Here is a 72,089-nt window from a genome sequence, read left to right on the forward strand (position 1 = left end):
CATTTTTAAGTTATCGGAGTGACTTATATATCATGTTTAACCTGAGTAACGAAAGACAGCAGGGGTCTGAAAACGATGAAGCCAGGAGTCCGCTGCTCTTGCTGGTTCGAGTGACGATTGAACCCCCCGGCTAGCTATTGAGCGGGTGGGTAACAGACATTTCCGAAAACGTCAGAGCACTTCTGCAAATATGTGATGTCTTGAAAAACCAAGCAGGTTACTCAACTACATTCTTGCCTGAAAATATGTTCAAATTTATTTTTGTGACCCAGAAAGAGTAATAAGAGTAATATTAAAACTTAGTAGCGGCCGCCGTTGTTGAAAACTGGAATTGGCTGGGCCGGGCAATGAATTCTGGGATATATGGTGGGCCACAAAGGACACACCCGACCCGTCCTTCAAATTCGGGGAAATGAAGGACGCATTTGTCGGCCACATTTGAAGGAGTCGACGAATTGGGACAGCCTTCGTCGCCTGGCTGTGACGTAATCGGCCTTCAAATGCGGCCTCCGAAGGATGCAGCCTACGTTTTGGGACACAGCTTGAGTCTCTGCTCTCAGCTCTGAGTCAAGCAGGGAGTTTATTTTGAAGATTTTGGTCATATCCGTCAGATTTGGGGACAGATGACAAACATTTTAGTGTGCATTGTTTCTCGCAGTCATCCATGTTTTATATGCGGCCAGATGTTTTTGTTCTTCAGGTTTGTGTCTCTAATAAAAATAACAGAATGTATAAATGAGTTTGAATACTTAACTTTATTGAACACTTCATTTAGACAGAGTACAATTAGAAGTAAATTTTCAGATTTACACGTTATTTGCATGATGAAACCTCAAACACGTGTTCTAATAAAATAATATTATATGATCTTTTCTGCCAATAACCAATACATTGATCCTTCATAAATCTCTGGTTAGTCTGCCTGACTTCAGTTGCCAGCAGGAAGCAGCTGACGATGTTTCCATGACAACAACCTCTGATCCCTGAGCAAACAAAGCTGCTGATGATTTTGAAGGTGAACACGTGATGGATAAGAACTTCGTGGGGCTTTTATTGTGAAAAGCTGCAACTTTGACTCAATTGAGCTTCATATGAACATCCTTGAATGCAAGGATGTTCATATGAAGCTCAATTGAGTCAAAGTTGCAGCTTTTCACAATAAAAGCCCCACGGAGTTCTTATCCATCACTTCTTTTAAACTGAAAGTACAGAAACTGTTACTGTCAGAGATTTTTTTATACAAGAAGGTAAAAGATTTTTACTATTTAAAAATCAAAGTAACAAAAGAATGAAAATAAATAAATGCTGGGCATGTACTTACACCTGGTTTAATACTGCAGGAAAGCGCAGCACCCACAGCCTCATCGAGCTCAGTGCGTCTGAACTCTGAGGTCCTGCTGGAGTCACAGTCAAACTTTGACAGACGTCAGAAATCTCTCAGATCAGGAAATAAATTACAGAAAAAAATTAAGACAAAAGAAAAAATACGGACGAGTTCAGCCTCTGAAACAAGAAGTGTTTCTGCTTTCATTCTGACGATGTCATCTCTGTGTATGAGCTGTTCACCTGTCCACAGCTGTCTGCCTACAGGGATACAAACAAAGTGAAGAAACTGTCAGTTATAAGAACCCAAACAAAAATACATTTAATCATTTATACATGTGCAGTTTTTTTGGTTGCAGAGTGTCCTTCAGTGACAAAAACTGATCATGACAATAAATTAGTTCTGATGAATTTAGAGGAAACCCTGGTTGGAATTTGAAAGTTTGAGCCGAGTTTTACCCGTCAGTGTCGATGTTTCATCTCCTCAACTTCAGGAGGAAGCGCTGAGCACTCTGCACCGTATTCTGAAACAAAGAAAAACCACAATAGGAACCGATTAAAGAAAAACCACAATAGGAACCGATTAACCGTCAGACCTGCCAACACTCCCAATCTTCCGATTTTAAGACCACCCCCATTTTCACCCCATTTCCCCATTTTCGAAACTCCTCAGATTTGTGTGTTTGTTTCCCAAGTTGCTGCTTACATTTTCAACTGAACTAGATCAGCCGATATGCAGACAATTTTCTTTTGTACCTATTAAATCTTAGACCATCAGGCTCCATGTTTTCTACTGTTTTCACTTTGTTCTGCACATATAGCATACAGTCAGGTCCATATATATTTGGCCACTGACACAAAAAAAGAGTTTTTTTTTTTGCCTGTTTACTGAAACATATTCCAATTATAGTTATATGACGAACATGGACATAATGTGGATACCCTCAGCTTTCATTTGAGCGTATCCACATTCAAATTGGATGATGGGTTTAGGAGTATCAGCTCCTCAACATGTGCCAACTTGTTTTTAAAATAAAAAGTAATTGGACAGTTGACTAAAAGGCTATTTCATGGGAAGGTGTGGGCAACTCCTTCATGTCATTATCAATTAAGCAGATAAAAGACCTGGAGTTTATTTGAGGTGCGGTGCTTGCATTTGGAAGATTTTTCTTGAGCAGAAAACATGCAGTCAAAGGAGCTCTCCATACACGTGAAACAAGCCATCTTTAAATTGTGAAAACAGAATAAAAACATTAGAGAATACAATATTAGGAGTGGCAAAATCTACAGTTTTGGTACATGCCGAGAAAGAAAAAAAGCACTGGTGAACAATGCAAAAAGACCTGGACATCCACGGAAGGCAACAGTGGTGGATGATTACAGAATCATTGAAGAGAAACCCCTTCACAACAGCCAACCACGTGAATAACACTCTCCAGGAGGTAAAAGTATGGATATCCAAGTCTACCATAAAGAGAAGACTGCATGAAAGTAAATACAGAGAGTTCAGTGCAGGGTGCAAGCGACTTGTAAGCCTCATGAATAGAAAGGTTAAACTGGACTTTGCTGAAAAACATCTAAAAAAGCCAGCACAGTTCAGGAAAAACATTCTTTGGACAGATGAGTTTAAGAAAAAGGTGGGGAGACGGTGCCGAACAGCTCATGATCCAAAGCATACTACATCATGCACACATTTTGCACAATTTCCTCCTGTAAAAGTCATATTTGTATATATTGGACCTATTTCTTATATTTTGTTCTAAAATATTGTATTATTTAATTTAGTTCAGCCTGTTACTGTTATTGTCTTGAAGTGGTTGCAACCAACATAATTTCCTTAGGGATGATTAAACTATTCTGATTCTGATTAAAACACAATGGAGGCAGTGTGATGGCTGCCAGTGGCACTGGGACACTAGTGTTTATTGATGATATGACACAGGACTGAAGCAGCTAAATGATTTCTGAGGTGTTCAGAGACAAACTGTCTGCTCAAATCCAGCTAAATGAAGTCCAGTTGATTGGACAGTGTTTCATAATACAGATGGACAATAACCCAAAAATACAGTCAAAATCCAGGAGTTTATTAAAGCAAAGTGGAAAATTCATGAATTACCAAGTCAGTTAGCTGATCTTAACCCAACCGAGCATTTCACTTCATGATGTCCATGACTTCAGGTTGTCAGTGCCAGCAATAAGTTTTCAACCAAGTTAGAAATGAATATTTTATTTTCACTTATTTAATTTGTCAGATTACGTCTGAGCCCTGAAATGAAGGAATTGTGTTAAAAAATATTTATCGCCTTTTTATGCAATCTTTTTGTTCAACCCAACTTAAAGCTGAAAGTCTACACTTCAACTGGATCTGACTTGTTTCCTTTAAAATTAATTGTGGTAATGTACAGAACCACAAAAGCTGTGTCTGATTGGATGAAAGAGCTCTTATGAGGAGATCATTTAACCTGTTTTAAGTTTTTGTCATTCATGCATCTAAAATGATTTGATTTCATTTGAATTTGATAAAAAATAAAAGTATGTAATGCTCAAAAGTAAAAGAGTAAAATCTGATGAGACTGAAAAGTAAAACAAAAATAAAAACATAAATAAATAAAATAAAATAAAATAAAATAAATACCTCCATGAGCATGGCCACCGTCATTGGCCCCACCCCTCCTGGAACAGGTGTGATGTATCCTGCTCTCTGACTGGCGGAGGAGTAGTGAACGTCTCCAACCACTCGCTTACCGCTGGGCCTTGTCTCATCTGTAGCAGGGGTCAAAGGTCACAGAGTGAATCATTTTAAAGAATTACAGTTTTAAAGCTCAGAGCTAAACTTGGTCATTGGTTTATATTTTCCACTGCAGATCATTTTAGGATTGATTCACTCGCAGGATTGTTTCCACCCAGCTGGGGTTCCTGTGGAAACAATCCTGCTTCTGATTGGTTAAAAGAAAAGAAAAAAAAAACAAGCTGCTGGCTGGAAAAAGGAAGTCAATAAGCGTAAGGGGATGCTGATACCGGGGACATGGTTAATTCCACAGTCAATGACCACGGCACCCTCCTTCACCCACTCTCCTCTCACCATCTCTGCTCTGCCGGCCCCCACCACTAGGATATCAGCCCGGCCCACCTGCAGACGCAAGAAGTGTTTGAGTGATGGAGGCAATCTGTTCTGTTTGATTTTAAAGGTGATTTTGTTTGAATTTTAACTTTTTAATTTTGCTTTTTAGGTTAGCTTTTATTCATTTCATGATTTATTTCGTATCTGCATGTTGTTACCTGCTCAGGTAGGTCAGGTGTCTTTGAGTGGCAGGTGGTCACAGTGGCATGGTTCCACAGCAGCAGGTCGTGCATCGGAGCGCCAACGATTTTACTGCGACCAATAACCACCGCGTGCTTCCCCGCCACAAACACGCCTGCACAGGTACAGGAAGTCACAGGCAAAGGTGTTTACTGGAACTGTCAGTGATGATGTTTGTATGTCTGATGAACAACAAACACATGATTTCAGATTTACAATCATGTGGTTACAATTATGTGTCTGCAGCAGGTCTTTACACCTAACCACCGTTTATCCCCAGGAGACGCATCCGCCACTTTCAACGAATGACATAATGTTCACAGTGTTCCCAATGTTCTGAATGTTCTCGGTGTTGCCAATAGTCCCAGCTTTCTGAATGTTCTCAGAATTCCCAATGTTCCCAGTGTTTCTAGTGTGCTGAATGTTCTCAGTGTTCCCAGTGTTCTGAATGTTCTCAGTATTCCCAATGTTCCCAGTTTTCTGAATGTTCTCAGAATTCCCAATGTTCCCACTGTTCTAAATGTTCTCAGTGTTCCCAGCAGTCTGAATGTTCTCAGAATTCCCAATGTTCCCAGTGTTCCCAGTGTGCTGCTACCTGTCTGTCTGATGAGCTCCATGCAGGCGTTGGGGGTGCAGGGGATGAAGCAGTCATTCAGATCTCCTCGAGACAGTTTACCTGCATTAATGCAGCTCAGCCTGCACACACACACACACACACACACACACACACACACACAGTGTTAGTGATGAGTATTTGGTGATGAACACAGGAAGTGATGCGCTCACTGACCCATCTACGTCTTTTTGCGAGGACACAGCGTTGGTGACGAACTCAGTGTCAATGCAGTTTGCGGAGTCCAATGGCAGCTGCACGATCAGACCGTGTACGCACGCGTTCTCATTCACAGACATGATGCTGTGCAGCACCTGCAGGGCGACAGAAAACAAGAACCAATCAGACCTTCGATCACGTCACGGAGAAAAGATGATGACGATGAAGATGATGCATGAAGACCTCGTCCTGCGTGGTTGTGTTCGGCAGCCGGATATGTTTGGCTTCAATTCCAACCTGCAGGAAACAAAGTGAAGCTGCATCAGCCCACTGTGTGCGTGTGTGTGTGTGTGTGCATGTGTGTGTACGGAAGGACCAGAGGTTATGGTTAGGTTGAGGCTGAGGTTTAAGCTGAGGGTTAAGGTTAGTGTTACGGCCCCTAGCCTTGGAAGAAGTGAGCCAGACTTCCTTCAAGCAAATTTGAGTGTGACAACACACTCAGACAATTGGCTGCCTGGGAACCTGTGGCTTGCACCTCCAGGGAAAGTCTATTGGACCAGCTGAGGGATGCTAGACCAATCAGTGACTGATTGGGCACACTTGCATCTTTAAAAGTAGGGATGGGTATCGTTTAGGTTTTATCCGATACCGGTGCCAAATCGGTACTTTTGAAACGGTGCCGGTGCTCAAACGGTGCTCAAACCGGTGCTTAAAGAATGGAGAACACAAAATTGGTCCAAAAACCTCTCATGTTCAGCTGTTTTTTGTAAAAAGATAACAATGTTAGCCTTTTCTGCAGCTATGGGGCATATATGGTATCACTCTTGGCTGGAAGCAGTGCTTAAACAATGGAAAAAACACAAACTTTGTCCAAAAACCTCTCATGTTTAACTGTTTTCCACTTTTTCTTTGGTCATTTTAGCCTTTTTAGCCAGGGTGAAGGGAGTATCTGCCATCAAACAAGAAGACAGCTGCATGTAGCTATGATGATGTTTGCTAGCTCACCTTACATGCATTAATGTAATAACGTGGTTAGCCTACTCAACGTAAATTAGCTACTCACGCAGAGAAGAACGGCTGCTGCCACCATCATCCGTCATCATTTCTGCTACACTGGCAGGGCTAGGGGCCAGGACTCTCCTCTTCGTGTTTTTGGGAGATGTTGCATAACAGGCAACCCACCCGCAGTAGATGTGCTCGGTGTGAGGTCTCGCGGCAAGCTATCAAATACGGCGCATTTCTGGGCTTTTAAAAAAAACGCTATGCGTCGCCAGGTGTTTCATCGGATTTGAGGTGTTACCTCCTTTGACAGTATCACAGTATCAGCTTAAAGCACTTGTTGCAGGCTGCTGAGTTTGCATCTTTTGCTATGAAGTACAGCCAGACTTTTGACCGCTTCGCCTTGGACATTTTTAATCTGTAGCTCTGCTCTAACAGAACGTACGTACCTGGCCCCGCCTACTATCCTCGGAAACGTAAAATGATTGGCTAGAATCTAAAGTGTATCACAGCTCAGGAAAAAAACGCACCGAAATAAAGCACCGAAATGTGCGCTGCTTTTCGGTCTGGTTACTACCGTTTATGTCAGAACCGGTGCCATCATGGCACCGGACACCGGTACCCATCCCTATTTAAAAGGCTGAAGAACATTCATTCTGGGTCTGCTGTTTTCAACTGAGTGTGCAGTCTGCGTGCTTCTGTCTGGTAACCTTGTTTGTAAATCCCTGTCTCGACTGAGATTCTCTTGAGTAATGTTAGTTGTGCTACAGCCCATGGGGCTAATTTTGATTTCTACTGGTTGAAGCTTTAAGCGAGGAAGTTGTTTTTGCATCGGTTGTTTGTTTGTTTGTAGTAAATGCTGCTATTATTTTTCAGTTCTCTGAGTTTTTTTGTAATAAAACATTTTCGACTCCGATCTTCCCCGTGAGAATCTCATTTATGTTACCTCCCTTAACCCCTAGCAGAGATGGTTCGTAACAGTTAGGGTAAGCAACTAAGGAAAATATTGTCAATTACATGTCTTCACTAAGATAGGAAAACGAGTGTGTGTATGTTGGTCACCTCAGCTGCAGCCTTCAGTTTGGTGCTGATGTACAGGTTAGAGTCATCTCTGTCTCCCACCTGTGACACACACATACAGTTAAAAATAGCCATCCTGCAGGATCCTGCATCCTTCTCATTCTCTGACATGTTTGTTTCCTCCTGGAGGATCCTGAGCTGCTCCCGACTTATTTGCGGCTTTTTATTTCTACATCATTCGTGTTTTTAATTTTACTGACAGAACTTCTTTGATTTTTGGTCGCTCGTTTTTGTCCCCTCAGGTTAAACTGCTGTAAGATTTTGGAGGTTTGTCCCATTTTTCACAAACAGACTGAAAATGATGGCCACGCACTCAGCAGTCACAGGTGTTTCTAATGTTCTGTCATTTATATCATTGAGGTGCACACGTCACCTGGTCACTGCTCTGCCGTAAACAGAAACGAGATGGGAGGCAGTCACATGTTTGTGTGTTTGTGTGAGAGGACCAGGAGCTCCAGCCTGAGCTGGGAGTGGAGGTCAAAGTTCAGTTGACTGGTTTCATCTGGTCACAAACACTAAAACAAAGCTGCTTTTTGTTGACAGGTGACAACAGGTGTGCACAGGTAAACTGCAGAGAGCAGCCCCGGGTAAAGTCTAGTCTGAGTTATGATGGCGGAGCTCAGAGAACGACCTGATCAGGTCACTGTGAGGTTGTTAGAAAAAAATCGGTTTGAAGTATCGCTCCATCCAGAAGGGGGCGCTTCAGGCTCTCACCTGCAGGACCACCAGGCCCGGTCTGAACCCGGAGAACTGACTCGCCATCTTCTCCACCTCCTTCTTCAGTCTCTCCCTCACTATTCTGCACACACAGCCACAGGGCTGGGGTCAAAGGTCAGACAGTTAACGGACTCAGAAGCCGTTCTGGTGGGTTGAGACTTACTTGGACGTTTTGTTCCCGGAGATGACAGTTGCTATGGAGTGCAGGCTTTGTTGGTAACCGGTGGCCCTGACACAGAGCGAGTGGGCGGCCAAGGACAACATGACTAAAAGAGAGAGCAAGAGAGAGAAAGAGCTTCAGCTGACTGAGGATAATCAATAAAATGGATGGAAAAATCTGGAAACATCTGGAAATGTGAGGGGTGATAGGCAAACCAAACTTTAGGGACTTTGATCAGCTGTGACTGCGATGCATAAAATTCACAAGTTCAGAAACATTCCTGAGAAAAAAGACCTGCAGACGTTTTTACAGTGTTTCATGTCTTTATCCTCTCTGAACGTTTATCCAGCTTAGAATGGATGTGACCCAACCGATACACACGAGCTCATGACATCAACATTAAACGTTCTCTTATTTCCTGTTAGGACGATAGCACTCAGAAAGGCCGACGACACAAAATAACCCAAGAGTGAAAAGAGCAAACTTAAAGTCAAACAAAATGCCAACCGGGGCCTCAGACGGACCCAAAGCAAGAGAAAGCTCTGATATCACGAGAGGCAGGAGCTCCAGGGCGGACAGGGTTAATAACTGCAGCCGTCTCCCACAAACTGTGAGCGTGTTTAACTGTTTCCCTTCATTGTAATCCTCATCATCATCAGCACAAAGTAAACAGAGACTGAAAAAGCAGAGATACACAGAGTGACAGTCTCTGAATCTGTGATGGCTTCAAAATGAAGAACCTTTACTTTTTCTGAACTTTAATGAAGTATAAAAAGCTTCATTAAAGGTTTGGAGGGTTGTTTAAAGTTCACCGTCAGCACTCGCAGCTGCTTTTCTAACCTCACAGTGAAGCTCACATGTTAATGATTACAGCCGCTCTGCAGAGAAGAATTGAACCGAGACTTGTGCAGCTTCACACAAACACACACTCCTCTGCAGCGCTGCCACGTTCACCTCCAGCAGCTTGAAGTTTTCCAAGATTCCCGAAACTTCAGGAAACTCTATGCGACTTCAAGAAAGCTGCTGAAAGCTGCACAAGCACAAAGAGAAGCTGAAAGAGCAGCAGCTTCATACCTGAGAGGCAGAGCAGAGGCAGTGACAAAAAGCTGCAGCAGATGTTTCCGTCTCTGTGGAGCTTCTGTCAAAGTAAGGAAGCCCAGCAGTGACAAAAATACTATGTGAGGAGGGAGAGAGGCAGCCACAGCGTCTGACAGGAGTTAATTATTGACTGAACGGGTATCGCTTATTGATCGATCAGACTGAGCTGGGTATGTGGACAGCTGCACACTTCTCCTTATCTCACCTCGGTCTACAGAAGCTATGCTCATGTAGGTCTTTACTTACCTGCGCTGAGTTACCTGTACATCTGTCCACATGCTCAGAGTGCACACTAGCTCAACTTGACTTTATGAGCAGGAGTCCACTGATCGTGTGGTGTGTGGGTCACAGTCAGGAGCAAAGACCAAATCTCACATGTTGTAAAGTCTTTGTGCTTTTAAACACAAATAAAAAGTCATCTGATCATTGTTCCATTTCCTGAGCTGAGTATAACATGAGATTAACTAAAAGGTAACAGAGCTTTTATTTTGGTATAGTCCTATGACAAAAAGGAAATAGTTATACAAGTCAATGAATTTGAGTAATCAGAAAAAATAAAAGAAATACAATCTCTCCTTCCTGTCCACACTGGGACCACAGTGACTGTTAACTTTATTCATGTTATTTTATTTACTATAAGTATTTGATCACAGAAACATTCATGCTGGCCGTACACTTACAGCTGTGGTTTAACAGTTCACTTCCAATATTTTAACACAACTACACGATTCACATGTATTACTAAAATATAATAACAGTGGTAATGATAATAGAAACTTTTTTGTTCCAGCTCCACATATGCGAGCTGTATTTGTTCCTCTGTTACAAAACCCTAAAATAAAAACATTTCAGTCACTCAGAATTTCTGACACTATCATGAAGGTAACCTGAGCCTATGTGAGTGTGTTTGTGTGAGAATGTGTCTGTGTATGTATGAGGAATTACTGCTTAGAACTGAATCAAACCAGCCAGGAGAACCAGATTGATACTGGGATGGTGGACCAAAGGTCAAACCGCAGGAACCAGGAGGGACAGCCCACGCTGCTCTCAGCCAATTACATGGCAACCTGTCAGGGAGGAGGAGGGACTTGGTTTTACTTACATGGAGCCACTCTGCCGCATTTTCCGGCATTATTCTGATGCTGGGCTGCTCAGAGGACATGGTGCTGCGGTGCTTCCTGGGAAATGTAGTATAAAAAGAAAAGTGAAGAAAGGCTCACAGAGCTGAGAGACCTCACCTGCAGATTCTGCTTTCAGGGCCAAAGATCAAATCCAAAACACAACCCATCAAAAAAACCTTAATATACACTGGCATCAGTGTTTCTGTTGAGCTGTCAGAGCCGGACCTTTAAATTTATCTGCACCAAAACACAAAAAGACACAAGAGGACACAACACACCGGATGAATTTATCAGTTTTAAAAGTCGTGAAATTGACAATAAGTTGCAAAGATTACAAATCTCCATGACAACAAACAACAGCCTGAGCTTCACACCATCACATGATGTCAGCAGGCCTGGATTGAGGAAAAATGCCAGGTGGATCACTACGACCAGTCAAAAAAAAAGATGTGCAGCAGCTTGAATGATGGATTCAGGGTCACCTGATTCAGCAGTAACTATATGCTTTAGCAAAAAGGAAAGTGTGAAGCCTAATCTTAAAAGTAGAGATAGTGTCTGTCTCCAGAATCCAAACTGGAAGCTGGTTCCACAGAAGAGGGACCTGAAACTGAAGTTGTTTCTGAAAGTGCTGTAGTAAAGTTAAAAAGGATATAATTGATCCATTGTTATCTTCTGCCCACACGGAGCAGCTGCCTGAGATACTCTCTGCAGAAGTCGATTATCTTGTTAATAATTTTACTTCTTCACTGTGAACGACTCTGGATGCTGTAGCTGCTGTGAAAAATAAATCTACATGCAAACTGAGGTTATTGTACTCGGCCCTGAAAATCTTAAAAATATGGTATCTAAGCAGATTCTTACTCTGGATGGCATTACCTTGGCCTGCAGTAACACTGTGAGGAACCTCGGAGTCTTCTTTGACCAGGATATGTTTTTCAATGCACATATTAAACAAAATGTAGGACTGCTTTCTTCCATTTGTGGATTATCCTCCTGAGAACTGAGGAAAAATGAATCATCCCATTGAACTTTTTTTTGATTTCCTTCGTCTTTGCAGCGAAAAGGTTTCACTCTAACACCTGAGATATCTATGGAAAGCTGGGATCTCCTCTGTTTAGTACATCGGGACTTGGTAAGATTGCTCTGATAAGACAAAAGATATCGACTGAAAACAAAAGTAGAGGATGTTGCAGAGGACAATGAATAGGGTGTTTCTTAGCAGGATTAGAAAAATCCTATCTCAGACTGAAAAACTAGTTCATGCATTTGTTACTTATAGGCTGGACTACTGTAATTCAATATTATGAGGATGTCCTAAAAATCCCCTGAAAAGCCTTCAGCTGATCCTAAATGCTGCATTTTCCTGTCTCAGTTTGAAATCATCTGAAATTGTAGCCCCCCCCCCCCCGAATGAAGGCTGACACTTTACTGATGAAGTTTTGAAGGTTTAATGGAAGTAAACCATTAATCTCACCCAGAGAGCTGCCCAGCCAGGCAAGATAAACTTTACACGTCACAATGAGACTTCGGGATTAAAAAAAAAAAAAAAATACTGGACGGTCCAAAAGTTGGCCTACCTATTACTGGTTGAGGTTTTAGTAGAGTTGTGGCTGAACCACATAAGGATATATCATTAATTTTAATCTCCCCAATCAATTATAATGTAATGTTGGAGTGTTGTTAAAGAGGGTCAAAAACATTTCAACCCAGTTTGTTTTGCAGATTCTGTATAGCAGCTGTAATATAGGGAGGACACAACTTCCAGACTGTATGAGTAAAATCAGGTTTTTTCTCTTTGTCAGTTTAACAGTTTCTGTTTTGCCTGTCACTGTTCCCTGTCTGTTTTCTTACCTGGTTCTTCCTGACCTTGTACTTTCTCCTCACATTCCCCTCTTTCCTCTCTGCCTCTTTGGACTGACAATCATACACAAATAGAATCAATTAGATGAAAAATTACATTAATATGAAAAAAATACTATAAAGATCACTAACAAAAAGTCCTCTCTCAGTGTACTTTCAACCAAAAGGCAAATAACCAAACCACATGAACATCTAATAAAAGATATAAATATTGAAAGTCAAAGGAGCTTGCAAAGAATAGCGTCTGGACTTCTTTAAGTTGCTTGAAGACGTTTCACCTCTCATCCGAGAAGCTTCAGTTTCAAGTTCTTTCAAGTTCTTCAGTTCTTCAGTTCTAAAGAACTGAAGAACTTGAAATATTGATACTACGACGACCTGGATGACTGAGAACCTTCACAGACATAAATATTGAAACACTGATCCAACATTATTCTTGAGAGACAGATCATTTGATTTTACACTTGACCTGTGACATCATCAAGTACACTGGTGTTCCAATTGTAGAAATCGTGAATCTGTGCTCGTGTTCTCGGCAAGTCCGTACTCCCGTGCGTTCTCGGCAAGTCCGGAGTCGCCGAGAACGCGAGTACGGACTCGCCTACTTGAGAATTGAGAAAGGGCCAGTGATTCGTTTATGCTAAGATTCAGCTTAGGAAGGGAGTGGGTGAGTGAGTGAGTGATTCGCTTATGCTACGATTCAGCACAGGAAAGGAGGGGGTGAGTGAAGGAGTGATTCGCTTACACTACGAATCCGCACAGGAAGGGAGGGGTGAGTAACTCAAATGTGCTGTTAGCATGTTAGCAGAGCGATGCTACTGTGAACCAAGGAGCTATTGTCTTGATGTGAGCTTTCTACTCAGGGTTTTTTCTTCCAGTCCAGAGCAGAAATGTTTTTATTAAGAAACTGGCTGTTGTTTTTTCCCCCCACAATTTTAATTATAAGCTAGATATATTTCTACTAATGAAATTAGTTTGCTAACAGCAACAGGGATGAGTCAGTGAGTCAGTTGGGCTTGTGAATCATGATTCACGAGTCAGTAAAGTGATTCTCGAGTATTGAACGATTCGTTCATGATTCGCACATCACTAGTGCACACTCACAACGATGGCTGAGCGTAAATGGAGTCATGTGTGGATGTATTTAACTCCACAAACAGCCAAGACGTGGTTTGCGATACATGTGGCAAGACAGTGAGGTGCTGTGGCAACACCACTAACCTTGTCAAACACCTCAGAGTAAATCATATCACAGAATATGATGAGCTTATATTGAGGCGAACTGAAGAGGAGGAGAGGGACAGGTGCTGCTAGGGCGAGACAGACGTCTCTCACGGAGTCCTTTAGTGCTGCAGGCAGGAAACGTTTTCAAATAGCGCACAACTTTTTTTTATATTTGTATATGATAATTCTGCATTATTAAGCAATAAGAACAAGTAAGTCTGATGTCCTTGAATCATTATGAAGTTATATTATTATATTATTATTACAATTACATAATACAATTATATATGAAATACAATGAAATATTAAGCTTTTGTACAGAGTATCGGTATCGGATCAGTATCGTCGATACCACCCTGAATTTTACTTGGTATCGGATCGGAAAGGAAATCAGTGGTATCGCACATCACTATTTTAAACCCGAAGAGGAAGCTGGTAGTAGAAAACAGCGATGAGTGCCAAAATAAGGTGCAAGGAACTAAATAAAAGCATTTAGGGTTATTTACACTCCCACCAAAATTATGAATAATTGGTTTACATAAGAACCACAATGAATAATTTTCCCCAACAAAATAACTCATGTAGAAGTTACCTTAAGAACTTTCTAACAATACATGTTTTTCAAATCAAATCAAATCAAATCACTTTTATTGTCACATCACATGTGCAGGTAAATTGGTACAGTACATGTGAGTGAAATTCTTGTGTGCGAGCTTCACAAGCAAAAGAGTTGTGCAAAATACAATAATGTAAACAAGCAAAATACAAGAATGGCTACATCTGAAACTAATAAATATATGTACAATATATAATAGTATATGCATTCCTGGATGTGTATACTAAATATTTTTCTACATGTGTGTGTGTGTGTGTGTGTGTGTGTGTGTGTGTACACATATTTTACAAATTAAATAGAGTAAACAATAAATAAAATATATAAAAATATACAGAGTTGAGACATGTGCAAAACAGTGGCATTACTGTACAGTATGGAGTGCATAATGTTGAAGTTCCAGTAGTGGAGGTGAGGTGTCTATGACGTGTTCAGCAGTCTGATGGCCTGGTGGAAGAAGCTGTCTCTCAGTCTGCTGGTACGGGACCGGATGCTGCAGAACCTCCTTCTGATGGAAGTAGTCTGAACAGTTTATGGCTGGGGTGACTGGAGTCCTTGATGATCCTCCCCGCTTTCCTCAGGCACCGCTTCCTGTAGATGTCTTGGAGGGAGGGAAGCTCACCTCCAATTATCCGTTCAGAGCACCGCACTACTCGCTGGAGAGCTTTGCAGTTGTAGGCGGTGCTGTTGCCATACCAGGTGGTGATGCATCCAGTGAGGATGCTCTCAATGGCACAGTGATAGAAGGTCCTGAGGATGCGGGGGTTCATGCCGAATCTTTTCAGTCTCCTGAGAAAGAAGAGGCGCTGCTGCGCCTTCTTCACTGTTTTGTTTGTGTGTACTGACCACGTAAGATCCTCAGCCAGATGTACACCAAGGAACCGGAAGCTGCTCACTCTCTCCACAGCAGCGCCGTTGATGGTGATGGGGGTGTGTACTTCTCTGCACCTCCGGAAGTCCACTATCAACTCCTTTGTCTTTGCGACGTTGAGGGTGAGATGGTTGTCTTGACACCAGTGGGTCAGGGCGCTGACCTCCTCCCTGTAGGCCGTCTCATCACCGTTGGTGATAAGACCCACCACTGTAGTGTCGTCCGCAAACTTCACAATGATGTTGGAGTTGTTAGTGGCTGTGCAGTCGTAGGTGTAGAGTGAGTATAGGAGAGGGCTCAGTACACACCCCTGTGGAGCACCAGTGTTCAGTGTGATGGGGGATGAGGTGATGCTGCCCAGTCTGACCACTTGGCGTCTGTCAGACAGGAAGCTAAGGATCCAGCTGCAGAGGGAGCTGCTCAGTCCTAGATCCTGCAGTTTCCTGTCCAGCTTCGAGGGAACGATGGTATTGAATGCTGAGCTGTAATCTACAAACAGCATTCACACATACGTGTCTCTCTTCTCCAGGTGTGACAGGGCAGTATGTAGTGTCAGGGCTATGGCATCATCAGTGGACCTGTTGTGGCGATATGCGAACTGTAGAGGGTCCAGTGAGTCGGGTAGTGCAGAGCGGATGAAGTCCCTGACCAGCTTCTCGAAGCATTTGCTCACGATGGGGGTCAGGGCTACAGGTCGCCAGTCGTTCAATGAGGAGATGGTGGAGGATTTGGGTACAGGGACGATGGTGGCCATTTTGAAGCAGGCTGGGACTACACACAGAGAGAGGGAAAGGTTGAAGATGTGTGTAAACACTCCAGCCAGCTGAGCTGCGCATGACTTGAGGACGCGGCCGCGAATCCCGTCCGGACCAGTAGCTTTGCGTGCGTTCACCTTCTTGAAGCAGTTCCGCACATCCTCCTCAGACACAGTGTGCGCACTGACGTCATCCGCGGTGCGCACACTGTCTGGTCTCATGGTGTTCGCTGTGTCGAATCTAGCGTAGAATACGTTTAGATCCTCACACAGAGAGGCCGTGGTCTGCGGTGTGCTGGGTTTCCCTCTAAAGTCTGCGATCGTGTTTAGTCCCTGCCACATACTCCGAGGGTTGTCAAACTGTTGCTCCACCCTGTCCCTGTACTCACGTTTGGCTGCTTTGATCGTCTTCCGGAGTTGGTAATGTGCGTGTTTGTAGTCCGATGTGTTCGCGGAGGCAAAGGCGGTGCTCCGTGCCGCCAGTGCTGCGCGAACATCTCCGTTAATCCAGGGTTTTTGGTTTGGGAAGGATTTAACTGTTCTGGATGGGACGACATCTTCCACGCATTTCCTGATAAATCCGCAGACTGAGTCTGTGTATTCATCAATGTCCCTAGCAGCCACGTGAAACATTTCCCAGTCCACGTGATCAAAACAGTCCCGCAGCGCAGACTCCGATTGGTCCGTCCAACAGTGCACCGCCCTCCGGGTTGGAGCTTCCTGTTTCAGCTTCTGCCTGTAGGCGGGCAGCAGCAGGATGGAGCGGTGATCTGATTGGCCGAATGGGGCGCGGGGGAGGGCTTTGTACGCAAAGAGGTGTAGCAGTGGTCAAGTAGCCGGTCTCCACGAGTGTTAAAGTGGATGTGTTGGTGGAGTTTCGGTGAGACTTTCTTCAGGTTTCCCTTATTAAAGTCTCCGGCTGTGATAAACGTCGCCTCTGGGTGTGCGGTTTCCTCACTGCTGATCGCGCTGTACAGTTCCCTGAGTGCTCGGTCAGTGTCGGCTTGTGGGGGAATGTAAACAGCCGTAATAATCACTGCTGTAAATTCCCTCGGTAGCCAGAATGGCCGGCACTTAATCATCAGGTATTCCAGGTCCGGTGAGCAGAAGGATTTGACCGGGTGCACGTTCGCATAATCACACCAGCTGTTGTTGATCATGAAACATACACCACCGCCTCTGCTTTTCCCAGTAAGATCCTGTGACCTGTCCGCGCGATGCACGGAGAACCCCGGTAGTTGTATTGTACTGGATGCTCCACAACTGATAGTTTACTAGAGTGTTGACCTTTGTTATTGAGTCCAAGTGAGATCTTTACCCTTCGCACAAGTCCATCTTTTCCACTGACAGTCTCTACAACTCTTGCAAGTCTCCACTCACCTCTGGGCGCTAGTTCATCCATGTCTAACACAACATCACCTACTTTTAGACTCCTTTTTGTTGATTGCCACTCTTGCCTTGAAATGATGTTGTAAATATATTCCCTTCTCCAGCGGCTCCAGAACTGCTCTGCAAGGAACTGCACACAGCGCCACCTCTTCCTGCTGTACAGGTCCTCCTCTGAAAAAGCACCAGGGGGGGCAACGGTGCGTTGGATTTCATGTGCAGCAGATGATTGGGCGTAAGCGGTTCTAGGCTGTCGGGGCTGTTCAAGTTATCTATAGTCAGGGGTCTGCTATTGACTATAGCCATGACTTCGTAGAAGAATGAGGCATCATTAAGTCTGTCATTAGCCAGTGACAGAGTGGTATTCAGCACACTTCAGTAAGACTCACAGTGTCTGTGACTTTAGTTAACATTGTCTGTACTTTGCTGACTTCTGGATCTCCTGTGGTCAGATCCAGCTCGACAGGCTGTGCTGTGGGCAGTTCTTTTTTCCACAAAAAGGCGGGGCCAGTGAACCAGATAGATTTCTTTAACTCATTCACAGTTACACCTCTTGAAGCACTGTCAGATGGATTCAATTCTGATGGCACGTAAAACCATTGCTGAGGGCTTGTACTTTCCCTGCTCCTCTGGACCCTGTTAGCTACAACCCACATAGCAGACAGGTCTGGCCCTGATCTGGTGTCAAGCCGTTACTGCTGGCTGACTTCTGGCATGGTAAGTGGTATGTCATCCAGATATGGGCCAGGCCTGGCGTAGATGGCACTGTTTATGTGATGGCATGCCACATCTGGCCCTATTGTCGTTTGGTTTATGTGGCCCAGGCTCATAGAAAACAGGTCTGGAACAGATCCGGCATCAAGCTGGCACTTCTGACAGACTGGTGTCATGGCAGTGTGTATGTCAACCAAATGTGGGCCAGATCTGACAATGATGGCACTATTAATGTTCCTATTTTCCCATTTTAATTAGAAGACCCAAATGCCGTGTTGCAATGTTTCAAATGCAGGTTTGACAGGTTTGTGAGTGTACACTTTATCCAAAACCTATTGAGGGTTTACTCATATTTACCACCAGTTGGCTGTAGCTCAGGAGGTAGAGCAGATCACCTACTTATCTGAAGGTTAGTGGTTTGATCCCTGGCTCATCCAGTCTGCATGTCAAGAGTATGAATGCAGTTAGGAAACACTCAGTTTAGAGAAAGTGTGTCATTGGGTGAATGTGGCATGTTGTATAGAGCACTTTGAGTAATCTGGGAGAGTAAAAAAGCGCTATATAAGAATCAGTCCATTCACTGTCTGAAGAGAGTTTTGTCATGTTACTTTTGCACTATTATGTTCTGGCACATGTTGTTATTACATGGCTTGATTAAGGTACACATTAGGCTGACATCTGGGGCCAGAGCTGAAACTGTTCTGGGCCAGCAGTATGTCTGCAACAGCCCCGTGGCTGCACACAACTTACACCAAAGGGCCGTCATTCTTTGCGGTATTTGGGCCATGTGTAAGCACATTGTGTGGACCAGATCCGGGCCATACCAATTTTGCTATGTGGGTAAGGTGTGGGAACGACGTGCATCATTGTTTATGTAGCCCAGCACCACCTTTGAATCAGTCCAGAAATACTCCTTTGCAACATAACACAGCTCTTCCCATAACATGTTGCTGACTGAGACTGAAACTACAGCTGCTGTTAGTTCAAGTCTGGGGATTCTGGTGAGTTTAATTGGAGAAACACGAGCTTTTGCTATTAACAGAGAGCAGTCACTTGAGCTCGCATCTGAAAAGTTGTGCAACTCTGTTTCTTTAGTTTCACCAAAGTTAGCAGGCAGGTAACAGCGAGGTATGTTTAGCTTGTCTAGATTTACAAAGTCACTTTGCCAACTCACCTTGGCTAGAGTGCATTAGGGTAGGGGGTTGTCCCACCCGGCATCATGCTGACATATTCAGCACATATGGCGCTAAAAATCCAGGTGGGTTGTAGATCGGTGGATAGAATGCCTCTGCGTAGTGTTGGCGATATGATGATATATATCGTGTAGACAATAGAAAAGTGTCTATCGTGCCATTTGTCTTCTATCGTTTCTAACCTTATTTTATAAATTATTACATAAAATATACCATTAACCTTTTAAAACCGGTCAGAGCGGGCCTAACTATTTTGCCTAACTATTTTTAAATCCCTGTAGAACTGGAACCACGTATGCTAGCGCAATTTTTTTTTTTGCATATGAAACCGGAGGAGTTGTACTTACATCTTATGCCATCAGCTTGCCCTAGGTCACGGTTTCCTTTCACATATGGCTTTGCGAAAACTGCATAAAAAGCACTTGCAGCAACAAAACCATAATATTCCAGAAACATGCTTTTCCAATCCAATCAGTTATTCATAACACTTCCTAGGTTGGAATATATGTCAGCGCGAACTATCGCATGTCCGCCATTACCTGTCCAAAACCGAAAGTGATGTCATTTTCACGGAAAATGTAGTTTTTTTTACGTTCAGGGCCTTATAAGCCTGTACTGGTGTTTTTAAAAGTCATGTTTGACTTTTCTGTATCATTGTCGGGATGCTTAGAACTCAAATTACACTGTTGAAAATAGTTTATTTCGATGTACATGCTGGTTTTTTTTTTTGCAAATTTGCATTATAATATTTATTTTCATTTTTCCTGCAGTATATAAATATTAGTGTATCTCAAAAATAAACTATGAAGACACTCAAAATAAATTTCTCGTGGTTGGAAACTATTTTGTGCAACTTTTTTGTATTTACAGTTTTGAGGGATAAGCCTCTTAAATTTCTCTAACTAGAAATATATGTAAAAAAAAAAACAACCCAAAAATGATTTTCAATTTTTTTGTAGTTTATTGCACTTTTTTGCAATTTATGTAGTTACTATAGACTTAATGCATGCATATTATTAAAATTTTGGCTATAATGGTTGTATTGATGTATAGCAACTTGAAATGCGCCCACAAATGGCACTACAGCATGTAAAAATATAAAGATAAGCTCTGGCGGACTTGGTTCTATGGAAGGTCTTAAAGGGTTAAATAGCCTGTGGCAAATATCTTAGTGTTGTCTTCTCACTATACATACTCTTAACTTTATGCAAGAGAAAATAAAGTATAAAAAAATGATATTTTTCGCAAAGAAACTCCGTCTTGTGGTTTTGCGACATGGTACTGCGACATGCTTTACGGTAACTCAAAACGATGGACGTGCGACAGGTTGCAGTTTCATGCCCGGACATGCAACAGGCAGAGACAGCTACACAGGCAGCCCAAGAAGAAGCACTTTTACCGAAAAGAGGGGGTACATCTGTGATTTGGTTACATTTTGGGTTAAACAGCACCAACACGGAGCAGAAGACGCCCATTTGCAAGCTACGCTATAAAACTATTCCTGCACCTGATGGCAACACAACAAATCTCTTCTATCACCTACAGAAGGTCCCCGAAAAAGAATACTCAAGAATCCAGAAAATCCAAGTTAAACCAAGTTGTGGAACGACGGGAGCAAGTTGGGAAAAGAAAAACTATAGCCAGCTGCAGATACACCAGTCTTTCACACAAGGCCCTTATGAGAAAAAGTCCCAGCGCCATAAACAAATCACCGGAGCCGTCTCGCGTTACAAGGCATGGCCCCTGTTTATATAGTTGAGAAGGGCAGTTTTTGTAAACTCGTCAAAGTCCTTGATCTGAGGTACGTTATGCCTCAGTAGAGGCATAACGTACCTCAGTAGAGAAGGAGGTTTGCAATGTCGTGCATTATGCCTTGACGACTGACCTATGGACGAGCAGAGATACGCAGCCCTACATGAGCGTAACCATCCATTTCATTAACAAAGACTCTGCGCTCGCTGTTTACAGGCTGCGTACTTTCCAGATTACCACAGGTCAGGTGGTATATCATGATATACATCGTTATATAAAATAATTCATATCGTGACTACCTCTGTGTGTGGCTGGCTGGACTTTCAGTGTGTTGTCAAATTTGAAACAGTCCTTTTCAATGTTCCACTGGATGCCTAGTGCTCTTTCTTGTGGCATGTCTTTGAATGTTAAGTCTCTTATGTTAATGTTTACAGCACACTCTAATGGAGGGATACTTTGCAAAACTGTGTGATTTTTATAAACAAACTTGTTAGACAGAGGTTACCTTTGCTGCAGATTTCTCTGGCCTCTTGTGCCAACTGTATTGCTTCTTCCACTGTGTTTGTTCTCGTAACTCCATCATCAACATAAAGGTCTTTCTCAATGAACCTTGAACCTGCTGGGTGCGAGTGGCAGTGCTCTTTGGCTAAGTACTTCAGTCCGTATTTTGCACAGCCTGGAGATGATGCCGCACGGAAAAGGTGTACCTTCACTCTGTATGTTTGAGGTTGTGCGCTTGTATCACCGTTTTTCCACCAGAGGAAACATAGATAGTCCCGGTCCCTCTCACTGATGTGAAACTGGTGGAAAATCTTTTCTATATCGCACATTAAGGCAATAGGATGTTGCCAAAATCTCAAGAGAATGCCAGTCAGATTGTTTATTAAGTCTGGCCCTTGGAGGAGATGATCATTGAGACTTGTTCCATTGTGTTTGGCTGAACAGTCGAATATGACGCGCAGTTTTGTGGGTTTTGTGGGGTGGTAAATCCCATGATGGGGGATGTACCATTGTTCACCTTGTGTTCCTTCGTTGTGTACTTCTTCCACGTCTCCTCTTTCAATTATGTCATTCATGTTGTTGGGTCTAAACTCAGACCCCGCTGTATCCAGGACTTATTCCCATGAAAGAAAAACAAGGCAACAGTGTTCGATCGATTTCTTGCGCAAGGGAGGCCTCTCATCTGTGTCCAGCACGACAAATGGCCACGATGGTGGCCTCCTCTCGCTGCCTTTTATTGACAAACTTCAAACAATAGTTTACAAAACACCTCCCCCTGCAACCCCCTTTGGTTACATAGACAAGGACTGTATGTAAATATGTGTGTGTGTGTGTGTGTGTGTGTGTGTGTGTGTGTGTGTGTGTGTGTGTGTGTGTGTGTGTTTGTTTGTTCCTGCTGATCAAAGGGTCATAAAACCTAAAAGCAGGAACAACATCCTTGGTCATAAAGAGGGTAGTCTCCCCCACACCCAATGTATGGTTTACCATAGATAACACAGTCAAACCATACAAAGGGTGGGAAGTTCTACCAAACATCAAACAGACCTTCAAAAGGATGTTCCTGTGATAAAACACTTCAACCTTGCACCCAGAACCTCGAGAATCTGGGGATGGGAGGAAAGAAAGAATTCCTTTCACAGAGTTAAAACAATGGACAAATGGTAAATATAAAAATGACAAATGTTTAACTATTTACTCTAACATTTTCCCTCCTGTTTTGTTATTTTTATGTTTCAAATTATTCCTATGTAGTATATCCTCAGCCATGCACCTCTTGCTTAACATTTTCAGTGCAGGCATCATTCATACACAGGCTTCTGTCATTTCAGTAATTTCATATTGTTGTAAGAGTACATAATTAACAATGTATCAGAAATCATTTTAGTTAGCAATGATCTTATACACGGTAAAATGCATCCTATACATAAGCAAATCAGTATCAATAGTCCAAAAACAGGTGTTAGTACTTTTAAAAGGAGATGCCACCAAGGACCAGACAGTAACCACGCCATCCAGCCTTGTGGTGCATCTACTCCTGGCGTGCTATTCATCATGTATTTCTGCAATGTGGTTAAATTCTGCAGTGCTTCATAAATGTCTCCTACACTTGTATATCCATCTGGTATGAACGTACAGCATGTTTCTCTTATCAATTTGCATACTCCTCCTTGCGATGCAGTTATCAAGTCCAAAGTCAGTCTGTTTTGCAAAACCATTGTCCTTATGGCCTTTTGCTCCTCTGCTAAGGCTGTTCCAAGGGTCTGGGTCCAATTTATGTGTCTCAGTAGTGCATATCTGTTAATTTCTACATGAGTTCCAACTTTCCTGACCCCGATCCACGGGAACAATCCTTGTAAGATCTTGGCTCCAGGTCCCCAGATTCGAAACTCCCAGGGGACCTCACTTAAATCTGTGAGCTTTGTGCTTGCACTCTGTACGTCTCTTTTTGTCTTTGATCCTGGATGATGTTCTATCCTCTCCATGAAGAAAACATGATCAGACAATTTCACGAGTGCACATAGACCTCCCCATTTTGCTGGTAAGGATGGGTAAGCCTTATGTCCACATAAGAAATACCAATCTGCTAACACCCTCGTACCTTTAGGTGTCGGTGCGATTGTTGAGCATTTGGTCACATCCTGTCTTCCTTCAGTAAGTGTCATTTGGTACGAAAAGTCAAATGCACAGTCTGCTGCTCGTTGAATTTCATCATTTGCACACCTGGCATTCATCAAACACGTCAGACTGTCATGGTCCTGGGTCGTTGACCCAGCGTTTTGTGTTTTGTGACTATTTCCCTCTGTTCTAGTTATTCTGTGTCCTCCCCCCTTGTGTCCGGTTCGGGTTCTAGATTACCTGTTTTACTTTGTAGGTCTGTGTCTCGTTATGCCCATTAAGTTCCAGCTGTGTCCCCTCCTGTGTGCCATTTCCTCATTACCTGGTGTGTGTATTTATAGTTGGTGTCTGCCTGTGCTCCTCGTCGGCTCGTCTGCGTTCATCCATGTATCACTGCGTTCCTCCGTGTAGCTCTGCATTCTATGGTGTTTCGTTCCTGTCTCTGCGTCTCTCTGCCCCGCACCCCTTTTGTATGGTCTCAGGTTTGTCTTTAGTTTCTCCCAGTTTAGGTTTGTAATTGCTCATGTTGAGTTGCCTGTTTTTGCCACCACCACCACCTTGTAAATAAACATCACTCTGTCATCAGTTCGCTGCATCTTGGGTCCTCCTTTTCCTCCACACCACACGGCTCCCTCCGCCAGCCGTGACACAGACAGCTAATTCTGTTCAAACGAGGGCAAAAAGAATAGGTGACGTTGCATAGATGCCATGGCAAATCCCCAACTTGGGCTGACCCATTGCCCTTGAAACACATAGGTAACTGGCCTGCTTCCAGTTTATTTAACAGTATGATGTCCGGAAGTGGATCAGGAACTTGGGGCCAAGTCAGCAGATCTGTCTTACCAGAGCAGTTCACCTTCCCAGCTACAGGTGAATCAATCTTCCCATTCAGGTTCAGGGGAATTGAAAAGTTGGCAGTGTTCCAAGCACGTTTTACTCCTGGATGTGTTGCTAAAGCAAGCAAACAAACTGTCTCGCTCTCAGTGATGCTATATGGCCACAGTCCAGAAGAATGTGTAGACACTGGCATGTGTGCACAAACATAACAATTGGTCTTGTTGTTTATGTGAGCGGTTGTGTTCATAAACTGCCACCAGTAGTTGGTTGAAAACCCATGCGGGTACTGGGTGTGATTTGCTCTGTCCCAATGCGCTCCTGTCATCCCACTCAGGGTCCACAGGCACAAGAAGGCGAACAGCACATTCCCAGCCATGCTAAGTTGGGTTCAGGATCCATTGGTTTCTTCACCAGGATTGAGACGAGAGGTCCTAGAGATATACTCCCCCCTTTGTACCCTGGCCTTTTCACCATCACCCAGAGTCGGCCAGGAAGTGTGTTACCTTCTTGCAGTGCGCTTGATGTATCCAAATGTTCCTTTCAGCGATCTTCACTGCTGTGGGCGTCGTCAGCAGCACCTGATAAGGACCTTCCCACCGTGGACTGGACCAGCACTTCCTCTTTATGACCTTTATCAGCACCCAATCTCCAGGCTTCAGGCTCTGTTCCTGCGGAGAAACAGAATCATCTGGCAGATCATTTGCTCTCATGACTTCTTTACTTTTAAACATTTTAAGCATCCAATCTGCTAATGTGTTCTCCTCTTCTGCTTTTCTGTCATCACTACAGAAAACTGGAACTCTAAATGGTCTGCCATATATAATCTCAAAGGGTGTCAGACCATTCTCTGTTGGAGTAATCCTCATGTACATTTTAACTAATTCTACACAGTCTAACGATGCCCTGCCTGTCTCTTCCATTGACTTCCTAAGTCTTAGCTTTACTGTTCCATTAGTTCTCTCTACCAACCCTGCACTCTGTGGGTGATTATCACTATAAATGGTCTCTGGAATCCCACGTTCTGGGATAATATTCTTACATATTGCTTTGGCAACCAAAATGGCATCTGCTTTTCTAGTTGGTACAATTTCTACCCACTTTGAAAAAGGACACACTATCACTAGACAGTATTTATAGTTGTTACAGTTGGACAGTTCTATAAAGTCCATGTGAATAACTTGAAATGGGTGACTGGGTCTAGGGAATTTCCCTCTCTTAGGTCTCAAATTACCCTGGGAATTGTGCTTGCAACATATCATACATGACCTGCAAAATTTTTTTGAAAAGTTATTAAATCCTAGAGTATAAAAATGTTGCTCTACTGCTGCCATCATTCCCCCTGTGGAGACATGGCAAAGCCCATGACTCAAAATAGCAGCAGTCTTATACAAATTCTTAGGCAAATTCTTAGGTTTATCACACAAATAATAAACACCATCCTGCAAGCTCACTCCTTTAGTGAGCCACAACTGTTTTTCTGCAGTAGGTGAGTGTGCCTGCATGTCTGCTAATACATCAGGTGCAATAGGCAACGTCTGCTGGTGGTGCACCGCTAAAATATGAACACCATGTTCTCCTAAAGCTGCCTCTTTTGCGATCTTATCTGCGAAAGCATTCCCTAATGCAACTGGATCTTTCCCTCGGGTATGTGCTGCACATTTACAAACGGCAATTCTACTGGGTAACAACACTGCGTCCAGCAGATTTTGCAAGAGTTTGGCATGTTCTACAGGTTTCCCTGTTGAAGTTATCATACCTCGTCTTGCCCACTGTGCTGCAAAGAAATGTAATGTAGCGAATGCATACTGACTATCAGTGTATATTGTCACATCTTGTTTCTCTGCAGCTTTACACGCTTCTGTTAAGGCTACTATCTCTGCTGCTTGAGCAGACATAGAACATGTTAGTTGTCCTGCACAAATAACTTTCTCACCATCTACTACAGCAAAACCTGTTTTAGCCTGTCCCTCTGCTGTTTTAAAACTTGAACCATCAACAAACCAAACCTTTCCCTCACTTAGAGGCACATCCGTTAAGTCATCCCTCGGCTTACACTCCTTCTCAACGTGTTCCCTACACTCATGAGGAGTGCCCTCGTCCTCTGTTGGCAAAAGGGTTGACGGATTCAGAATTGTGCATCGCTTTATGGTAATGTGTGGTTGTGATAGTAAGAGTGACATCAAAGACAAATGTCTTGCAGGTGACAGAAATGTCATTTTAGTCTGCAGTAGTAAAACATCCACCTAGTGTGGAACTAACAGTGTCAAAGGGTGAAATAAAACTATTTCCCTAGAACATTGAACGGCCTGAGCTGCTGCACACACTGATCTCACACACGGAGGCAAAGCACAAGCAACTGGATCTAACCTTTTAGAATAATAAGCTACTGGCTTCATTTCCCCCCCGCTGTCTTGTGCTAACATTGAAGTCATAAAATGTCCTTTGCAGTCAACTGTTTGGACAAATGGCTTTTTATAATCAGGCAATCCTAACACAGTCGCACTCGTCAACAGTTGTTTCAACGTGCAGAATGCCTGCTCTCCCTCTGGAGTCCAAGTTAGACTATCTGACATAGCTAAGGACTCACCATACATCATGTCTAACAGTGGTTGACTTACTTCAGCAAAATTTGGTACCCATGAACGACAATAATTAGTCAGTCCTAGAAATTGCATCATATGTTTCTTTGTCACTGGCCTATGAGCTGCTAAAATAGCTGCTTTCCTTTCTGGGTGTATGCTTTTCCCTGCTGAACTAAGCTGGTGACCTAAGAATTTCACCTCTTCCTGTACCCACTGTAACTTTGAAAGCGATGCTTTATTTCCTGTTTTTGCCAAATGTGTCAACAGTGCTATAGACATAGTTTTACAATTTTGTTCTGTGTCAGACGCTATCAAAATATCATCCACATAAACTAGAATCTGTGAATGGGATGGTATCATGAAATCAGACAGAGAATTAGTTATTGCTTGCATGAAAAGGGTAGGGCTGTCACAGAAACCTTGTGGTAATCTAGTGTAGGTGTATTTTTTACCTTGGTGTGTAAATCCAAACCAATCTTGTGAATTCTCATGCACTGGTATGGAAAAGAAAGCATTACTCAGATCTACCACTGTAAAATATGTCATACCTGGTCTTATCTGATTTAACAAGGTATGAGGGTCTGGGACACATGGTGCAATACTTTCTACAGCTTGATTTACAGCCCTCAAGTCTTGAACCATGCGCCACGATTGAGAATCAGCTTTTTTTACTGGAAAAATGGGCGTGTTACATGCTGCATTTGGGGCTTCTACCAGTATCCCTGCTTCAATCATGTCTTCTATTACAGGCTTAATCCCTACTTCTGCATCTGGTTTAAGTGGATATTGTTTCACTCTGGGTCTATATGAGGTTTTAGGCTTTATTACTACTGGGTTTGCTGTTTTCATTAACCCTACATCAGTCTTTCCTTTTGACCACAAAATGTCTGGAATCTGTGTAAGCTCAGGGTGATCATTTAGATCTACCATATGTCATTCTGCTGTTTCATTCTGACTTCCCTTTAAGTGTGTCTGAGGTGTTGCATGTGTCACCCACCCCAGCTTCTTACGGAAGATACTGCTATGCATGTTTGTTTCCCATCCCCCTCCACATGGCTGCCATACATTTGTGTGCTCTCCCTGCTCCACTAAAAATGCTAAATCTTCCCACTCAGCTGTGCTACACTTAGTTAGTGAAACATGTGGCACCTTTCCTTTGAAGAGTTGTCGAGCTGCTTCAGAAATTATCACACTGCATCCTGCCATTTGTTTACCATCAGTATATACAGCTTTTACAGTAATTCTTTGAGGACCCAGTTTCATTACTTTGTCAGTGTAAGCATCATCAAGTCCTGGTGTTGTTTTAAACCTAAGTGTGATGTGCATCTCATCTGGCTCCTGTCTATCATAGCCCTCAGCTAATCTCTCCTCAGCTGTGTTTAACATTTTACAGTTTATCTGATCTGGCCTGGAAGTTGACAGGTCAAGCGTCCAATAGTAATGTACATCGCTACTGCCCTGGTGAACCATTGCTTCTGCAGTTTCTCCTTTTCCTGCAGTTATCATTCCAACAGCCGTGGGAATGATTGAGATTCCAAGTTTTACCATCATGTCTCTACCCAAAAGGTTCACAGGGCATGTTGGACACGTTACTACTGAGCCCTGAGCTGTCTCTCCAGTGGATGGATCTCTGATCCATACTGGCTTAGAGATCCTATGTTGATTTAACTGTCCGTTTGCAGATTTTACATAAATGACACCGTTTGAGGGGTTTATTCCTGACACATGGTCCCTCAGGACGGTTTTATCTGCTCCTGAGTCACATAAAAACTGTATAGTTTTTCCCTGCACTGTTAATGTGCGAAAGGGTTTTACTTCTTTCCCTGATAAATTCAACAAAACCTCAGTCAAATCTATGGTTTGGGGCACTGATCGTTGTTTGTGGCAGTCTGATGGGGTGTTTAAACATGCATGTGTATTGACAGTGGCAGCAGATACTAGTCATTTATTATATGAGGGGTTACGTGGACCTGGTCGTCTATACTCCTCACGTAGGTCCTCAAGGCAGTCTCTAATGAAATGACCTATTTTCCCACAGTTGTAACACCTTTCATCCCTTCTCTTTCGTTCTCTAGCCCTCCAATTACCTCTATCTCCTCTACCTTTACTTTGTCTAGTCTGCCCCTGAAAAAGTACCTGAGACTCTTCATCAACATAAAATGTGGCAGCATTCACTGTATTCTGCAATTTTTTCTTTTTACTTTTAATCACATCCTGTGCATGCCTTGCCCAATTCATACATTGAGTAACTCCATCTGTGGTGTGATTTACATTTTGCTTTCTAATAAAATCTGCAATGGATGGATGGAACCCACTCATTAAGGCATGTTTCAGCTGCTGTTGATAGGGGCCTGCTACGTCTGCATCTTCTTCAAGTCCACTATGCCTCTTAAACACTTCCTCTAATCTACCTCTATACTCATGAACGTCTTCTCCTTCCTTCTGTGTGCATTGTGAAATTTTTGTGTAGTCTGCAGTTGTTCTAAAAGTATTTCTGAGACGATCATACACTCCATTAATTTGGATAGTGAGACCTGCATCTCCATAGGGCAGGGTGTTATCACCTGGCCCTTTGCCCGTGTACTGTCCTCTGACACGGGTCCAGTTATAAGTGAGACATCTCCTAAAGGTAGTCTCAGTTTCCTGTCCATTTAAACGGTACGAGGAACAAAGCTGTCTATGTCGAGCTATAAACTCATCAACATTAGTCAATGGGTCTCCAAGGCTCTTACAAGCATCAGCACATTCAGACTTGGTCCATGGCCGGTAAACATGAATAGTGCGGCTATTATCTGCATCCACTCCAAAATGCGGGTTAGCAACCTCTACCATAGGGTAAGTGTTCACCTCATGGATTGGATCAGGAGAAAAACTTCCTTCATCTTCATACTCTGGGGCTGAAACACCATGTGTTTTTTTTGTGTTGTGTCAGGGATGGATATGTGGTTGTAACATTTATGTTCACTTTCTTTCCTTTCTGTCTCCTCTCTTGCCTAGTCTGTAATGGACTCAACGCCGCTCCTAATGCCTCTCCATATTCAGCCTTTAATCTGTCCTCCACTTCTGCCTCTGCTCTCTCACGTTCTTCTCTGGCTCTTCTTTCTGCTAACATTCTTGCTCTTTCTAATGCTTTTCTACGGTGTTGTTCTAGAGTAGTTGCAGTGGATTGAGCTGTGGTTTCATCCTCAGGTTTCCCAACTACTGCTTGCAATATTGCTCTTTTAACATTCTGCGCTTCTCTCCTCTTCTGAGCCTGCTCCAGCCACAACTTAGCAACTGCTAACTGCAATTCCTTCCTCTGCTTCACTTTCCCTGTTTTACCTGCTACACTTACAGCTATTCTTTCTACCAGCATTTTACACTGAACTTCCACTAATGTCCCTTCAAATCCATATTTCTTACGCCAACAACCTATATACTGCGTGCTGCCCGGTGAAAATTTCTCCATAAATTTTACATCCCCTTCTAAGGCAGACTTACACATTTTGAATTGAATTGAATTGAATGAATGCTTTATTGGCCATATGCAGGTTGCCCCACAGAGGAATAGGACCCCCCCGACTTACACACACAACAAAGACATCACATGGGAATACAGTCGGAGATCGGCAGCGTTGCAGAGAATAACACTGAAAAAAATTTCACAACAATGGGAAAAGTACAAGAGAAAAAAAAGAGACCTCTTCACACGCTGGGCAACCTATGGGAGGGATTTTATTCCCCATTATGACAATTCTCTCAAGTTTGCAGTAGGCAGCGCCTTACTCCAAAACCCAGGCTATGTGTACACAACAGGTCACAGAATTACGTTAACACCGCTTTACGTTTCCTTCTGTGTTGCTGCGTTCACTTTACTGGCACTCATACACACGTACGTTCATTCACACTGTTTATAGGCCTCTAACTTCTGTTGAAAGCTCTCAAACGCCCAAATGGCGGAGAATTCAACCTTCGGACACTCTCCAACGCCCCAAATGGCGGAGATTCCGGACTCCTCACGGCGGAGCTACCGAACCTAGGTTATCTCCACGCCCCCAAACGGCGGAGAAGCCTGCGTCTCTCTCACGCGGCTAGCGCGCTCCCGGACTCACGTTTAATGCACAGCCCGTAGCCGCTCTCTATTGTTTTGGGTCCACGTGCGCTCTCGTGACCAGCGCTCCCCCGGACTCGCGTTTCACGCAGAATCACGGTGACGCGTTTCTATCTAGGATCCCACATTCATTCACACGGTTATAGAGACGCTCTCTGATTGCTTACCATTGTGTTGTGTTTCGTTCACAGGAGAGTCCTAGAATCCCGTCAGTCGCCGTCCACGAGGGGAGTTCAGACGCTATTCCACCGGCCTGGTCGCGAATTTAACACTCCAGGGCTTTGTCAGGCGTCCTAACGGCCTAGTTGTCGACAGTCTGCGGCGTGTCCTTTCTCTCCTCAGTGTGCGGCGAAATTCTTGGAATCCGGCTCGGAGGACCAAATAATGTTGGGTCTAAACTCAGACCCCGCTGTATCCAGGACTTATTCCCATGAAAGAAAAACAAGGCAACAGTGTTCGATCGATTTCTTGCGCAAGGGAGGCCTCTCATCTGTGTCCAGCACGACAAATGACCACGATGGTGGCCTCCTCTCGCTGCCTTTTATTGACAAACTTCAAACAATAGTTTACAAAACACCTCCCCCTGCAACCCCCTTTGGTTACATAGACAAGGACTGTATGTAAATGTGTGTGTTCAGCAGTCTGATGGCCTGATGAAAAAAGCTGTCTCTCAGTCTGCTGGTTCGGGACCGGATACTACAGAACCTCCCTGATGGAAGTAGTCTGAACAGTTTATGGCTGGGGTGACTGGAGTCCTTCATGATCCTCCCCGCTTTCCTCAGGCACCGCTTCCTGTAGATGTCCTGGAGGGAGGGAAGCTCACCTCCAATTATCCGTTCAGAACACCGCACTACTCTCTGGAGAGCTTTGCGGTTGTAAGCGGTGCTGTTACCATACCAGGTGGTGATGCATCCAGTGAGGATGCTCTCAATGGAATAGCGATAGAAGGTCCTGAGGATGCGGGGCTCATGCTGAATCTTTTCAGTCTCCTGAGAAAGAAGAGGCGCTGTTGCGCCTTCTTCACTGTTTTGTTTATATGTCCTGACCACATAAGATCCTCAGCCAGATATACACCAAGGAACCGGAAGCTGCTCACTCTCTCCACAGCAGCGCCGTTGATGGTGATGGGGGTGTGTACTTCTCTGCACCTCCGGAAGTCCACTATCAACTCCTTTGTCTTTGCGACGTTGAGGGTGAGATGGTTGTCTTGACACCAGTGGGTCAGGGCGCTGACCTCCTCCCTGTAAGCTGTCTCATCACCGTTGGTGATAAGACCCACCACTGTAGTGTCGTCCGCAAACTTCACAATGATGTTGGAGTTGTTAGTGGCTGTGCAGTCGTAGGTGTAGAGTGAGTATAGGAGAGGGCTCAGTACACATCCCTGTGGAGCACCAGTGTTCAGTGTGATGGGGGATGAGGTGATGCTGCCCAGTCTGACCACTTGGCATCTGTCAAACAGGAAGCTAAGGATCCAGCTGCAGAGGGAGCTGCTCAGTTCTAGATCCTGCAGTTTCCTGTCCAGCTTCGAGGGAACGATAGTATTGAATGCTGAGCTGTAATCTACAAACAGCATTCTCACATTCTCTTCTCCAGGTGTGAGAGGGCAGTATGTAGTGTCAGGTAGTGATGGTAAATTCGATTCTTTTTCCTGAATCGAGTTTGAATGAGTCACTCACCAAAGTGAATCGGGTTTTTTGAGTCATTTGAGTCACTGAGTCAGTTGACCAGAGAGAGCAAAAAATTTACAGTTTCACTCAAATTTAATTTGTTTCTCTTTTCATGTAAATCCTACTGCTAAAATAAGTGATTGAAAAAGAAAAACAACTATTTTTATAGAGCAAAAAAGAGCAAAAAAAAGATTTCTAAAGGGAACATTTATTTTATTTGTTTTTATTTTATTTTATTAGTGTTTTCCTCAAATGTGTCAAATATATATTTTCTCATCTAAATGTCCACTGCGCTGTGAGCCAGGGGGCGGTAATGCGCCTTAACTTTGGTTTGCCAACCAAGAAGAAGAGAAGCTGTGAGCCAGGAGGGAGGGGGTGAGTGAGTCCTGAGTGATTCGTTTATGCTACGATTCAGCACAGGAGGGAGGGGGGTGAGTGAGTCCCGAGTGATTCGCTTACTCTATGATTCAGCACAGGAATATGGTGTTATTTTTGTGCACACGTAAAAAAATTTGAGCGCACGTAAAAAAAAGTTTGCAGGTGCAAGTGTTGTATTTTGAGGAGAAATTTATTTTGAGTGAAGAAAAGCTGAATTTGAGTGAACAAAATTCATTGCTGCGTGCAATAAACTTTTAAGATATTTTCAGGCGAGAATGGTGCTGTGTAAACTTCAAATATCTGCTTGATTCATCAACACATCACATATTTGCATAACTGCTCTAACGTTTTCGGAGAGGCCTGTTACCCACCAGCTGACCGGGTGGGAACTCAGGTTAAACATAATATATAAGGCTGAACTGACAAAAAAATCACAGACTACACCACCAGGTATTATAGGAAAAACCATAAAGCCTTTGAACTAAAACAAACGCTGTTGTGACAGTGACGTACACTGTCTTTTTGGTATATATGTATGATTTGTATCACCTTCATGTTTCCAAACCGATATTATGAGCAGCAGCTTTTACAGCTGTGGCTCCAGCAAACATCAGCTGATACTAGAAATTAATTTTAAATAAATTCTAACAACAGCTTATCAAGCTTGAACATGCTGCTGTTGTTGTTTAGCGCAACATCTGCTGGTTTCCTGTTTCTGGCGCAAAGTGGGAGATAAACAAACAAGATAGACGATCAGCTGATCATTGATGAGTTTCATGATTGAAGTAGCAACAGGAGAGAGGAAGGAGAGAGAATGAGGGGAGAAGAGGAGGCTGTGCAATTTAAAGACAGAATAACTCCAGCTTTGTGTCTTTTTTTCATTCTAGCTGAAGTACGGGACTAAGTGCGTTCCTTTTCCCCTCAATACGGATGTATTGTAATTGGTCCAGCCCAGAGTTGATCATGACCAATTGGCTAATCCACCACCTTTCATTGTTTATACCGTTACAAAAACAAACAAACATAGAAATGAAAAATCACCATCGGCCCACCGGGCAAATGCCCGGTATGCCCAATGGTCAGTCCAGCTATGGTGGGTAACAGGCATCAGTGAGTCAGTTGGGCTTGTGAATCATGATTCACGAGTCAGTAAAGTGATTCTCAAGTATTGAAGGATTCGTTCATGATTCGCGCATCACTAGTCTCAGGGCTATGGCATCATCAGTGGACCTGTTGTGGCGGTATGCGAACTGTAGAGGGTCCAGCGAGTCGGGTAGTGCAGAGCAGATGAAGTCCCTGACCAGCTTCTCGAAGCATTTGCTCACGATGGGGGCTACAGGTCACCAGTCGTTCAATGAGGAGATGGTGGAGGATTTGGGTACAGGGACTATGGTGGCCATTTTGAAGCAGGCTGGGACTACAGACAGAGAGAGGGAAAGGTTGAAGATGTGTGTAAACACTCCAGCCAGCTGAGCCGCGCATGACTTGAGGACGTGGCCGGGAATCCCATCCAGACCAGTAGCTTTGCGTCCGGAGTTGGTAATGTGCGTATTTGTAGTCCGATGTGTTCGCTGAGGCAAAAGCGGTGCTCCGTGCCGCCAGTGCCATACGAACATCTGTTAATCCACAGTTTTTGATTTGGGAAGGATTTAACTGTTCTGGATAGGATGACAACTTCCACGCATTTTCTGATAAATCCGCAGTCTGAGTCTGTGTACTCATCGATGTCATTAGCAGCCACATGAAACATTTCCCAGTCCGCGTGATCAAAACAGTCCTGCAGGTTGGACTCCGATTGGTCTGACCAATGGTGTACCGCCCTCAGGGTTGGAGCGTCCTGTTTCAGCTTCTGCCTGTAGGTGGGCAGGAGCAGGATGGAGCGGTGATCTGATTGGCCGAATGGGGCACGGGGGAGGGCTTTGTACACATCCTGGAAGGAGGTGTAGCAGTGGTCAAGTAGCCGGTCTCCACAAGTGTTGAATTGGATGTGTTGGTGGAGTTTTGGTGAAACTTTCTTCAGGTTTCCCTTGTTAAAGTCCCCGGTCGTGATAAACGGCACCTCTGGGTGTGCAGTTTCCTCACTGCTGATCGCGCTGTACAGTTCCCTGGGTGCTTGGTCAGTGTCGGCTTGTGGGGGAATGTAAACAGCCGTAATAATCACGGCTGTAAATTCCCTCGGTAGCCAGAATGGCCGGCACTTAATCATCAGGTACTCCAGTGAGTCCGGTGAGCAGAAGGATTTGACCGGGTGCACGTTCGCATAATCACACCAGCTGTTGTTGATCATGAAACACACACCACCGCCTCTGCTTTTCCCAGTAAGATCCTGTGACCTGTCCGCGCGATGCACGGAGAACCCCGGTAGTTGTATTGCGGAGTCCGGTACCTTGTCCGATAGCAAGGTTTCTGTGAGGCAGATCATGCAGCAGTCCCGCATCTCTCGCTGGAATGAGATCCGTGCCCAAAGCTCGCACAGCTTGTTCTCCAGAGACTGCACATTAGCCAGTAATAAACTGGGTAACGGTGGTCTGTTAGTGCGCCGTCTCAGTCGAACCAGAACGCCAGATCTTCTCCCTCTGCGTCGGCGTTTGTGGCCTCAATTCAATTCAATTCTTTATTTATTTGTCACATGTAGTTATAACTAGTACAACACACAGTGAAATGTTTTTTCCGGCTAAAAAGTACTCCCCCCCGACTGTGCATCTTACTAAACTTATAATAAAAAATATCTATATAAAAGTATAAAAATGTATAATATCGTGCAAAATATTACGCTGTAATAGTTAAGAGCTATAGTGTACGTATTTACATAAATACAGATGTATATATGGTAAATGGTAAATGGCCTGTATTTGTATAGCGCTTTTCTAGTCCCTAAGGACCCCAAAGCGCTTTACACAACCTGTCATCCACCCATTCACACACACATTGACACACTGGTGATGGCAAGCTACAATGTATATGATAAAATACAAATAAAAATAAGGATAAAACTCAAAGGAAAATTATATACTGTGTATGGAATTGTCCATCATGTTGTCCGATTTGTGTTTTGATTGAGGAGTCTCACTGTTTGTGAGTAAAAACTCCTCCTGAACCTTTCAGTTCTTGTTTTCAGGCTACAGAGGCGTTTCTCTGACCTCAGTGGCCTGAACAGTTTGTAAGCGGGATGGCTGGAGTCGTTAGTGATCCTGATGGCCCGGGATCTGCACCTTTCAGCGTAGATGTCCTGCAGTGTTGGTAAAGATGTTCCCATAGTGCGTTCAGCTGTGCGCACGACCCTCTGCAGGGCTTTCTGTTGCTGTACTGTGCAGTTCCCGTACCACACCGTGATGTTATTACACAGGATGCTCTCAATGACCCCGGTGTAGAATCTCCTCTGGATGTTCTTGGAGATCTTAAACCTCTTTAAACGCGTCAGATGATAGAGGCGCTGTCTGCCTTTGCTGATGAGGAAGTCCGTATGTGTGTTCCAATTAAGGTCCTCGTTGATATAAACACCGAGGTATTTAAAATTAGAGACTTTCTCCACAGGGTTTCCATTGATCTGAATTGGGGTGTGAGTTTTCTCGCCTCTCTGTCTCCTAAAATCAATCACCATCTCCTTTGTTTTGCTGATATTCATGGAGAGGTGGTTTGCCACACACCACTTTGCTAAACCGTCCACCTCGCTTCGGTAGGCCCTCTCGTCATTCCCGGAGATGAGTCCTACCACCACTGTGTCGTCAGCGAACTTCACAATGGAGTTAGTGGGGTATCTGGCCGTGCAGTCCGCGGTGTAGAGGGAATAAAGAAGAGGGCTAAGCACACATCCCTGGGGGGCCCCTATGTTCAGTGAAAGGGTATGAGAGTACACATCCCCTATTCTCACCGACTGTGGTCTCGCAGTCAAAAAGCTGTGAATCCACCTGCACAAGGATGTGCTGAATCCCAGATCCCGGAGCTTATCCGTAAGGATGTGGGGCACTATGGTGTTGAACGCTGAGCTGTAGTCTATAAACAGCATTCTCACATAGTTCCCACGTCCCTCATCTAGATGGCTCAGTGTGGTGTGCAGGACCTGTGCTACAGCATCTCCATCCTCCAGGGCCAGAGAACAAAGGCGTCTCAGGTGAGATGAATGGGGGGTCTGCAAACGGAGCGTCCGTGTTGCAAAACTTGAACTCCGGAAAGTTATAAGAAAGACCGTCTTTTATGTCCAGTAAGGTTTGTCGGTCGTACACAAGGAGACATGTGCTACTCGCGAAAAAATGAAGGAAAAGTAAAATTAAACACAGAAAAAAGCTGTTGCTTGGGGGAGCTCGCGACAAGGCTGCCATACTCGGCGCCATCTTGGAAAAGATCATGGCGGTACTACCTGATTAACCCACCTTGGTAACATTCAGAGCTATGGCTGCCATGGTGTCATTTTTTGTGGTTGAAGCGACGTTTGTAGGCCTTTCATTTGCCATGTGACTCTCATTGTGCAAACAGGATGAGTGTGGTGATGACGACAGTCTCTGGCATTGTGGACCACCTTTAAGTACCTGTAGCACAGTTTATTGTCCTTCACAAATGTCCATTTGTGGTCTAGTGACTTTTCTGAGAAGCTTGGGCACTTTGACAACTGATGACTTTCATCTTTGCAGAACATGCAGGCCACCTTTAACCTTGTGTCATTTCACTTTTTTCTCCTTGTACTGTGGCTTGTGTAGTAAAGACTTGAGTCACAGATCTGTTTGGTTTGGTCTCCCTTGTGTGTCTTTTCTCCAAGCATGAGCTTGGAGTACGGTTCAGTACGGTTCCTCTCGTACTGAGCAGGATTACTATTGCAACAACACATCATCAGTAGGGTAAAACTAACCTGTCTCACGACGGTCTAATCCCAGCTCACGTTCCCTATTAGTGGGTGAAAAATCCAACGCTTGGTGAATTCTGCTTCACAATGATAGAGGGAAAATCTTCGCTTTTCATGAGAGCAACTGTGACTTCACGATTCCAACGCATTGTGAGCTAACCTGAAACCTTTTGCAATCATTTTTGGTTTTCCTCACAGTCACTTAGTATCTCTAAGCCCTTTACATGTGGTGTTGCTTGGAGACAGGAGACAGGACTTTCTGCATCTTTTGAGTGGATTTTAGACCACTTTGACAGTTTGTCTTTGAATGCCTTTTGAACAACAAATGGCTTTTGAACAACAGAAATAGGCGTGCACATCACAAGACCACCTCAGGTAAGGCAGCGACGACTCCACCACGTCAACAAGATGGAGCAAATGCAAATCAGCAATCGGATCCAAGCACCAAGAGAGATTTTTAAAAGCGAATTGTTATATTATTAGAAATGATTTAGATATGTGTTGATCGTACTTGAATAAAAGTGCCTTTTTTAATCTTGCCTGCTACGTTGGCCTGTAGGATGCCTATAAAAAGCTCCAGTGTTCATCTGGATGTTGTCGGTGGGAGAAATCCTCATCCAGGTAACTTCCTCTCAGCTGTCTGGGATCTCCTTACCCTGTTGACTGAGCCTGCATCATGATGCTCCAGTGTAGCACTTTGTGGCTGATATTTAAAACAACAAGAATCATAAAGATGTTTCCTGTTTCAGAGATCAGTGCTTCCTTCTCCACTGAAAACACTGTTAGAGCAATTTTAGACTTTCTGGTGCTATTGTAACTTGTCAGCACAAGAGGGAGTAGTAACATCTCCACACACATTTAATCCAGGTTCAGTGGTGCTCAGGTGTGAATGAGCCTGGATATGCGTGTAAGGTCCTGTTAGATCAGAGCTTCCCAAAGTGTGGGTCCTAGGGGGGGGCGCAGAGCTATTGCAGGGGGGGAGGGGGAAAAAAACGGCTTGGACACTGCTAGCACGGGGCGCCCACACAAACGCAAAGCAGGAGATGAAGTATAGCTGAATATGTTTCCAAACCAACTTCATTCTAAGCCAAAGACTAGAAAATATGGTGAAGCATATCTTCCCCTTGGTTTCACCTGCACAAGTACCAAGGTAGGTCTCCGCTGTAGAATTGGTCTTCCCTTCGTCGGGAGCATGCGCTGGGCTGTTCAAATCACGGACAAACAGTATCCCACATTCTTGATTTTTAGTTCACAAACACTTCTCATAATGACTAACTACTCCTGACATTTTGGAAATGTTAGCTCTTTATACAGTAAAGTTACAGTGGGATACAAATAATATCAGGCTGATCCTGCCACGATTTGTCCCCCGGTTCAAATCACAGACTAACAGTATCCCATAGTTGTTTATGTTTTTAAACCCATTTTGCACAGAGAGGCATTTTTTGAAAAATGTATTGATAGCAATGTTGAATATTATTACACAGGAAAAAAACAACTACACGTAAAATAATGACACCGTGACGCCTCTGCCTTTCTACATGGAGGGACAGTAACTGCGTGTGTATATGTAAGCGTGTAAAAACTGAAGATAGTCAGATTAACAGTAACAGTATTTTGTCTCTATCTGCCATTCTGCAATTCATCTGATGTAAACAATAACATGGCGCACAGCGTGATGTGAAAAAAGGCACATACCTTTGACGTTGCGTGACAAACTCTGTAGTCCTCGTCCACACGTAAACGCAAAAAAGGAGTTGTAAAAAATCTCAGCTTGTATATTTATTTATTTTTGTTTGAGTAGTCTTTTCACCAAATATTTTTTTACTGTTACTTGAGTAACTTTTTTGAAGACTACTTTTCACTTTTACTTGAGTAATAATATTTTAAAGTAATGCTACTCTTACTTGAGTACAATTTTTGGATACTCGACCCATCTCTGACTGCATTACAGTACTCGAGTACTTCTTCTGCAGACGATTTAATCTAATCTATGATGCTTTTAAGATTCATCCATTCACCCACTCCACCTGTCGGTGTGGCATGTCTCACCTGAAGGTACCGGAGAGCTCTACAGTTCAGTTATTTACTCAGACCCTGGAGGGTCAGATCATTCCTGCGTCCTGGCACAGGTGAACACACCTGTCAGGTGTATCAGAGCTTCCTGTTGCTGTTTCACTGCACATGTTATTTAATATAAATGTATTTTGATACATACATCAGATTTGATATATACATCAGACGTTACAAAGTCCGAGGTCACCTGTAACTGCCTCACTGCAACACATGATCAATACAGTATCGGTATTCCAGTGGAAACTGTTTACTGATTTTATATGAAGGAAACAAGGAAGAAATTTATTAAGGAGCACTGATCAGGAGTATTGCTCGTGTATTGATCTGTTTCCACAGAGCTTCCTCTCGTTCTGATGGCACGTTTTCTTTTCCTTTCCTGTCATCATGGTGACTTCACGCCCTGCAGAAGAATGACGTCCGGCGGCTTCGGCTGCTCTAAGCTTCATTCCTGTCATTCCTATTGTTCCCCCTCCAGCACGTCATGAGCAGGTCTGATGATCTGCTGTCTGATTGGCTCATAGGTCACAGGTGAGATAAAACTGTTTTCCTGGCTGATACTCAGGTCCAGCAGGTGTGACTCACCTGTGCGATCCAGCTGATAATCAGCAGGTGAGACAAAGAGAAGGAATGCAGCCCAGCAGCAGGCCGCCTCACTTCCTGTTCACCTGGATGAGAGGGGAAGGCCTCAGCTGATTACACTTTAACTTCACAAACCTGAGCAGCCAAAAGAAAATGAAATAAAAATGTCTGAAAAGATAAAAAAAACTGAAATAAACAGAATAAATCCTTCAAACAAAGACAAACAATCACAACTGCTTCCTGTTTATTGATCTCACGTTGGCCTGGGCATCAAACCGTAGACCTCTCACTTCTCAAACAACAGAATCAGCTCATTTACCATCAGCCAGGTGAGACACACCTGGATCAGATGACTCTGAAACAGCTCTTACTTACATGCTGGTCTTGCACTTGCCTTCCCACCCGTGTGACCAGCTGTGAGAGCAGGATGCGAGTGAAACGAGTAAACGCCAAATAAATCCCCTGAACTGTCCAGCACATTCATCAAACATGATGCCAGCGCGCTCCCTTCGCCTGCAGGACGAGAACCCACCCGTCTGTGTTAGAAAAACACTGAACTTTGACCCTCTGCTGACAGTCTCCTGGGTACCACCTCACTAGGAGGAGATCCCAGAAGAGGAGGCCGGGAGACGGACGTCTGAGCTTCTCTGGACGGATGGAGGTACTGTTATGAAATTGCAGTGATGCTTGACCCCTCACTGAAAAATAATAGAGCGTAAGCACACATCTCTGACCTCTGACCTTTGAGAGTCAGCATGTTATGTGACACGGAGTGGGCCTGGGCTCATGTCTGAATTGGTCGGTGGCATTAAAAGAGAACCTCAGTGTGTCGGGAACGGATTTCCTGTAAATAAAGCTCAAAGAGTTTGAATGAAACTCAGAGGTGAACGAACTGGTGGAGCAGGAGCGTCTGGGTGTTTTCATGTGAAGCAGCTTGCCTTGTCATTACCTGTCCAGGCAGGTAACCTCCTCCTGCCGGTCGGACCGGTTGCGCCTTCATTCCTCACTGCTGTTTAAAAGGTGGAGACGCCGGCTCAGAGCGCCACACCGCCGCCTGCTCGTCCTCTCTGGTGCAGTGGTTCTAGATAGTTCAACAGTACAGCATTCGTTTGTGAAATGTTTAGGACCACTTGATCAGAGCAAGGAACTCACAGCTGGGAACTTCTGCAGGGACTCAGAGCAACACCTAAAGTCCCCGTCCTGTTTCCTGCGAGCCGGACGCACCTAAGCTGTGACAGGTAGAAAGGTCTGAAGATAAAGGTGGGGTTTCTGGGATGATTCCAGGTGTTTGATCTTTGAAGGCTGTTTACATCCACAACTTTTATTCATGTTTTAAATGATGTCTTGATGTTTGTGAGCTTCGTCAGCCAATCAGATTGCAGCTGTGACTTTTTCTGGATAAAAGCTTCTTCCTGTTCCACATGTAAAACTTGACGTCACAAGACAACCGACGTTTCCCTCAAGTCTTGATTTGGAGATCTTGCCCTCCATGGGCCTTTGCACGCCAACCAATCAGATTACACGTTCTTCCCATGTTGTTGAAAATGAAGAATAACTGTAACAGATGTAGACTGTAAAGTAGAAAATTAATCACAGCAATGTCAGAATCATTGAATCATTGAAGAAACATTTTTATCTGAGTGCTCTGCTCTAATATGAATATTTAAACATATCTGAGCTCCTCTTGTAAACACTTCTGTGAGCTTCCTGCTGAGCAGGAAGTGTGTGCATCTGTTTGTTTTGTCATTTCCTGTTGTGAATAAAGTGCTTTACCGCAATAAAAGCTTTGTATGAATCACTGCGCCATTCAGGCCCTAGCCCCTCCATTTACTCATCGTGATGGTTAAATCTGGTTTGTACAATAACACAGTCTCATGACGAGAAGGATATCGTCATCGCTCCATATCCAAAAGATAAAAGATATCAGCTGTGTTTGTGTGTTATGGTCACACACTGGTTTTATGGTTATGCTACAGCTGATGGGAAACGTATTTTGGAGGTACAGGACAGGAAACCAGCAGATGAGGAGTGAAAAAAACTTCCATACAGCCATCCATTCGCTTCCGATTATCCTTTTCAGGGTTGCCCGGGGCACTGAATTCCAACTGTAATAGGGCGAGAGGCAGGGTACACCATGTACAGGTCGCCAGTCTGTCACAGGGCTAACACACAAAGACAAACAACCATTCGCACTCACATTCACTCCTGCATTCACACCTATGGGCAATTTAGATTGATTGATTTACCTATCCCCACTAACTGCATGTCTTTTGACTGTGGGAGGAAGCCGGAGTACCCGGGGAGAACCCACACAAACACGACACAGAAAGACCCCAGCCTGATGGTGGAATTGAACTCAGGATCTTCTTGCTGTGCGGCAACAGTGCTAACCACCGTACCACCCTGAAAAAAAAAACCCTGAATCATTTAATAAACATATGAAGCTGTCAGTTCTGTTAAAGGGCTGAACTAACCCTTCCACCAGTAATTGTGGTTATAAAGCAGGTTGTATTGTGTTACTGTACAACTGTGATGGTATGGGCAGAACTTTGTGCCATCAGAAACAGAATTCAAATAAGTTAAATTCAAATTTGAATTGCTCGCATTGAATCTGAAATGCAAAACTGAATTTGAAGTAGCATAATTTTAAATTCAACTTATTGGTTTGAAAATGATCATCACTAAATTGAAATTGAATTTTATATTTTGAAAATGAATTCATTTCCTTTGAAACTGTATTTTATCCTTTAAAAATGTAGCTCTCGAATAACTTCAGTTTCACTTATCACTATTCAGTTCTACAATTCAATTTCAATTCCAAAATTCAGTTTTTTGGGACTTACATCTGGTTCCGGTTCCAGAGTAATCGAGCACAGATTAATAGAACTACATTTTGCCAGCGGACCGAAAGTATTACTCACGGGTATCTACAGCATCTTGAGCTGCATTAAGACTTCAGAAGTCATTCGTCATGTCGAATGACCAGCAGATAAACTCTCAAATTTGTAATAAATGTATTAAATGTATAAGAACAAGCGTCAAGTTAACAAATGATAGCCGTACAGTAACTTTTATTCTTATTGTAGCTGTTAGCTAAAAATGCTAATTTAGCGTAGTTTGCCCTTGCTTCAGCTTTGACAAATATGATTGACTGTTTCTAGTAGAATTCCAAAGTTGTCATCTTAAACTCAATTCAAATTTTAAGATTCAAAGCAACTTTACCTGTGGCTCCAGTCATTTTTCTCCACGCAACTCACTTTATTCCTCCTGCGAATCTAGCTATTGGCCCATTCTCTCCATTTCACTTTAACTTCTCCTACCCTATCCTATACTTGGCTACAGAAAGTGGCGAGCCAGGAGAGTTTGCAGAGTTGTTAGCCCGCCTAAAATTTAATAAAACCTTTAAGAGTGCCCGGAGCTTCAAAATGACTTTTTTTTTTTCAACGACTGGTACTTTTACGTGTGCTAACAATGGAAGTTGTGAAAACAGAGAATGTTAAAGTTCAAAATGCTGTTTTGGTCAGTGGTTTAACTAACACAATCATTGATAAAGAAATAATTGAGTTTGTAAAAGCTTTCGGTCCTGTCAGTAGGCAGATTAAGCTACCAACTGGTGGTCAGATTATTGTGGAGTTTCAACATGAGGCTACTAATAAAGGAACTAGAGAAAAGATATCCGGTTGTTAAGTCTGACATCATTAGCCATGTCTGGACCCAAACTCTGCTGCAGGTCCCTAAGTCAAATGATCACTGCAGCATTACTGAGAGTTAAAAACTGTCTCAATTCTTTCATCTGTAATAAAATGATCAGTGTTGCTGCTCTACCAGGTGTAACAATTAAATTTAACATTCAGGCATCCAGGAAAACGTAATTTATGACATTTAACAGAGTTAGAAGTTAGCAGGGAGTTAGCTCGCTAGCTTCCATCCAGCATAACATAAACAGTAAAGCTGGAGGACGAACGCTAACGAACTTTCCACTCGATAAAAGTTAATGTGAGGGTTCCCAAAGGTTAGGGGCAAATGCAATCGCATGGTAGGATGTCATGTTTCGGCCGTGTGGCAGGCAGGATGAGGACCCAAATTGCAAACTCACAGACACGGGGGATAAACTCAAAATGCAGCTTTATTGCTGATAAGTGATAAACAATAACGATGATACAAAAGCAATACAAAACTACACTAAACTGGGAAAAGCTAAAGTAACATATACCGGAAGACACGGGGAGAACCACACACGGCATGAGGGAGAACGCGACCCCGAACAGAGGAAGACGCAGACAGAAATACACAGAGGGTTAACGAGGAAAGTGGGAACACACGGGGAACACAGGTGACACAGATAACCATAACGAGACAGGGCGGGGTGAACATAACACTGACGGGTACAGGCACAGAGGTTCAGACAGGAGGAGAGAGAGCACGGGGAAACACAGACATAACAGGCTGGGGAAACATGAAACAAAACATAAGGAGAGACGAGGGCTCACAGATACACAGAGGGGCACACAGGGGGTAAAAGCCATGAAGGGAAAACACTTAGGGAACAACACAACAGGGAAACTCAGAAAACATGGTCTAAATAAGGAACGAAATACAAAAATACAAGGAACTAAGAATACTGGGCCCACATGGCCCAGGACCATGACATCACCCCCCCCTAAAGGGCTGGCTCCCGACAGCCCAAACCCGAGAAACAAAAACAAAAACAGAAAACAACCCACCCAGGGCGGGAGGCGGGGGACCAGGACGGAGGGACCAGAACGGGAAACAAAACAAACAACAGAAAACACAGGAGCACATGACCATAGTCAAAATAAAGTTCAGGGGGCCGACCCAGAGCCCACAGGCACAAGAGTTCACGGGTCACACGGTCGGGGGGCCGACCAGGCGGGTGGCACAGGTGGCAGAGCTGGTCCGGAGGCCGGCCGCGCGGAAGGCAGCGGCGGCGGCGAAGGAGACGACGGAGCAGTTCAGGGGGCCGGCCGCGCGGAAGGCAGCGGCGGCGGCGAAGGAGACGACGGAGCAGTTCAGGGGGCCGGCCGCGCGGAAGGCAGCGGCGGCTCTCCAGTGTCAGGCGTGCTGGCCATGGCCCGGTGGGCACAGGACCAGACGAAGCACAGGCTGAAGACTCAGAGGCTGGACCAGACGAGGCACAGGCCGGAGCTGCGGCAGACGAGGCACAGGCCGGCTCTGAGGCTGGGCCAGGCGAAGACTCTGAGGCTGCAGCAGACGAAGACTCTGAGGCTGCAGCAGACGAAGACTCTGAGACTGCAGCAGACGAAGACTCTGAGGCTGGGCCAGACGAAGACTCTGAGGCTGGGCCAGACAAAGACTCTGAGGCTGGGCCAGACAAAGACTCTGAGGCTGGGCCAGACAAAGACTCTGAGGCTGGGCCAGACGAGGACGAAGACTCTGAGGCTGGGCCAGACGAGGACGAAGACTCTGAGGCTGGGCCAGACGAGGACGAAGACTCTGAGGCTGGGCCAGACGAAGGCTCTGAGGCTGGGCCAGACGAAGGCTCTGAGGCTGCAGCTGACGAAGCACAGGCTGGACCAGGCGTAGCAGAAGGTGGCTGGATGGGCTCCTCGGGCCCTCCAGCTGATGTGGCATGAGGCTGGTGCGGTTCTCCCGAACCCCCAGCTGACGAGGAAGGTTGCTGAACGGGCCCCTCGGACCCTCCAGCGGAGACAGGAGGCTGAATGGGCCCCTCGGACCCTCCAGCGGAGACAGGAGGCTGAACGGGCCCCTCGGACCCTCCAGCTGACGAGGTAGATGGCGGCGTGGGAGCCGCGGAGTCCTGGATGAGCTCATCCGAGCTCCCAGCAGGAGCTGATGCAGAGCCAGAGAGATTTGAGACCCCTGGCTGAATGTTAAGCTGACCAGCGGACCGTACTGCTATCGGGGACTGGGCTACAGGAGCTACTGGGGCCTGCGCTACAGGCGGCACTGGAGCTACTGGGGCCTGCGCTACAGGCGGCACTGGAGCTACTGGGACCTGAACTGAAACAGGTGGCTCTGGAAACTGAGCTGAAAGTGGCTGCGGGGTAGGTGACACTGGGAGCTGAGCTACTGGAGACCCAGGTGACACTGGTGTACTGGGGTGAAGGCAGCGAGGACGCAGTCTCTCTCTTAAGGGAGGATCGAATGATTTAGCGATAAATCTTGACGGGAAAAGATGCCGATGCTGAGAATACCAGGCAGCGGGGGCTTCCAGGAGGGTAGCTGACTGAGCTGCGAAGGGCTGCGAGGGAGCTAACTGAACTGAGGGTGGCTGCGAGGGAGCTAACTGAACTGAGGGTGGCTGCGAGGGAGCTAACTGAACTGAGGGTGGCTGCGAGGAAGCTAACTGAACTGAGGGTGGCTGCGAGGGTGCTAACTGAGCCGCTGGTAGCTGCACAGGCGATAAGCAGCTCGCTTTGACATCCGCCACACAAGACACAGCTCCTGAATGAACAGTCATAATGTCTGGAAAAGACACAGAGTCCTCACTCACCACAGCAGGTGAATTAGAAGTCCGAATGTCCGGCTGTGGGGTGGTGCGATGGCGGCGTGAACGCCGTTTCCTTCGGGATGGGGGAGGAGCTGAGCCGGGCCGCGAATCCTCCAGCGGACCGGACTGAACGTCCTCCGACTCTTCCCACCGGAGAGGCAGTTCCGGGCGGATGCCTATGGTGGACACGAGGAAGTCCCGGATGCGGGGGTGTAGCGCGCCGAATAACCAGGGGAGTCCGGACACCATCCGCTGTAGACGGCTGGCTAAGATCTCCCGGTATCCTCCCCTTGGCAGCGTCAACCACTTCTGACAGTCATATACCACCGTGTGGATTAGATCCTCACGGAGCTCAGCGGAGGGGTTGTGAATCGCTGGGTCCATGTCGAGGTCGCGTTCTTCTGTCATGTTTCGGCCGTGTGGCAGGCAGGATGAGGACCCAAATTGCAAACTCACAGACACGGGGGATAAACTCAAAATGCAGCTTTATTGCTGATAAGTGATAAACAATAACGATGATACAAAAGCAATACAAAACTACACTAAACTGGGAAAAGCTAAAGTAACATATACCGGAAGACACGGGGAGAACCACACACGGCATGAGGGAGAACGCGACCCCGAACAGAGGAAGACGCAGACAGAAATACACAGAGGGTTAACGAGGAAAGTGGGAACACACGGGGAACACAGGTGACACAGATAACCATAACGAGACAGGGCGGGGTGAACATAACACTGACGGGTACAGGCACAGAGGTTCAGACAGGAGGAGAGAGAGCACGGGGAAAACACAGACATAACAGGCTGGGGAAACATGAAACAAAACATAAGGAGAGACGAGGGCTCACAGATACACAGAGGGGCACACAGGGGGTAAAAGCCATGAAGGGAAAACACTTAGGGAACAACACAACAGGGCAACTCAGAAAACATGGTCTAAATAAGGAACGAAATACAAAAATACAAGGAACTAAGAATACTGGGCCCACATGGCCCAGGACCATGACAGTAGGATGCTGTAAACAGACCAAACGTCAGTCAGGAGACCCACCGAGATAATCCCGCCACAAAACGAGGTTAGTCATTAATATACTGCTGCTTGGGCTGCGCTGTAGTTACATCGTAAGGGTTTAAAAACTGAGCTTTAAAATGATTAGCGGTAATAAAAACCGAGAGAAGCCAACAGTGATCACTGACTGATTTTAGGGGCTTGTTGAGATTAAATAGAACAAGATACAAAGCATTAAAACATGTTAAAAATACAACAGCCTTATTAAATGCAGAATACGTTGGGCCCGGAAGCAGGATTAATCACGTCATCACTTAAAGACCGGATTTGCCTTACGACAGACCTTGCACTGTGAAACCAGAAGTTGTCTATCACATTCAAGACCTAGCCAGTGCATATAGAATTGAAACCAACGGAACAGCTACTGTAACCTTTCAGAGCTTAAGGATGTAGCAGCGCGAAGCAACCAATCTTTTGAAGACGTTTTCATGGATGAACTAGCTAAAATTGGCGAGTCATTGGGAGGAGATGTCCACAAAGCTGAGCCTTCCACTGAACAAGAGCCAGTGCCCCACAGTGATGAGGCCCTACCTTCTCCCCCTTTAACACCCAATAGCAACCATGTAAGTGCCTTGAACTATATTCATCCACCTGCAGAGGCCAAATAAAACAAACCCCTCAGATTCCCACCAACCTTTTAAGCACACCTGAAGTGCAGCGAGTTATTGTAGAGCACATTGTTAAAAGCCTCATTTTGTGGAGCTACTTCTCCAACTACTAGTGATGGGAATTCCGGCTGTTTTTAGAGAACCGGCTCTTTTGGTTTGGCTCACTAAAAACAGCCAGCTCTTTCGGCTCCCAACCAGCTCTTCAGGTTGTTTTGTTGCTTTAATTAATTTATTATCAACAACAATATAAAACTATGCACAAAAGGAATTACTAAGGTAAAAAAAACATGGTTTTTTTATATATGTTTATATATAAGTATATACGGTGGCCCCTAGAGACAAAGCCGAAAGTGTCACGGTCCTGGGTCTCCTGACCCAGCGTTTTTAGTTCTTTGTGATTTTTGTATTATTGTACTTGTGTGTGATTTATTCTATGGCTTCTAGTTTTGATCCCTTGCCCTTCATGTCTCTCTGTGTCCCCTCTGTTCTGTGTAATTGTGTGTCTTTGCATGTTTGAGTTTCTTGTTTTCTGTCACTCTGCATTGTGCATTATGTTCTCATGGTTGGTTTTTTGTTACTCTCTCTAGTCTAGTCTCTTGTGTTCCCAGCTGAGTATTTCCCTGTGTATTTTGGTTCTTAGACCTCTGCCTTATGGTTTATGTCTCTGTATTTCTTAGTTGCTGTCTCCACTGTGTCAAGTTTGCGTCTCTGTGTGATACTTCCTGTTTTACTTTGATGGTCCGTGTCTCATGTGAATGCGTCCTGCTTTGCTTGTCTCGTCAGTCCTGATTTCTCCCAGCTGTGCCCTCCTTCTGTGTCTCATTCCCCTCGTTACTTCCCAGTGTATTTAAACCCTGTGTTTCTCTGAGTCAGTGTCGCGTCGTCCCTCATGCTGCGTGGATTTCCCTGTGTCTCTCTCTCCGAGTGTTAGTTACTTGTCCCAGTTTAGTTTTGTATTTCCTATGTTCTGCCTCTTCAGCAATAAAGCTGCTTTTTGAGTTCATCCCCGTGTGTGTGAGTTTTGCATTTTGGGTCCTCCTCCTGCCTGCCACACAGCCGAGCCTTGACAGAAAGAGAAAGAAAGCCAATTACAACAACAAGAGACAATATTGTCACATTAGAAAGGTATAGTAATGATCCACAATTATTTTTGGTTGTGGATGATAAATTTAGATTTAGAAAGTTTATTCATGCAGTGAATCCTATGTATGAAATTCCAAGCAGGAAAACACTCTCCCAAAAAAATCATCCTAGGCCTATATGACAGAGAATGTGTATCTTCTTTTTGTTTTGCATATTTTAATTTATATATTATTGTGTTGTGGTTTGCAGTGTTTTGTGTTGTTTTACTTTAAATTTGTTTAAAAGGAAAAAGCTGAAAATTTAAATAGTTAAAAGTTGAAATGTAAATAGTTGTTTTTTGTATTTTATGATTCATTTATTACATTTTATGTGGTGTGAATAAATAAAAGTATATTTATGGTGGCCCCTAGAGACAAAACACATACAAACTCCGAAGCATGTACAAACTGCAAAACACGTACAAACTCTGAAGCAGGTCACTGAGCACCTGATGGCTTTGAACTTTTCTTGTCCATCTTCCATTGGTTTTCATTTTGCACTCCAGTATGAACACAAATCCCCCAACTCGAGGTTCGCCACAATATAACCTAATAGACCTACACCTTAGTTCACAGATTCACTTTGTCTAAGGTGTATTTCTGGGATTTCACACAACCCAGGATTCAAATCATGAATATATAATGGGATTGGATTTACATCATTATGAATGAAATGTGCTCTATCTGGAAGCAGCCGGCCCCCCTCCCCTGTCGACAGGTTGTGTGTGAGATCATCAAACTGTAAATTATTAATTTTAAATTGTTATTGATCCCTTAACCCCTAGTCCTAAAGTGTGTATTTATTTTCTTACTCTTCTTATATTTGTTGTTCGTTTACTTTCACTGCTGTAAGTGGAGCCTTGTCTCGTCTCTCTATATACTGGACTGTATATAGCGGAGATGACAATAAAGTTTACTTTGACTTCAGCAGCAAGCACCGAGGGCTCTCGCGCTCACTTTTCGCGTGAATTTCGAAAAAACATCGGTGCAAATTATAAGTCTGTATCATAATGGCTCGTGTTTTCGTGTTTGTTGGGTTTTTTTTTATTGTTTTATTTTGCGAGTTGGTTATTAGATGCTGCTCCAGCCAGCCAGAGAATCCCCCACCGTCCCGCCCTCTCCTTCCTGTGCCGCAAGCAGCAGGCGCACCTCGCAAACGGAGGGTGCCCTCACTCCCAGCAAATGGGCGATAGAAAACCGATCGGTGCCTATGTCATTCCCAATATGCGCTGGCTGATGTCGGGGCAGCATGAGTACGAGCAATTTTTTTTGTTTGTTTTTTTGCCGATGCCCGTGAATCCGCCCCCCACCACATGCTCTCATGGTAGGAACGATTATGAGCATGAAATGGATAACAATTCTCCTGACCTCCAGAAGCAAATTGCTGACCTCAGGTCTCAAATCGCACAGCTCAGACCTGACAAAACAGAGAAAAGATCAAAGAAACCTCAAAAGGAAGCAAAAAAGAACACAAGTACCAAAACTCATGAAAAGCCGGAACAGATACCACAAATTGCTGCAGTGTAAGCCAAACCCAAACCTGGATACGGTTTCAAGTGTGGGGAAGATGGTCATATCGCTTCCAACTGTAGTAATGAGGCCAACCCAGCATTAGTAGCCGCTAAAAGGAATGCCCTCAGACAAAAGCAGTGAAAATGGGAAATATCCAGACCAGTCGATGAGTCCTTTAATTTAAACAAGAAGGAGCCCCTGTTGCAGGACAGATGGGTGCTAAATCTGAACAAAGTCCCACCAAGGAAAAGACAATGAAAGCCCAGTGTGAAACAGCTAACGTTCACTCAGTGCCTAAACTCCCCAAAAGACTTGTGGGTAGAAATGCACAGCCAGAATGGTTATCAATGGCATTGAATGTAGTTGCTTGCTCGACTCAGGGTCTTAAGTAACCACTATTGCCCAATCCTTCTATCAAGAACACTTACCTGATCATCCTATAAAACCCATCAGTGATCTCCTAGAGGTTGAAGGTGCGAATGGTCAGACAGTCCCCTACTTGGGATACATTGGGACGGGAATCATGTTCCCCAAAGATCTCGATCAGTCAGAACTTGAACTATCTACTCTTCAATGGTTCAATGGTTCAATGGTAACTTTATTGTCCCTGATGGGAAATTGATTCGTAGTATGTCAAAACAAACAACAAACATACAACCAACACATCACGTACACTCATTAAAAAAATACTATAATATAATATAAGCCTGATAAAACAACCTAGATATTCCATCGAAAAAAGTGCAATGTGCAATGGCAACAACACTTACAATTTAGTGTTGTTAATTAAGATAATAGCACTAGGTACAAATGACAATTTGTGTCGCTTTGTCTTCACTGCAGTCATTTTATAACGACGACCTGATGGAAGCAGTTGAAAATCGTTAAAGAGAGGATGATCTGAACACAACAGGACAGAAGTTGCCTTCCTCAGCACCTGCCTGTTATAAAAGTCCACAAGCTGGACCTGAGACCTCCCTGAAATCTTGCCCGCCACTTTAACCAGATTGTTAAGTCTGGTCTTATTATCCATGGACATACTACCGTACCAAGCAATGATACAGAAAGTTAAAACAGATTCAATAAAACTTTTATAAAAGAGAGTCATCATTTCAGATGAAACATTAAAACCTCTCGCCTTAGTTGTCCCTGATATTTGTTCAAACTCAGACACAACTCTACTAATTGGCACAAATACACTTGACCCCTTATATAAGCATCTTTGTGAGAGCACCTTACCTGACTTTGAAGTAATCCCTTATGGATACCAACAAGTGCTAAAGACATTAGCACTGAGAAAAAGACAAACTGACAGTGGCAAGATTGGCTTGGTAAAACTTTGAAGTAGAACCCAAGAAGTCCTTCCTGCAAATCAAAAGCTACTACTGGAAGGTTTCATGCATGCTAGCCACGCTAAGCCTGAACAGTGCGCAATTATTGCATAGCTCTCTACCTGGTGGTGTGTTTGTAGATTGTTGCCTTATATCTCTGCCAAAGCATGGTCCTTATAAAGTCCCTGTGTTGCTGAGAAACGGGACTAACCATGACATTACATTGCCCACTAACTGTGTAATTGCTGAGTTAGTTGCCCCTGACTGTGTCATGGCATGTCCTGAGCCTGAGAAAGGTGACCAAAAGGTGTCTGCTACGTGTAACTCTCAGCAGCAGACCTCAAACTCAAGACCCCTTCTCAGTTTCGACAGTGGTGAATCACCACTATCTGAAAAGTGGAAAGACAAGATAACTGAAACGCTAAACACTTTCTCCAATGTTTTCTCACACAATGATCTTGATTTTGGACACGCCACACATATAAAACATCACATCAACTTAAAAGACGAAACCCCCTCCAAAGAGAGATCTCGCCCAATTCGTCCCCATGATTACGAGGCAGTTAAAAAGCATTTACAAGCCCTCTTAGATGCAGGCATAATCAGAGAATCTGAATCTCTATTCTCATCACCGATAGTGGTGGTCCGCAAAAAAATGGTGATCTGCGTTTATGCATTGATTTTAGGAAGCTTAACTTGCAGACCATCCGCGATACACATGCCCTGCCAAACTTAGAGGAGTCATTTTCTGGTCTTGCGGGATCTCAGTGGTTCTCTGTGATGGACCTAAAGTCAGGGTACTATCAAATCGAGATGTGTGAAAAGGATAAGCCAAAGACAGCCTTCGTGTGCCCCTTTGGGTTCTACGAATTTAATCGTATGGCCCTGAGCACTTTCCGAAGGCTTATGGAAAAGTGTATGAAAGACATCAATCTGAAAGAAGTGTTAGTCTTTTTAGATGATTTGATAGTCTTTTGCAGTTCCCTTGAAGATCATGAGACCCAACTCATTCATGTTCTTGAGCGACTCCGAGAGTACGAGCTCAAACTCTCACCCGACAAATGTTATTTCTTCCAAACATACCCTAGCCCTAACCCCGAAAAAACTGAAGCACTCAAAACTTGGCTGAGACGCCAAACCTTAAAAGAACTCTAGTCATTTTTAGGTTTTACCGGTTATTACCGGAGATTTGTCAAAGACTACTCAAAAATTGTCAAGTCCCTCACCTCCCTCACAGCTAGCTATCCTCCAAGACAAAAGCATTGTAAAAACCCACCCAGTGATCCAAAGTATCTGAACCCCAAAGAACCTTTCGGTGATTGTTGGGGACCAGAATGCCAGATATTGTTTCAAACTATTATTGAAAAACTCACCACCTCACCAGTGCTTGGGTATGCTGATGCAAAGCTACCTTATCTGGTACACACAAATGCCAGTACAGCCGGACTTGGGGCAGCTCTTTATCAAGTGCAGAATGGAACCACACAGGTTACAGCCTATGCAAGTCGTGGTCTTTCCCGACTTGCATAGGCAAGTGAAGCTAAGTCCTCCGCTCCTAGCTTTAAAATGGGCCATAACCGACAAGTTTCATGACTATTTATATGGGAACACCTTCACAGTCATCCCCGACAATAACCCATTGACTTATCTTCTAACCACAGCAAAGCTTGATGCCACGAGTTATCGTTGGTTGGCTGGATTGTCCACCTATAACTTTGGCATTAAGTACAGAGCTGGGAGAAAAAATCTTGATGCAGATGGACTATCTCGGAAACCACGTGACAAACCTGAAGACGATACAGTTTTTATTGAGGAATGTCAACGCATTGATAAGTTCAGATCCCATCTCTTGTCCTCAGTCAAAGATGTCGAGCTCCAACTTCAATCTGATACCGTGATGGCAGCCTGTCAAAGACATATGGCCTTGGACCAGACTGGACCCTCTTGTTCAGTTGCCATTCCAGACATGTTCCAAGAGGAAGGCAACGATAACAATCTCCTAGCCTTACCCAGATACACCCATGTTAGATACCTAACAACCAGTTAGTCCTTCCTGATTCCTTACACCCTACAGTTATGCTCAATCTTTATGACAACATGGGGCATTTAGTGGTCGAACGCACACTGGAACTCATTCGGTCTTGTTTCTACTGGCCAAAAATGGCAATTGATGTCGAAAAGAAAGTGAAAGCTTGCGAGAGATGTGTCCGTAGAAAAACCCTGCCAGACAAGGCTGCTGTAATATTAAAACTTCCAGGCCCATGGAGCTAGTCTGCAGGGACTTCCTCTCAATAGAACCAGACAGTAAAAACACTAAAGACGTCCTAGTGATCACGGATAATTTTACAAAGTATGCTGTGTCCATTCCAACCAAAGTCCAGAAAGCCACCACCGTTGCAAAGAACTTATAGGAGAACTTCCTAGTTCATTATGACTTTCCAGAGCGACTTCATAGCGATCAAGGGAGAGACTTTGAATCGCGTACAATCGAAGAACTGTACTCTCTGCTCGGTATCCGCAAAGTGCGAACAAGTCCTTATCATCCCCGTGGCAACCCTGTTGAGCAATACAATCGCAAGTTACTCAGTATGCTCGGTACCTTGAAAGACACTGAAAAACATCACTGGCGTGACTTTGTAAAACCACTTACTCAAGCTTATAACTGTACGGAAAATGATGTAACAGGCTATTCTCCTTATGAGTTAATGTTTGGTAGACAGCCTTGCTTGCCCATTGATATTGCCTTTGGCCTACCACAACCAAACAAGCCACACTTTACTCACTCTGAGTACGTCAAGCAGCTGAAAAGCTACCTCGAACAGAGCTATGACATAGCCATCAAAAACTCCCAGAAAGTAGCTGACAAAAACAGGAAACGGTTTGACAAAATCATACATGAATCCACACTGGATGCGGGAGACCGAGTCTTGGTTCAAAATCTCTGCCTGAGAGAGAAGCACAAATTAGCAGACAAATGGGAGCAAACAATGTATATTGTTACCAAACAAATGGAAAACTTACCAGTATATACTGTAAAACAAGTTAAGTTAAGTTAAGTTAAGTTACCTTTATTAGTCCCACGAGTGGGAAATTTCATGTTAAGGCTGCCGACCAATTGCACGCGATGGCGGCGCCATCTTACCCTCTGACCATACATACATTGCACAAAAACATCACATGGGGAAGACAGGTCAGAGAGGTATAACAATGGAAAATCCACAACATGTGGAAAGATAAGGAGAAAAAAAAATAACTCCCCCCAGACTGAGCTCCAACAGGGAGATCAGTTTGAGAACAGAAAAAAACACCTCTGCACATAGCACATGAAAAAACTCTTAATACAACAAAGAAACACATGACAAGCAACAGGGATGGGTAAAGGGTGAGAGACAGCCAGTGTAGACAGTCCATCCGGGCCTGCAGCATATGCGCTGGTCTCCTTGATCCACCGTCAGCATCGGAACAGAATAAACGTCGAAGGCGTTTGGAGGGGGAGGGGGGATGAGGTAAATCTGCAAGTTTATATATATGTCTGTGTGTGTGTGTGTCCAGAGTTCAACTGAGACAGTGTCCTTCGCCCTGCCAGGCTAAGTAAACAGTCTTCTAGCCAACCCAGGTGGCCTTGCGTAGGATAGGAAGAACAGTCAAAGCACAGTCTGTTATCAGGGTGTTTTTGTTCAGCTCCAGCCTTGAGACCACAGCTGGCACTGAGTGGTAGCCGCATGAAGTGATGATGGTTTTTACTTTAGTGCGAACAACTCGTAAGAATTTCAAAGCTGTTCTAACAGTCCAACACTGGTCTCTCAATCTCCCGTTGGAGAACTGTGAGCTTCTCCATGATGTTATCAAACTTACATGATGTCGTCATTCTTGTGCTCAAAGAGCACTTTCTGAGAACTCACGACCGCAGTGAGCTTCTCCAAGATATAATCCAATTTGCGGTCAGAGGTCTTATTCTGAATGTTCACGGCAGCTGCAAGCTTCTCCAAGATCTTATCCATGCTGCACTCAATGAGCCCATTTTGAGAGCTCACGCCTCATCCCATCATTTCAATCCCAGCGGGCAGCCTTGTGGGGGTTTGAACAGCCGGCTCAGCTTTCTTAATTCTTCGATAAGCCAGGGCCAAGCCATCTCCGATTAGCAAAAACCCTGTTATCATGGTTCCAAAAAGATAGATATCTTCAGCGTCTTCGATCGACAGTCCTGCCAGGCACACGACCCTCCAGTTATGCCACCTGTCGATCATGTATCCGGCAGGGAAAGTACCTGCAGGACACTCAGGCTCACCCTGATCAAATCCATAATTCCTCTTTTAGGTTTTAGAGAACAGACTGTGAGAGAGTGTTCCAGGGAAAGTAATACAAAAAACACGAGACTAGACAAGGACACAAGAGGCTAAGCAGGGAAGCTAAGGGAGAGGAGGAGGAGGAGAGGAGAAAAGTGTGACCGCCTTCATCAAGAGCAAGAGAGAATTCAACTTGTCTTTCAGGTGAAAGTTGATTAGTTGATTAGTCTCTGACAATGGTGAATCTGACAAACAAAAGGAGAGGGACCCTACAGAACACTCCACAGAGATCTATTACTTCCCTGTGGATTTCTCTCACCGACAGAGCATAAACCCAAGTGAGTCACAAAACCTAACAGACCACGCACAAGACAAAGTTCAGCTCCAGAAGTTGACGTCGACCAAACACTTAAGGAACAGGAAGATTAGTTGTATTACCATGAACCCCCACAAGTGAAAGACAGACATTTCTACCAAGTATGTGTCATTCCACCAACACAAGGAATCAAAACTGAGAATTGAACTGAAACATACTTACCTGGACAGGAAACTGCAACATATTTACCTGAAGGCGAAACTGGAAGTTCAACTGACACCAACTTACCTCAAATGGACAGTGAAACCAACTAGGGCTGGACTATATCATATCGTTCACGGTATAGCCCAGTAATTTTGGGCAACGATCCTATCGTTGTAATTTTGGGCAATGATAGGAAAATGAAATATCGCGATAGAATATGGGAAAAACGCACATGCGCAGTGCCTATGTTTACATACGCACATGGCAGTGACGCAGAATGAGAAGTGCGAAAGCAGATCGTTGAATGAAACAGATGAAGCAGAATTGGTTTGTAAAAATGCTGTGGTGTGGAACTGGTTTAGCTTTCGTCCATCAGAAACACAACAAAGCACTATTTTTGGTAGAGCATGCTAGCGGGCCGTCGTTATTACCATATTGTTTGGAAAATACGGCACACTTAAAATCAATCCTTTGATTTTTCTGAAAATCGACAGTGTCCCTTATAATCCCGTGTGCCTTATGTATGAATTCTGGTTGTGTTTACTGACCTCGAAACGATTTTATGTACACAGCGCTCGAAAATCTGTCAAATGTTTTAGTACGACTTTGCTAAGCTACGAAGCCGCACCGCTTGATGGATTGTCGGAGCATTACGGCTATCGCAGGCAGGAGTGATACGTACTGTGCTTCAACATAATATTACCGTATTGTGTGTGCATAACTTCTTTTTAAGTTTTGTGGATATTATACATGGTTATGCTGAGGATATGTCGGCCAGTTTCCACTGGAAATGCCTTTTGGTTAAACTGTCAGCAAGGAATTTGCACTGTTAGATTTTTATATAACTTTAATGCACATAAAAAACAGCTGCTTGTTTAAGTGAAAATACATTGATGGGGTTTTTTGCACTAATAAAGTTGTGGTAAAGTATTTTGTCTCGTGTCAATTATATCGTCAGTTATATCGTTATCGCAAATTTTCAAATGTATATAGTGATGAATATTTTTGGTCATATCGCCCTGCTCTAAAACCAACTTACCTCAGATGGAATGTGAAAGGGAAACAAACTTACCACGAAGTGAACATGACACAAGCCTACAAAACAACACACCAAGTGAGTCTGAAACAGATACTCAAAAAGACAAAAATGTTTTGTCGACCAGTTTGTCAGATTCACCGTTGTCAGAGAACTCAACTAATCAACTTTCACCTAAAAAACAAGTTGAAAATGATGATGAACCTGAAACCTTGCAAACAGAAACACAGGTCAGAAGATCTGAAAGAATTCGCCAACCATACCTAAGAATCACTTATCCTCAGCTAGGTAACCCACTAGTAACAGTGGTTAAATCACTCTTTCAAGGATTGAACAAAGCTTTAATCGATTCCCTTGCTCATGATGTTGCCTATTTCACTAGAGCCGTGCATGAGATTTAAGAGGGGAGGATGTAACCAAGTGAGTTTTACAACACTCAGTAATGCACTACAACATTGTTATTGTTAATTGTGATTCACCATTAATCTGTTCATCACTGTGTTGAGCTAAAGTAAATCCATAATAAAAGATAAATAATATAAATATAAGAATAAAACCCCAAAGAGTAAATTTAAGACCCCTACTGGTTAAGAAGGAACAGGCCCCGCCTTCCCCTGCTCTGTACTGTCACATGTGCTCACACACAGAGAGAGACGGATGTGCTCGACACCATTGCTGATTTTCACCGCTGAGCTAATTGCTGGAAAACAACTATAAACTTGATAAATTGAACAAATATCCATACTGGAGATCTACAAGGACCTTGGAGAAACTGACCTGATTTGTTGTGAACATTTTGGACTTTGGAACAATCCACCACCGTGGGTCAGAAGCTGTTAAGCTAACCTTGAAGCTAAAAAGCTAACAAGAAGTTAACGGGGAATATAATAGCCCAATATCAATGTTGTAGATCTGCACGGATGTGGATGAAGCGGACAAGATCCTCTCTGAGAGTTGAACATTACAAGCGTGCTGGTGAGTTAAACTGGGAATGGGCGAATCAGGCTAATTGAAAAACTAACTATCCTAATGCTCATAGCTGTAGCTGGAGTCGACGTTTTCACTGTGGGAGAACACACAGGGTTTCTCACAGAGTTCAGCTACTCTGAGCACTCAGCTTGTGTGCTGATGAGGTTTTAGTATTACATGTTGAATATTAAATGCACTAAAATAAGATGATGGGATAAGTTAATTTTGATCTTAAAGTTAATGAATCTATTTTATTTGATATATGATGACATTTGATGCTTGAGCGGCACTGTATTGATGTCTCTGCATGTTCTTATTGTGCCAATGCCTTACCACACACTGTAAAACTACAGCCTGTGGGCTTTTGTATATTTTTTTGGTGATTTTATTTTTTACATTGAATTAACATATTGCTTCATTGCTATGCAGTGCAAAGCAATGCTCCTGTAATTCAGTTAAAGGGGCAGTACTGTCAAAAAATAATCTACCATAGTTAATGGTTTATTTATGTTTTCTGATAGAAATGTGCAACTTAATGATGAAATAAGCTGATTGTGATTTAAAGATTACATCCATGGTTAAGATGCACTGTAAAAACTATGATTAGAAATGAGACTTAATGTTTTGTGCTTGTCCTTGTTATAGCAACTGCATTATTTACATATGGCCATATATACCACTATAGAGTGTGAACTGAATTAGTAATAGCCCTGTTGTTTACAGGCTAGTTTTTTTTGTGGGATCGTGAGACCTGGATTTCTTCCTGATAAGGAAGATGGCGAGCCTTTCCCTTTGAACCGAACCATAGCCATTCCGAGTTGGCGCAGAAGGGCAGGTTGCTCTTCTCTCACGAGCAATTGCAACAATGCAGTAGGATGAAATCGCACTAATCACAGACTTTTGACCTTTTGGATTCGACTTGACTGAACACTGACTATTAAGCCAGCAAGATTGACATATCTGAGCTCAGATAGGATTCTGGGGTGTTATTATTGCTGTTATTGTATTTTATTTTTATGTTTTCATTCCTGTTTATGAAGGGCTGTTTAATTGTTGCTACATAGTTCAATAAAATTCAAAGCAAGTTTACCTGTGGCTCCAGTCATTTTTCTCCATGCAACTCACTTTATTCCTTGTACGAATCTAGCTATTGGCCCATTCTCTCCATTTTACTTTAACTTCAAAACTAACTTCAACTTCAAATTAGGCTAATTCAAATTCAGTTTTAAAGAGCATTTATTCAAGTTAGAAACTCAGATTCAATGCAAGCAATTCAAATTTGAATTTAACTTATTCAAATTCCATTTCCGATGGCACAAAGTTCTGCCCATAGATGGCCTCAGTTCCTGCCTACGTCGTTAATAAAACCAGCCTCTCAGTCTGTAGTTTGATCTGAGGTTCAACAAATATTTTTCTGCTTTGCTTTTGATTCCCAGATGAATTCTGAGGATCATGTGACATAGCAGCTTCTTTTTAATTTCAGTTTGGGGATTTACTTTTGTGTCAGAATGTTTTAAATTATAATTTGGAGGTTTTATCAGGGGAAAGACTTTTGACTCAGAGCACGGCAGAAGCCTTGGGTAACTGCAGAGCTGCATGCAGAGCAGGTGACACCTGAACCAATGAGCACAAAGGAAACAGAGGCTCGAGGCGGTGCTCAGTCGTGATGTCACAGAGTCACTAAGCCTTGAGCTGTGATAGGTTGCCCAAGGTCGCAGGCTAATACGAGCTCACAGACGCACAGCAAAGTCAGATCACTCACACGTTACAGCTTTTATCAGAGAATCAACTTCCTGACAGACCTGTCAAAGAGAATTGAACAAACATTCACACTCTGCACCACAAACAGCTCGAATCTGCATTTAAAGGGGACATGAAACACTGAACACATAAAAGCTCATTTACCCCAGCATCACAGACACTCACACAGATGTAACTCAGTCTGTGACGCTGGCTTTAAGAAACTTAAGAGCTTAAAGTTAAAGTTTAAAACCATGTTTAGCACCATCTTCTGTCAGTACGAAGCGTGACATCATGTGGTTGGCTAACAGACTCAGATTAGTTTATATTAGCTAAGCTAGCTCAGAGTTAAATAAACAGAGTAAGGGGATCACTATAGTGCTGCGGCAGTGAGTTTATGTTAAAGCAGGATATACTGTCAACTTTACTGTCTGTGTCTGTAGCAGGAATCTTAGCTTACACAGCACAGTCTGAGACAGGACAGCTGTCTCAGACCGGTGGGAGGACCCAGAGGAGAATGCCCAGTCTAAACCACAGCATCTCCCCATCAACAGCCAATCACAAATATTTCATGTTGTCATGGGTCTGATACAGGAGTGCCAAACTTAGAGGAGCTGTGGGCCACTGCTGGCACCGCCGTGTCATTGGAGGGCTACTTTAGTGTTCAAGTAGTACAAAATAAACAAACAAGAAAACACCCACAAATATTTCCTACAATGTAGTGTTTGTTTGTTTTGTTTTTTTAATTTCAAATATTGTACAACAAGACAATTTTTTTTTCACTCTTAGCTAACTGAAGCCTTTCATTGAACTACCAAATAAACACACTGGTCCTCTCTTTCTCTACATGGCAGCACTTCTATCATTTTGTTCGTATTTAACAAAATAAAAATGCAGACATTAATTTTTGACTCTCTCACTGAACTAATACAGCCAGTCCCTCAGCAAGTTTGTATGTAGACCCCTGGTCTAATATATACTTTGAATTATGAATCGTACTTCACTTCTCTGTGTGTGTGCACACTCCCTGACACAGTCCACAGCTGTGTGAGCCAAATCTTTACCTGCCTGATAGTACAATAGTGTCAACTACACTGTCTCCTGAACTCCAAATTAGCCGTAATGTTCTCGTTAGTAAAGCACTCTAGGACTGTTTGGAGGAGAGCCTGTTTGAGTCAGGTGACAGGTGGTTACCAGGAAGGAAGTGATTTTTCCTCCTCTGGCCGAGAGCAACGAGCGGTGCATGATGTGATCAGTGCTATTTTATCCAATAAAATAATATTTCTGTTCCCAAACACATCATGTTATGTTTACAACATAACAGTTTACAAGCCAAAGTGTTTGGACTCAAACAGGCTCTGTTAGTAAAGTATATCATAATATGATAAACTTTTCAGATTGGAGTGGTAAAGGAATCAAATATTTAGAACATATACTAGAAGAAACAGAATTTATTTCATTTGACGGACTAGTTACACAATATGGGATCAACAAGAAAAGATTTTTAGAATATCAACAAATTAAATCCATAGTAAAAAAAGACATTTAAACCGGGTCAAGTTGAACTACAAACACCACCAAGTGTGGTTGAATTTCTTACTTTTAAAACCCCCAAATTACTATCCAAAATATACAGAATGTTTTCTAAAACAGATGAATCAATATCACTTCCTAATGCAAAATTGGAAGCGGATTTATCAGTTAACTTAGACCTAAACTTCTGGTCTCAGACTTGCTTAAAAACCTTTCATCTAATCAGAAATCCCAGTCTTCAATTAATTCAATACAAAATATTACATAGAGTGCACTATACAGGTCATCGGATGTTCAAGATGGGCTTTACGTCTACCAACAACTGCTCACACTGCCAAACCAATTCACCGGACAATTATATCCACGCTCTTTGGTTCTGTCCACCAGTTCAGAAGTTTTGGCGCGAGATATGTGAAGACTTATCAAAGTGTCTGAAATGTAACATTCCAACTTCCCCCTTAGTGTGTTTGTTGGGCAGCTTGGATAATGTCACTTCAGAAAAGAATATAGCCCATATGGTTTTCACTGCCCTATGCATAGCCAAGAAAACAGTCCTCATGAATTGGAAAAATAAAAATAATCTTAATTCTAACCAATATAGAAATGATCTATTAGATTACATTAGTCTTGATACGGCTAGGGGAGGGTCTGTGCTGACGGACGTGGGTTACTGACCTGGTAGCCTGGCTGCCCCTGGGTGGGTCCGGGATGGGCGCTCCGTCTCTGGGCTGGGGCCCTGGCCGGGCCTCGGGGGCTTGGGTCCTGGTTGGTGTGTTGCCGGGGTTGTGGGCGGGTGGGTGTATGGGGGCCCAGCCCTGGCGCAGGGTGCCGCCGGTGCGTCGAGCCACCTGGGCCCCGGTCTGGATGGGCCTGGGCCCCCTTTCCCTGGCGTGTTGCGGAGTATGCGGAGTATGGGGGTGCCTACTGGGGTCAGCGGGGGAGCTGGCCCCAGGGAGGGGTCACTTGCCCCGCCCTTCCTTCCCTCCCCATCTCCAGCTGCCTCCCTCTTCCCGCTCCACCACAACCACCCACACATGCAGGGCCTTGGAGTAGGGGTGTGTAACCAGGGTGCAGAGGAGGCTACCCCCCCCCCGCCCCCCCCCCCCGTCCCCTTCTGGCTGCCTCTGCCTCAATTTTATCCCACAACTTAGACATTCACATTACTCACACTCTCATTACACATACATATAGGATCTTGGGGGTGGGCACGCTACATTGATTCCAAAAGACCGATCAGCAAGCACTCCAGCGGGTGGTGAAAGAAGCTGGCAGAATTATTGGAACAAGTCTGCCAGAGATCAGTAATATCTTCCCCACTCGCTGTCTGAGGAGGGTGCACAGTATCCTGCGGGACCAACATCACCCTGCGCGCCACCTTTTCCATCTGCTGCCCTCAGGGAGAAGGTATAGGTCTATACAGGCCAGAACATCCAGACTGGCCAACAGCCTGTATCCACAGGCTGTGAGGCTCCTGAACTCTCTGCCCCCCTCTCACGGACAATAACCATATCCAACTTCTTAATAGCAATGAACTGGTCTGCACTGGTGCATCATATCTTTATTCTCTTCCCCCTCCTGCCCCCCCCCCCCCCCCTCTTTCTTAAATAGATAACTATCATATCTGATATCATATCTCACAGTACAATAATATTGAATGGGTTGCATTGTTGTATTTTGTCATGTTTCTCAGGTCTTTGTCTGAATTTCTACGAACATTATTGCTAAGGATTGTCTTATTGCATTGGAGTCACACTGGGTTAAATATGTACACTTGGGTTTTAAGGGGTATTTATTATTTTCTTCTCTTTTTGGGTTGTATGGAAGCCCCAAATGCAATTTCATTGTTCTTGACAATGACAATAAATAAATACTACATACTACTACTACTACGACCATCAGGGTGTACACCTCACCCCTGGCGTCGTTGCCCACGTCTCAATTTTAAATACACGTAGACATTGAGGGCTAGCAGGAGGGACTATGCGCTTACCTGCTGTTCTCTGGCAGGTAGCTCCATGCCCTCCTGGGTTTTAAATGCACCTTAGAACACACATGCATCAACACTACAATGAGCGGGTGGAGGGAGGTTTGGAGTCTTCTCTCACCCCCGTTCTCTGCGGCCTGCTGGAGCGGGGGGGCTAGAAGGAGGAGTTGGCTGTCCGACTGCGGTCTGGAGTGTGGGGCCTCCCTGCTGCTGCGGAGTCGGGGCAGTCTGCCTCTCCCCACCGCAGGGAAAAGGGTAACACCACCTGGGTCTGGGTGCAGTTCCCCCCTCCAGGGGCAAGGGTACCTAGACCCGGTTCGTAGAGTACGCTTGGGGAGTGTGATCGTGTGTACAACGTCTCTTTATGTTTGTCTCCACGTTGGTTGAGTGTTGAGTAATTGCATATGAGAGCATGAGGGTGGGAATGGATGTCTGTGTCTATATGTCAGGTTGGGTATCAGACGCCACCTCTCTGGGGACATCTCAGGCCCTCCAAGGTTTGGAGGCCTATCTCCCCCCACCACCACTTCCCCTGCCAGTGGCGGACTCCCTCAGACATCGTGCGTTGGTGGTTCTTTGTGTCTGGGGATGGGCGTCCAGGTACACACCGGCTCACTCCTTGGCGGCCACTTATCGGGGCCTGGAGCCTTGGGCTCGCTCGGGCCACTTCGGAGGTGGGGTGCCCCCGGCCTCTCGGCCTGGGGCTCGGTCACTCAGGCACGGCTGGCTGCCGGCGGAGCTCACGGGCACGTCACTGCAACCCCCCCTGGCTTCTGCTCCGCGGCTGCTGAGTGAGCCCTCATCTGGGACTCTCCTCAGCTCTTTCTGGGACAGTGGCGCGGCTGCCCCTCTGTTGGTCTTCCTTGGTCTCTTGTGTTCTGGGGGCCTCTGGATGTCTGGAGTTTTGATCTCCTCCATACCTGCTTCATGCCCTGGAGTACGGGGCAGTGGCTCCCCACAGCCTCTAGCAGATCATTACATTAAGGAACCTTTTAAAAAAAAACAAGCGCGTCCATGCTCACAGGGGTACACACGGGTGATCACACCCACAAACTACACCCTTTTTGGCTCCTACCTCAAAGCACACTGTGTTCTGTTGATCTTATGTGCTGCACAATAATGTTTAATATTTAGTATTTACTGTCATATTCCCACATATCATTGTGATGTTGTTTATTCTATTACTCTTGTTCTCTTCTCTGTTAGACCTTGTCTCAGCTGATCAGAGCGGTGGTAAAGCTGAACTCATTACAGGTTCAGACTGAGCTGAGTACAGTGACCGGTTGTTATACACTCAAAGCCTCATTCACTCAGGCACTTTCTTCTATGTGCAGTCACACACAATCAGCAACTCGGGATTAGTATTTTGCCTGAGGCATGTAGACTGGAGTAGACGGGGAGTGAACCACCACAGTTCTAATTACTATGTGAGCTGCTCTTCCTCCTGAGCTACACTCTAAATCAGCGGTCCCCAACCTTTTTTCCGCCACGGACCGACAATATTTTCATGGACCGGCCTTTAAGGTGTCGCGGATAAATACAACACAATAAAACTAGTACTGGTACCGAAAAAAAGATTTATTCATAACACACGTGAAAAGACCCAGGAAAACTGAGTTAACGAAAAAAACGATAACAAACTAACGATAAAAACCGATAAAAACCCTGAAAACCATACATTTCACACCCGAGTCTCACTCTCGCAGCCCGGTACCAAATGACTCACGGACCGGTACCGGTCCGTGGCCCGGGGGTTGGGGACCGCTGCTCTAAATGACCAACACGATCAGAGGTTTAAATGAAGACATGCAGCACACACAGTGTGAGAGAAACTACGTGCATCACAATCACATTCAGAAAGTTTAGTTTGACCATTAAGGGATCATTCTGCTGTATTTCTTTCATGGACCTGGGTCTCTGATGTCAGGTTTGTGTTTGGACTGTTTGAATCTAGTTGAAATGATATTCTACATTGGGTTAGATTCTCTGAGGGGTTTATGTTTGGTTTTCTTGTGCTTATAAGTTCTTATTAGATCGTTTAGTTTCTGTTTAGTTTCTAAACAAATGTATGCTATACCTTCTAATGATACCGCCTAAGGGAAGCATGTATAATGTAAACAGAATTGGTTGTAGCACTGAACCCTGTGGAACTCTATAATTAACCTTAGTGTGTGAAGAGGACTCTCCATTTAAATGAACAAATAGGACTTTATTAGATAGATATTATACAAAACACTGCACCATAGTATCTGTAAAATTTACAGCATGCTCTATCACTCTAATAGAATATTATGGTCAACAGTATCGAACGCTGCACTGAGGTCCAGCGGGATAAGCACAGAGATGAGTCCAATATCAGTGGCCATAAGAAGTAGCGATGGGATTCCCGGCTCTTTTTAGAGAACCGGCTCTTTCGGCTCCAAAACCGTCTCTTCAGGTTGTTTTGTTGCTTTAATTAATTTATTATTAACAATAATATAAAATTCTGGACAAAAGGAATTACTAATGTAAAAAAAAAAGTGGGTTTATTTATATATGTTTATTAGGGGTGCAACGATACACAAAATTCACGGTTCGGTTCGGTTCGGTTCGATACTTTGGTGTCACGGTTCGATATTTTTTTGATACAAAAAAAATGTTCATGCCTTTTTAATTTGTCATTTAATAAAATTATAAAAATATATTTTAACTCAAAAGTACAGTTAAATTTTATGTTGCTGAAACAAAAAAGTAATAAAAAAAATAAATATATCTCAGGGCTCGCAAAATTTCAAATTCCCTGGTAGCCCTTTGGGCAGGGACTCTTCAGTTTTTGGTACCCCAAAATAAATTTAAGTAGCCCGAATAAAAAAGAGCAATTTTTTGATTGATGTTTTGTTTCCTGTTTTGTTTCCTTTACAATATTATACATTAAAGTATAATATTGTATAATTATATAATATTAACTTCTTATCTTGTGCGCGTTTTTTATTTTGACAGCAAATGCGCACCTGCGGACCACTTATGTGCACCCCTGGTTATATACCTCGTCATATTGCAGCCACAGAAATTCTTTTGTCCATGAAACCATAAAGCTGCACTTTCTTTTTGCCTTATAGTCTGATTTGTCATAACTTTTCCATTTTGTGGTAAGCTTTTCTTTGGCTGTCACTTCTTCACCCTGACCTGTCTTATTTGGCTCAGCAGAACTAAAATATATATCCTGCTGCTTTTACACATGCACTCACATAACGCTCAGCGACTCTCTGCACGATCAACCTCTCACATGTTTAAGCTTGCTGCGGGAGATTTCACTTGTCATGTTTGCATAGTAAGCTAACGATTGATAAGACGATGTCAGAGGAATTGGTGCGCAAATTATCGTCACTCACCAATCAGTGCTGACGCTCTCTATACACAGTTCGTGCGATTGCAAAGTGAAAGCAAAATACAAGCGCAAATTCAAACGCGATTTAAATATGTCACATATTGACAGTGGCTCACCCATGCCAATGACATAATTACCCAGCTACATTTCCGAAAGAATGCAAAAGCATTGACATATATTTTTCCTTCCTACGATAGCCCGACGGGCAGGGCAGAGATGGATTTTGGTAGCCCGACTGGAAAAATCGCTAGCCCCGGGACGTGGGGCTAGCGATTTTGCGAGCCCTGTATCTGATTGAGGAATCACTCATCTTTGGAAAAGGAAGTTTATTATAGAGAAATGGCTCTTTCCAAAATAAAAGCTATACTATACACTTCTTCTGGGCTATATTCTCAGCAGCATATTAAACATATCAGGTCCCCATAAGGAGAATCATGTGCTAACGGCTGTCTAAATAACTCGGGTAAAGTTTGTAGCATGCGTGCTTGTTGTTTTTGTCTGCTTCCACTTGTCTTTGCACGAGGATGATGTCGGAGTAAATGTGCAGTCATATTCGTTGTGTTCCCACTAGTGCTGTCAGCGTTAATCTCGTTGAAATGACGTTAATGCCACAACACGGCAAATCTCCGTTAACGAGCTACCGCGGATCGCCCCGTGTGTGGGGCTGGACGGCCAACACGTTAACGAGCTAACTGCGCTAACACACTAGTTCCCACCCATGTAATTGAGCATTGCGTGGCACATCCGACATACTGTTTTACTTTAGTCCATGACGCGCTTACCTTCAGGGTCATACGTCACATGAAAACCAAAATAGTTCCAAATGCCACATCTGAATTAGGGTGGGGGAGGTTCAGTTTGCCATGTTGCAAGGAGAGCTTAACTTCTGTCTCGCTAGCTTGCCCTGCGCGCAGTGAATCTGCATTCGACTACTCCGCCTAGGCTGCACTGTCGAGCGCAGATCCACTGAGCACTCAACACAGACAGCATCGTCAGAAGGAAAGTTGATAAAATAAATGATAAATTTTGTATTGTTCGATACATATGCATACCGAACCGAAAGCACTGTATCGAACGGTTCAATATCGATACGAGTATTGTTGCACCCCTAATGTTTATATATAAATATATGCGGTGGCCCCTAGACACAAAGCACGTACAAATTCCAAAACACATTTCTAGCTTTAACGGAATTTCCAAAACAGCTACCTAGATCACTTAAATTACACAATTGAAAGCATGAAAGCATATGTGTATTGTTTGTATATTTATACACAAGCACTCATATATGCAGCGTGTTGTGCGCTCTGCTGAGAAGGTGATTGGCTGCAGACTCCCATCTTTGCAGGACCTGTACACCTCCAGGACATTGCGGCGTGCAGCTCGGATCTTAGCTGACCCTTCTCACCCTGGTCACAGTCTGTTTGACCTGCTCCCCTCAGGCAGGAGGCTCCGGTCCATTCGCACCAGAACCTCTCGCCATAAGAACAGTTTCTTCCCCTCTGCTGTTGGACACATGAACAATAACCATATGACTATCCCCGCCACTAACACATGACCCTACGCTGTGTTCACTGTATCATTCCATGTTTGGCACTGATCACCACCTGCACTCATGTATATATCTTTCAACGTAGCACTCTTAATTCTTACTCTCATGTATATATCTCATGTATATCTCATGCACATACCTTTCCACGTAGCACTTTTAATTCTTATCCCTACTTTTTTTCCATGTCTATTTAAGTGTTATTTATGACACCATGTTCGCACTGAAGCACCGCAGCAATTTCCTAATGTTGTAAACCTGCTCAACATTTGGCAATAAACCCCATTCTGATTCTGATTCTGATTCTGATATATATTCAAATAATAATAAAAAAAAAGTTCATTTACCTGTTACTACCACACACCAAATCCGGTCGTTGGTACTGGCTTGTGTAGCCACTAGGTAACAAAAGCTCAACACTGCGCCCAGCATCCTGGAGCACTTCTGTTGTGTTTTGTACGTGTTTTGAGTTTTTATGTGCTTTTGAGTTTTTACATGCTTTGGAGTTTGTACGTGCTTTGGAGTTTGTACGTGTTTTGGAGTTTGTATGTGTTTGTACGTGCTTTGTCTCCAGGGGCCATACAAATACAAAAACCAACTATTCACACTTCAACTTTTAACTGTTTAAATTTTCAGCTTTTTCCTTTTAAACTAATTTAAAATGAAACAACACAAAACACTGCAAACCACAACACAATTAAATATAAATTAAAATATGAAAACAAAAAGAACATGCATATTCTCTGTCATATGGACCTGCATGAATAAACTTTCTGAATCCTTTATCATCTGCAACTGAAAATAGATGTGGATGATTACTATACCTTTCTAATGTGACGTTGTTGTCCCTGGCTCTCTTTCTCTGTCTCTCTGTGATGGATGCATGCAACCACACAACTGAGATACTTAGTTACCTGACCTCCGCTCCAGTCCTTCCTGGTTTGGCTGAAAGAGGAGGCTGAGGGTAGAGCTGGTTTAAATGCAGAAGCCAATAAAGTGGACTGGACCATCTATTATGATCATGCAGGGGGAATGGGGTTCTTCTTGAATGATGGTTAGCTGTTATCTCTTTAGTTTTCACCTTTGGTGTATATAATGGTTTATTCATTTGCTGTATAACTGGAGCTGTTTCTCATTTGGGCAGGTCAGTTTGTTGAGTTATGTTTTTGTTAAGTGACTTTGGAGTAGCGTTCTGTTAAGTTAACCTCTTTTATGGGCCCACTTGGTTCTTAAAAACTTTATTTTTTGTTATTTTGAATTTTTGTAATCATCTTGTCCTTTTTGGGGGTATAATAAAACCCATTTTTTTGAAGATTACATTTGTGCCTGTGTGTTCCTGGCTGCTTGGATTATGACACTCTCCCTCCTGCTCTGTTCCTGTGCTACTGAGTGTAACTACCGCCCCTCCCCCCTCTTCCCAGCGCAAAGCACAAGGCTCGCATGCGGAGTGAAGTGGAAAAAAAGTGCGAGAGAGAGGGTGAGAGAAAGAAAGAAAAAAAACCCCCCACGGCTCACGATAAGGAGCCGGCTCGCGTCGTTCACGTCAAAGATCCGGCTCTAAGAGCCATTTCGTTCGCGACCGACACATCACTAATAAGAAGATCATTTGTAACCTTCACTAAAGCTGTTTACTGTAAGTGTCAATCCACCGACGCACTGACTGATAGTGTTAAAAACTCCCAATCCTTTTAATCTTTGGGCTGAAGGAAGGACACTACTCGGTGTATAAATGCTCAATCAACAATTCTTTATTCCGATACAATTCAACACTTATGAGCACAAGCCATCATGATGGGGAGAGATGCATGAAGAGGGTCACAGCAAATCTCAAAATGGTGACGGGTTACTCAGCTCCTTATAGCCTCTAGTGGCCCCCACCTAGTCGTAAAAGCCTAAACATTCACATTCTTTCTCTCACACGGCGCCTAAGTTATGACCTCGGCTCCTGATTTTTCTGCTCTCTGTAAAGGTGGGGGTATGGAATGTGGTCTGTCTCTTCTATTATCGGTACAAGGTCCTCTGCACACAAAATTCTCTTCATGATTCAGCAGTATGAAATGTCAAGAAAACAGTGTAACACATTCAACAGTGTCGAATAATACAGGTCAATCCAATAGATCTAATGATTTTTCACACTCTTTTAAGTCAGAAGTATAATGCAAACTAAAACTACATACTGATCACACACTCTATACTAAGAAGTATAATATGACCTACAGCAGTATCCTAATTCAACTACTTCAATTACAGATATAAGATAACATATAATAACAGAATAATCTCACAATAGACAGCCTGCTCTTCCTCCTGAGCAACAGCTCATGTGTTTGTGAGGTTGTCTTTAAAGTATCGGCCTGTAACATCCTGTATT

The 72,089-nt window shown here is 43.9% G+C and overlaps 1 protein-coding gene across 2 annotated transcripts; it reads right to left on the reverse strand.

The window, feature by feature from the left end:
- Window positions 1-1,151: 1,151 nt before the first annotated feature.
- LOC101486590 (C-1-tetrahydrofolate synthase, cytoplasmic) lies at window positions 1,152-9,513 on the reverse strand. Of its 2 annotated transcripts, XM_014411597.3 has the most exons (12): window positions 9,427-9,513; window positions 8,356-8,458; window positions 8,190-8,274; window positions 7,458-7,517; window positions 5,640-5,693; window positions 5,415-5,551; window positions 5,220-5,320; window positions 4,603-4,739; window positions 4,342-4,453; window positions 3,959-4,086; window positions 1,783-1,847; window positions 1,152-1,584 (listed from the first exon to the last, which is right to left on the reverse strand). In XM_014411597.3, exons 2-11 carry the CDS (start codon window positions 8,454-8,456, stop codon window positions 1,800-1,802), a joined length of 963 nt encoding a protein of 320 aa, XP_014267083.3. In that variant the 5' UTR covers window positions 8,457-8,458; window positions 9,427-9,513; the 3' UTR covers window positions 1,152-1,584; window positions 1,783-1,799. The 2 variants fall into 2 exon arrangements, with proteins under 2 accessions (XP_014267083.3, XP_076730352.1); XM_076874237.1 differs by lacking the exon at window positions 7,458-7,517.
- Between the last annotated feature and the right edge of the window lie 62,576 nt (window positions 9,514-72,089).

This window comes from Maylandia zebra, linkage group LG15 (assembly GCF_041146795.1).
Source record: "Maylandia zebra isolate NMK-2024a linkage group LG15, Mzebra_GT3a, whole genome shotgun sequence".
Lineage (NCBI taxonomy): Eukaryota > Metazoa > Chordata > Actinopteri > Cichliformes > Cichlidae > Maylandia > Maylandia zebra.

Coding starts and splice junctions, on each gene's coding strand:
- LOC101486590 (XM_014411597.3), bottom strand. CDS start 8,456: ATGTTGTCCTTGGCCGCCCACTCGCTCTGTGTCAGGGCCACCGGTTAC. Junction 4,740..5,219: donor GGAGCTCATCAGACAGACAG/GTAGCAGCACAC, acceptor GTACCTGTGCAG/GCGTGTTTGTGGCGGGGAAG. Junction 1,848..3,958: donor CGGTGGCCATGCTCATGGAG/GTATTTATTTTA, acceptor TCTTTGTTTCAG/AATACGGTGCAGAGTGCTCA.